At 52.1% G+C, this 69,749-nt stretch overlaps 2 protein-coding genes and 1 long non-coding RNA gene across 9 annotated transcripts in view; all 3 read left to right on the top strand.

Moving 5' to 3' along the window:
- The first annotated feature begins 10,456 nt into the window (after positions 1 to 10,456).
- On the top strand, positions 10,457 to 17,178 carry LOC141275789 (uncharacterized). 2 transcript variants are annotated; one of them, XR_012324081.1, is made up of 5 exons: positions 10,457 to 11,003; positions 11,095 to 11,443; positions 14,622 to 14,696; positions 15,225 to 15,278; positions 17,150 to 17,178. It is a non-coding gene; the product is annotated as an uncharacterized lncRNA (long non-coding RNA). The 2 variants fall into 2 exon arrangements; XR_012324080.1 differs by having other exon boundaries at positions 10,457 to 11,443.
- Positions 17,179 to 23,015: 5,837 nt separating this feature from the next.
- On the top strand, positions 23,016 to 50,625 carry ADA2 (adenosine deaminase 2). 5 transcript variants are annotated; one of them, XM_073789200.1, is made up of 10 exons: positions 23,016 to 23,083; positions 25,527 to 25,847; positions 27,590 to 27,815; positions 28,933 to 29,143; positions 41,835 to 41,962; positions 43,286 to 43,376; positions 44,618 to 44,726; positions 46,765 to 46,922; positions 47,390 to 47,628; positions 47,825 to 48,335. In XM_073789200.1, the coding sequence occupies exons 2-10, from the start codon at positions 25,535 to 25,537 to the stop codon at positions 47,922 to 47,924; spliced, it is 1,575 nt and encodes a 524-aa protein (XP_073645301.1). In that variant the 5' UTR covers positions 23,016 to 23,083; positions 25,527 to 25,534; the 3' UTR covers positions 47,925 to 48,335. The 5 variants fall into 5 exon arrangements, with proteins under 5 accessions (XP_073645301.1, XP_073645300.1, XP_019781421.1 ...); XM_073789199.1 differs by lacking the exons at positions 23,016 to 23,083; positions 47,825 to 48,335 and adding an exon at positions 48,621 to 50,625 and having other exon boundaries at positions 25,021 to 25,847; XM_073789198.1 differs by lacking the exon at positions 23,016 to 23,083 and having other exon boundaries at positions 25,025 to 25,847.
- A 12,961-nt stretch (positions 50,626 to 63,586) lies between these two features.
- Positions 63,587 to 69,749, top strand: part of HDHD5 (haloacid dehalogenase like hydrolase domain containing 5) — a 12,851-nt gene continuing 6,688 nt past the window's right edge. The window contains exons 1-3 of one of the 2 annotated variants that reach the window (XM_033867272.2): positions 63,587 to 63,742; positions 68,333 to 68,536; positions 69,402 to 69,514. In XM_033867272.2, coding sequence (XP_033723163.1) covers positions 63,635 to 63,742; positions 68,333 to 68,536; positions 69,402 to 69,514 — 425 coding nt within the window. In that variant the 5' untranslated portion in view covers positions 63,587 to 63,634. Of the gene's footprint in view, positions 63,743 to 63,848; positions 64,285 to 68,332; positions 68,537 to 69,401; positions 69,515 to 69,749 lie in introns of those variants that run through there. The other variant, XM_073789197.1, reaches the window with a different exon arrangement.

Below are 69,749 nucleotides of genomic sequence, written 5' to 3'. Positions count from 1 at the left end.
TTGCTCGCTATATCTACCCACCTGTTAGCTACCTATTGACCTACCTACCTATTATCTGTATACCTCTGAACCCCTTTAAATTACAAACATAGTGAATTTTCTCCTTCAAATACATCCCCAGAAAGTAAGGATAGTCACCTGTATAATCACAATACCATCCTCACACCTAACAAAATAATGATTTCAATCTAATAACAAGGCTATATTCAAGTTTCCCCACTTGCCCCAAATATTCTTTGAAGCTGGTTTCTTGACATCGAGAATCAGGCATTGCGTTTTGTTATCATTTCCCTCAAATCTGTTTGAATCCAGAACAATCGTGTCTCCTTTCACTGTGTCTTTGACTCTTGAAGAGACAGGTAAGTCACCTTGTATAATATCCCATGTTGTGTGTGGGTAGGGGGGTGGGATGAATTGGGAGGTAACACAGGGAACTCTACTCAGTGCTCTGTGGTGACCTAAATGGGAAGGAAATCCAAAAAAGAAGGGATATACATATATGTAGAGCTGTTTCCCTTTGCTGCACAGCAGAAACTAACACAACATTGTAAAGCAACTGTACTTCAATAAAAATGAATTTAAAAAGTCCACACTGTGAATCTAATTATGTCCCCATTGTGCTATTTCACTTGTCCCTTTATCCGTATATTTTTAAACTGAAAGTTAGACCTCAGAGGCCTGATTAGATTCTGATGAAAGCTTCTTGGCAAGAGCACGTCCTAGGTGCTGCCTCTGGTTCTGTTACTAACGGGGGTGTCATGGGGGGTGTCTCCAGGGAGGGGGGTGGACAGGCAAGAAGGAGGCGGACGTGGGCTGGGAGCAGCCTGGCCTCCCCTCGGCAGTCCCTACGATAAGTCTCAGCACGTGTGCGTGGGCAGAAGGCTCTTCCTTGACCAACTGGGGGCCTAAGAGGAGCTCAAGCTTAGGGCTCTGGTGCAAAGGTCCCGTCGCCAGAAGGTAGCGGTCCAGAGAGCCCTGAGCTCCGGCCCAAGGCCCCTCCGGGGAGCTCGTCGGGATCAGAGTGCAGTGGCGCAAGGAAGAAGGGCTCAAGCAGAGACAGGCAGACCCAGCCCTGCAGGTTCTCAGCTCTTTGGTCTTGGGCAACTCACTCAAACTCCTTGAGCCTTGGTTTCCCTGTCCGTGAAACGGACACCATAATCATCCTCCTTAACAGAGGAGTTTCAGGGATTCGCACCAATGGACAGAGACACTGGCACACGGGGGTGCCCAGCAGACGGGAGCTCGTGTGTGGGGAGAGCTGTGTGCACCGCAGTGGGCCGGGGCCAGTGTGAGGGGCTGCCCCCTTTTCCCCCACGTGTCGGGGGAGGTGAGGCTTGGAGCAGCTGGAGTCTCCCCGGCATAAGCGACTCTTAATTCTCTAATTAGGAGAAGCCGGTGGGTGGAGGCTGGCGGCGCACAAAGCCATGTCACACGTCCTCAGGGCCTACGGCCCTGTACGCCTGTGAGTTGCTGGCGGGGCGACACCTGCTGTTCCGTGCGTGTGCTGTTTGAGTCCTTGGTGAACCCCTCGGCCCTCTGTAATCCAGGTTTTCGGGCATATCACTTACACACTAACTCTGGAGTTGAGGGAAAATTCATCTCTTGAGATTTAAAGACAAATAAACATTCAAACATAAAATGGTTGAGTGTAGCTTTATACATGAGAAACCCACTCCAAAATACGGGCAATGAATAGAGCACTGGAGGTGCTGGAGGGGACTGGAGGTGTCCTGCTGTCGGTCACACACTTGGGATGAGAATGTTACACTCCAGCCGGGATGATTTTGGTCTCACATAACAGAATACGTAAGTAGGAGTGGCCTAAACAATGGGGCGTCTAATCTCACGACAAGAAGTGCAGAAGGAGGCATCTGGATGGGCGGGCAGCTCAACACCCTCAGGGCTCTGTCCCAGCTTCCCTGTGGTTCTCATGACCCCAAGGCGGCTGCTGCAGCGCCCAGTGTTACACACCATTGTGACAATAAGCAAAGATGGCCAAGGGGGGAAGGGTCTGCTCCAAGAGCCCCAGCCAGAGTCAATGTCCCCCCAACCAGAGCAGGCCACACGCCTGCTCCAAGCCAATCACTGTCCAAGAAGATGCGTGGCCCCGGCGTGGCTCCGACCAATCGCATTTCACCCTTCAGAGCTCGGCCCACCTCCCCTGAAAGTATTACATTCTGAACAGAACAAAAGGAGCAAAGGAGGAGTTGGTGGACAGCCAGCAAGGTCTACGGTGGTAACTAAGGAGAGTCATCCTCTGAGCCACTGTCACGAGGTCCCTGGGGAGAGAAGCAAGCTTTAACAAAGGCCCCCTGTGTGCAGACAGCGAACCCCAAAGGGAGCAGAGACGGGGCAAACCCTAGCCGTGAAGCGGCTTCGCTTTCGGAGAAGGTCGCCCAAGTCAGAAGGTCAGCTCCTCGTTGGTGAAAAGCAGGGACTGCTTCTGTGACAACACACAGGCCACAACGGCTGTGCCGTCTGCCGTGAGGATGAAGCCAGGTGTTGGGCTGTGGGCCGGGACCCTCCTGGGCCCCTCACTGCTTTCCTGAGGAACTGGGGGAACAGGCTTGTCTGAGAGAGGCAGCTGGTTTTGCCGTGTATGAAGGAGGGTCCGGGTTTGCCCAATCTTCTGATCATTCCAGAGAAGTCAAAATTTAAAAATGTTATATGAAATGGTCTCATTTTAAAAAACTAGCAAATTTAGAAAGTATATATTTAAAATATGGTGGACCAAGTACATCTGTGGGTCAGATTTGGAGCTGCAGGTAGACGGGCTTGGGGAATGTTGCTGGGGTGACGGAGGTGCTCTCAAATGTATTTATGGTGATCACTGCACAACCTGACTTTTAAATTTACTAAAAAATCATTGAATCGTACACTTGAAATGGATGAATTGTACGTCAATATGCCTCCATAAAGCATGACGAAAATGTGGCCTGCAGGCTGTAGGTCTGCTGCCTGTGGACTGGAATATTCTTCCCAAGGCCTCTCCTGTCCTGGTCTTGGGCTTGCACCCACCTGCCTTGGGCGCTCTTGACAGTGGGTCAGGACGGCCTTCCCTGGTTGCTCAGGTCGATGTTGCTGGAGACCACCAGCTCCTCAGAGCTGACGCCCATCGATGGGGGGCGGCAGGACAGCATTGTGGTTACCTCACCTGGGTTCACTTCCCCTTTTTTCGACCCACGCTGTGGCCTTGGGCACATTCACCCTCTGGGCCCGTTATCTTAGTTTCCTCACCTCTGCGATGGGAATGCAGTATTAGCTCCTGGAGGATTAAATACGCATCCATCCGGCACAATGAAACCCGCGGGGGATTATATGGTTATCACTGGGCGGTCTCGCCACCAAGGGCGCCTGAGCAGTGGGGGCCCCTTCCTCCGCCCGCTGTTGGGTGGGAACTCCATCACTAAGCTCCGGGGCGCCGGAGGAAGGGGTGTCCCCCGCACCCCAGGGGTCCACGGGGCGCCGAGGGAGGGCATGAGCTGAAGTCGCGGTTCCTGGAAAGCTCAGATTTGGGCTCCTTTTCCTTAGAAACTCAAGGAGGGTTGATGGACATCCTCTGTTCCTGTTAAAGCCGGATTCCTGCTGAAACAGGGCTTCTGCGGAGCTGCGGGTGCCCCTGGAGCCCCAGTCAGAGACCCAGGGGACCTTACACGCGGCGGCTGTGACCTCACCGCCTCGCCCCTGGCCGCCGGCAGAGGGCACGGCCCTCGGGATTGCCAGGCCCGGGACGCCTGCGCCCCCCGTCCCCGGTCTGACATGGCCCTGCTGATCTCCGCTCCACCCAGCAGCCCGGCCCCTACGAGGGCCCTGGGAGCCCCACTTAACGTGCTCAGCAAAGGTGAATTCTAATTTGCTTGCTTCAGGCGGGTCTTAAAGATATTCCCGAGGCATCACCTGAAATGGAAGCACCTTGGCCACCTCCAGGGCCAGGCCGCTGCCCTAGACTCACGGGAGCAGAGAGGGAGGCCCCACCCCGGGGCGAGGGGCCCACCGCAAACCCGGGAGCCCAGGAGGGGTCGCGTGCCTGCGGTGAACACGGGGGCCTTCCGGAGGGCAGTGTGGAGTGGGGCACACGGAGCTGAGGGGAGCCGGGGGTGCCAGGCCGGGCCGGATCCCTGGACCTGAAAACGCAGCGCCGAGAGAAGTGGGTCAGACCATCCGCCTGGTCCTCAGCTCCGCACGTGCTCATCCTGTCTCTCTGATTCCATCTGTCCTTCCCTAATTCTACAGGCTCCTCCTTCCCCTCTGCCCACATCCTGTTGCCCGAGGCCTGAGCGGCCAGGAAGGAGCCCCTAAGCGAGCTGGCTTTGCCACCGGCTGTCGGGCTCCCGGGGGCTAGGCTGCGGTGGGCAGCAGGGGTGAGCTCAGGGGTGCCTGCAGACTGCGGGGGGAGGTTTTCTTACCCACCCTCGGGGGTGGAACGTGTCAGTTCACACCTGGTGTGTCGGGTAGGGGGCCTTAGGGAGCAGAGCAAACCCCACGGTCGTCTGGAGGTTTTAGAAAGTTGAAACGAAACTCTGAGAGCTTGAGCGTCCGCGTGACTGAGGCTTTCTGACTGGCTTTCACTGTTTCGGACAGAAAGATCTGTAGCAGGAGCAGGGGCTCAAGACCCCTGGGTACTCGAGCCCCAGCCTCGTGGCCCCTCCTCCTTCTGAAATCCAGCTGCAATAGAAGCAGCTGCACAGGGCCTGCAGGCTCCTGCTGTCTCGTAGGGCTTTGTCCAGCCCCCCAGCAAGAATTACGAGCTCCCTCAGGCCTGGGGTCCAGGGTGTCTGACCCTCCACCGCCAGGAACCTTTTCCTGCTCAGACCAGCCGCCTCTGCCCTGCTGCGGGGCCCTGGCTTCACCACGTGGAGGGGGGCCCTTTTCTGTTAACAGAGGACAAGACAGCCCTTCCCAAAAGCCTCGGGGGTGCTTCACTCCACACTCGATTGACACACCTCTGCCTTCTCGTCCCAGTCACCTCCTTCAGCTAGTGAAACGGTTTGGTGTTAGAATTCCAGACAGTGTTATAGGCTGAATCGTGTCCCCAGATTCATAGGTTGAAGCTCTAACCTCAGGACCTGAGAATGAGACTGGACTTGGAGACTTTACAGAGGGGATTAAGGGTAAATGAGGCTGTCAGGGTGGGTCCTGATCCAATCTGACTGATGCCCTTACAAGAAGAGGAAATTTGGACACACAGAGAGACCAGAGGCCATGTGAGGACACAGCAACAAGGCCGTCTCCACGCCAAGGAGGGAGGCCTCAGAAGGAACCAAGCTGCGGACACGTTGATCTTGGACTCTGAGCCTCCAGAACTGGGAGAGAGCACATTTCTGTTGTTTAAGCCCCTGTGTGTGGCATCCTTTATGGCAGTGCCAGCAAGCTCGTACAGAGCGAGAAGCTGAGGCCCAGGAGCAAGTGTCTCCTACCACAGATTCAGCGGCCCAGCTTCTGGAAATGCCCTGTGGGCGTCGTGTGCCCACCGGTGCACTTCCCTGAGGGGGCTGTAGTCCAGCTGTGCCTTGGGTTTACTCCTTCTCATGCTCCCTGCAGACAGAAAAAGGGTGTGTGTCTCAATCAGGAGCCCCACCCCCCGTCCGGGCCTCCCACGCCCCTCCCACTCCATCATGCTCTGCCCCCAGATCACACCAAAGTGCCACTGAGTGTCACCTCACATCGTGCGGAGGTGCAAGGCCCACTCTGCACTGTGGCTGAGGGGGCTCCTAGGAACGCCCTCCCAGGGCCCAGGTCTCCGGACAGGTGGACGGCACCAGGCAGCCACCCACGCCGTCTAGCTAAGCTGTCACCACCCTCAGCCAGGCCAGCTGCTGGACACCAGCCAGGAAGCTGTGCCACGGAGATGGGGGGCGGGCCATGGAGATGGGGGGGCGGGCCACGGAGACGGGGGTGGGCCACGGAGACGGGGGGCAGGCCACGGAGACGTGAGTCTGAACAATTCCTGGGGAAAGACAGGGAGACACAACCAGGAGAGACCAAAAGGCAACTAACAACAGAGGCTGGTCAGGCCATTTGGGCAGGCGTCTGTTTGTTTATGAGACCAGCAGAGGCCTGGGCCGTGGGCCCTGGGTGCGCAGGCTCCCCGATTTAACCCCAGAGCGCTGTCCCGTGTGTCTGTGACTGTTCTTCGTTTCCTCCTCCAGGCACCTGGGAAGGCCGTTTGCGCACGTGAGTTCCTACTTCCCAGGGTCAGCTGTGAGTCACACTTGCCCAACTTTGCCCACCCCCATAGGATCTGGACGGAGCACAAAAGTCTGCCCCCATGCCCCGTCCTTCGCACCCAATCCCATGCCATCCTGTCGCTAATCACAGCCACCAGCTTCGCTGGCATGCTCCCAGGGGTGCTTTTTGTAAACAGTCACGAGTATATACTGTTCTTTCTTCTTCCTTTCTTATATTGGGGTGGCCCAGTACATACCTCTGCACCCTGTTTTTTCTTTTAACTTGAATGAAGTTTGCACAGAGAAAGGTCTTCCTGTCTCGGTAAAGCACAGCCTACCATTCACCTGTCTCTCTTGATGACCTGCTGGGTCTTTTCCAATATTCGGCCGCGTGACCATGGCCATCAGTGACCAGCTTCACATGGTGTCACTTCCTGCCTGTGGCCACTGCGTCCTTTCCAGGTGTAACGTCCCTAAGGCTATTGACCAGCGGGCTCAGTGACAGTCTCTTCCAGGAACGGAGGCTTCAGCTGGAATTTGTGAAGCTGAGTCATGGCTGGACCGGGACATGGTCTCAACGTCCCCGAAAGCGTTCTTGGCTTTTCTACAGGACCTCGACCTCCTGCCCAGCCCCTGGCCCGCCAGGCCGCGCACCCTGTGGTGGTGTGAGCCTGGTCCCCAGCCCCAGAAGGAAACCCCAGCTCAGTCGCAGTCCCAACTGTCCCCTGGCCCGGGGATGTCCCTGCTCTCACCGTAAGGGTCACTTCCTCACACTGCTTCTGCCCAGTCCCCCCTCTTCTCGCGCTCCCTCCGGGTTTTCTTCAGCTGTCCGGAGAGGGCGCACACGCGATTCCTCGGCACCTAAAGTGGCCCACTCAGCCCCCAGCAGGGAGCCCACATTGGCCTCTGGTCTAAGGCCCTTCCTGCTCACCCCACCCGGCCCTCGGGCATTGGCCTCATTACACAGAAAGACCCAAGTCCCTTGCAGGCTCCAGGCTCTGCCCCTTCCTCCAGACCCTCTGGTGACACAACTCTACTGTCACCACTGGGGACGCCCAGGGTCGGGGGGCACCGCGCTTCACGCAGAAGGTGTCCTCGGGGAGGCCGAGGGCTGCTCCCAGCCGGTGCGGGGCAGGGACGACGACAGGGCCGGGCCCCCGGGACGAGCAATCCCATCTCAGCTCCACGGACTGAGCGCCTGCGGCCCTAGCGCCTGGGCAGGGCCACGTCCAGTCTCGGGCCACGCTCCCTCTATTCCACCTCCATCCTTCCCTCCCTTCCTCACTCTCCGTCCAGGTCCTCCGCGCGCATCCCCACCCGGGTAGATGCTTCTCCTCCCTCTGCCACGTCTGCCCACCCCCCCAGGTCTCATTTAAAACGTCACTTCCGGGGGCTTCCCTGGTGGCGCAGTGGTGGAGAGTCCGCCTGCCGATACAGGGGACACGGGTTCGTGCCCCGATCCGGGAAGATCCCACATGCCGCGGAGCGGCTGGGCCCGTGAGCCACGGCCGATGAGCCTGCGCATCCGGAGCCTGTGCTCCGCGACGGGAGAGGCCACAACAGTGAGAGGCCCGCGTACCGCAAAAAAAAAAAAAAAAAAAAAGTCACTTCCGGTAGACACTGCCTTGCTCCCCCGCCCTGGGTTGGGTCTCCCCCCGCCCCCCGACACTGTCCCATCTCTCCAGACCCTAAATGCGTCCACGCCTGTGTCTCCCTACGGATGGCAAACTTCCTGAGGGCAGGACCGCCCCCGGCACAGAGCTGGGCACCGAGCAGATCTTGGTAAGAGTTTGGTGAGTGAACGGATGAGCAGAAGGAAATCAGAGGCAAAGGATCAGTCGTCGCTTTGTCAGCGAGCGCTCAGGCGGCCGGACACTGGGAACCTCAAAACAAATCCCACACATCGAGCACATCCGTTTACCAAGGAGGGGATGTGGGCAGGAGTCTGTGGCGGGGAGGGCGCCCGCGGTGCCCCCGCTTGATTTCAGTTCCCGGACTCGGTCGAGCTAGCAATTCTGGGCCCGTTTCTGTCCCAGAAGACCCCGGGTTTTCTGGTGGAATAAAAGTCCTCCTTGTCACCCTGAGTCACTGACCCCAGGAATCCGGACCTCGGTCAACACCCTGGCTTCCCCCGGGAAATTTTTGTCACCTCTCCTGGGCTCTTGCGTCCCCTTTCGGTCTTTTACTTGTTGTTGTTGTTTTAATAAAACGCTGGCCCACCCAGTCAGTCCCTTCCCTCCAGCCCTCAGCTCATCACCGTGACAATAACTGCACTTAAAGATTCATTATTTTCATTTGCATTTAAAAGGTAATCCTTGTGGCCCCAGGACAATCTGTTTCTGGTATTCCAACCTTAAAAATATTTAAGACCCCTGCATTTGCATTTTAACACAGACCTCGCCAGGTTCCGTGTTGGGGGGTAGAGTCACCCCAAATCTCTCCATTTGCGTTGGGGGAAAAGAAGCGTTGCCCGGGCGCTGGCTCTGGCATACCTATGGAGCAATTCCAGGTGCTAATGCAGCTGCGGCCGGGCGGGGCACGCAGGCCGCACAAGCCCCACGCCCTGATCCGGAGCCCACCTAGTCCCCAGGCTGACCGAGAGGCTGGCCGACATTCCGGGCTCTTTGGTAGGTCTGGGAAGTAAGGCATCCTTGTGGATTTGTCCTAAGCCCTGTTTGCGTTTTGTTTTGAGGCAGAGACAGCCATGTTCCCCTTCTCTGCCCTCCTGCACTTGAACCGGCCTCGAGCAATCTCGTCTCAGCTGGGAACTTCCCCTGTGCCACTGCCCAACAGATGGTTTTCCTGCTGCAGACCTCAGGTTCTGTCTTTGAAGCTTTGGGGCGGAGTCAGGAGCGGGTGTCGGTGTCAGGACAAGAGGCCCCGCACACAGCGTGGGCCAGCCAGGCCTGGCCGATGCCTCCGCTTAGGGGGAGCTGCAGAGGAGCTCCTCTGGGAGCAAAGGAGCCGGCACTGCTCTCTGAGTGCAGGTCCCCTCGGCAGCACCGTGTCCCCAAGGCCGGGGTGAAAGCGCCGGGTCTGGAGATGCGGGGGGAGGATGGAGCGATGGGGGCGGAGGAGGGGGACTCCATCCTCTCCCCACTGCTGTCACTTCTTTCTGCTTCAACAACCACCAGGCGCCTTTTAAATAGGCCCTGAAGTCAACGTTTCTGCTGGATGGCCTGACTCCCCACTGACCTCCAGCCCGGGACCACCGCCTGGACTTGAAGTCTGGGGCCCAGGGCCCCAGGGCTGCGCAGGCCCCTCCTCTGACGCCCAATCTCACTTCCTTTACGAGGCAGCCGCCAGCTCCCCTCCCTGAGTCCCCAGGAATTTGAGCCTTTTTAGTCTGTGCCCACAGTGCCACGAGCTACTATTTAGCTTTTCCACGTGGACCCGTCTTCCGAAATGCAGTGGTTCTCAGCCTTGGCCGTGCTAGAGAACCCCCAGCAAAGCTTAAAAAAATACCTGCACCCAAGTCCCAAGGCCGGGGGAGCAGATTTAAGTGGTCTGGGGTGGGGCTTAGAGGACCCCACGTGCTGTCAAGGCTCTGAACCGGAAGGCAGGGCTGGCCTCAGCAGGGCTGTCTGAGGTCTGTATGGACGGGAGGGCTGGACACGTCCGGGAAGGAGGAGGTGAGGCCCGGCCGCTCCGTGGAATAATGAGGGAGCCTAAGAGGTGTGTGATGCGCTCGCTCCGTGGAATAATGAGGGAGCCTAAGAGGTGTGTGATGCGCTCGTGGCCTCCTGGTGAGTAGGTAGTCCTTGCCCAGAGCCTCCGCCCCGCTGGTCATCCTTCCGGTGCTTTGCTGTGTCCATACACCTGCGGGCTCCCCAAGGGGCTTCAGCGAAGGGCAGGAGGACGGTACCTCCAGGCTCAGCCGCTTGCTGCGTGACCTGTACAGAGTTTATGAACGTCTCTGAATTCCAGGTTTCTCATCTGTCAAACAGGGTGAAAGGCGGCTCGCCCACCTCCTAAAGCCACCGTGCGGACTACAGAGCGAGGGCTACAGGACACAGTTCGCCTCGCAAGCCGAGCTCACGGTAAAGGCCACCGCAGCTGTTTCCACCTGGTCCCGCCTCTTGGAGGCTGCAGAACGGACCACCTGGGCTGGGTGTGGAGCCCTGAGGCCTCTGTTGCAGCATCTTAGACAACAGGGGCAACAACAGGTCTTGCGCATGTTGGCGGCGTTTGTGGGTAAAGGGCAGCGCGCAGAGGGCTCCCCTGCCCCCTCCTCCCGCCCTAGGTCTCCTCTGTCCGGGCTCAGACTCTCCCCTGACCCTCCTGAAGAGTCAGAGACTGGGAGGCTGTGGACGGAGCTTGGGAATCAAAGAGGAGGTAGGGACAGAGGACGGGGCGAGGAGATGCACTTCAGGGATAGAAGACCTGGTGAAGTCAGCGAAACAAAGCCCGTCAGCACAGGGCCTGAGTCTCCCGGAAGAGCTGAGGAAACCCCACGCTTCCTTCACCCACTCACCGCTGGACAGGTGTCGACGGGGGTTCAGTGCGAGGGGCACAGGGCTCTGTGAACGGTCTCTGCCCATAAAGGAGATGCATCCTTCCTGCAGACAAAGCCCCGGGACGTTTCAATGTAGTGAGCGAGCCCTAAAACAGCACCAGAGGGGCCCCTGACCTGGTCTCTCTCCTGGGGCGGGAGTCATGACCTCTGAGAGTAAAAGGAGCCCTCGCTGAGATAAGAAAGTGGGAGTTGGCCTGAAGGGGAGGGGAAACCTCTCAGGCCCAGGGAATGCACGCCAAGGTCTGAGGTCGGGGCGAGCCTGGCTCGACAGGGGCACAGCCTGGAATTCAGGAAGTCTCTCTGGAGACCGGGGGTGACTGGTAAGGCTGGTGAGGCCCCACGAGGACTTCGGAGGGTTTTTAGAAGAAAAGTGACGGGATCTGCTTTGTTTCATGGAAGTCTCTCCCCCAGAGAGGAGAAAATGCTGGAAGAGCTTCACGGGCCAAAGTGGAATCCTCGGTGAGAGGTGCTCAGCCAGGGAGGCCTCGGTGTCCAGGGAGCTGCCCTTTCCCTCTCCCGCTGCTGGGGGACACCCAGCGGAGCGGCGGATCCCCGACGCCCTGTCGGCAGACGGTGATGGGTCCTCCACCCCCGGGAGGCTCAGGTCCCCACGTCTGCAGAGACCACGCCACCCAAAATGTGCACCGTCTCACCAGAGGCCGCTTCTTGTCTTTGGACTCGGAACCCACACTGAAGGTGGCATGATTGCTGATGAACCCCTGTACCAGCCAGAGCGAGGGACCACAGAGCAGCCTTGCAGGTAGGACAGGTGTAATAAGGGAAGAGCTCCCCCCAGCAAAAAAAAATAGGAAAAGAAAAATAAGACTGGAACAAAAACATTACAGAGAGTGTAAAGGTCAAGCGTGGGCTTGCCAAGAGTGAGCCGGCACCTGCAGGCAGGAGCACAGGCCGAGGGACACTCAGTGTTCACGGAAGGCGGATGGGAGCGGGATCCAGCCCCGGTCCTCAGGCTGGTGCCTACAGGGGCAGGTTGCTGGTCACACCCGCTGCTGTGCAGCTGTCTGTCAAACCGCTGTCGGGAGCTTGGGGCTTTGATTTTCTAGGCTGAGGGCATGAGCTGGTTACTGATGTCTGGGAGACAAACAGGGGAAAAGCTCGGAAGACTCAGAGCTCAACATGCAAAATGTCAACAATGCCCTCACTTGTAGTGGGGAACCCCCATCCTCAACGAGGCCAGAACCCGCTGCCTTCTCCGAAAGCAAACCTGTAGTGATCTGCGGAACGGAGAGCGAGCGGGAAGGATGTCCATGGCTCTCGATTCTTCGGTTTGTTTTTGTTTTTAAACGGTCCAGCCTGCCCGGCTGCTTTTCTCTGAAAAGCTTGGGATCCTTCCCGCGTTCCTCCTGTCTGGGACCCACCTCCACTCCCGCTCTCAGCAGTGAGGTCGTTAGCCCTCCTCACTGCTGGTTGAAGATTCCGCCTTTTTGAGACTTCCAAATTATTAGCACTTGTTCCAAAAATATTTTGCTCTTTTCTCCACTCCTGTTTTCTTCATCCTTGTGGATCTATGCTTTCAAAAACAAAACACCTCTTCTGCTGTCAGTTAATGGGGTTTTGAGGGGAGCTGAGGTTAATTCCTGGGCTCAGTCTGCCTTCGTTACTGGGAATCAGTCCGTGCAGTCAGGAAGGTGCCCAGCTTGGAGGACTCTCCAGGCTCTCGCTGGGGACCCACATGCCTTGTAGTTTTGGTCATCTGGTCCCTCAGTCCACAGCCAACAAGAAGGGACACTTCAGAGGGGAGAGTTTAGAGAAAAGACCCTCCAGAAGGAGCAAGTGGGAGAGTTACCTGGTGGTGGTAGGATTCAGCGCTTTCACTGCCCTGGCCTGGGTTCAGTCCTTGGTCAAGGAACTGAGATTCTGCAAGCCGTGTGACACAGCCAAAAAGAAAAAGAAAAAAGGAGCAGGTTGACTGCATGGGGAGGGACAGAGAGTCATATTGATATAAAGCGTGTGTAGGGACAGAGCCACTGAGAACAGAGCTGAGCGTGGACACACCGCGGTGTGATGGCCCAGCAGCTACACGAGGATAAAATAAAGGCTCCTGAGCGTGACCCTGACACGGCGTAAAAGGTCAAATTACGTTCGGTACATTCTACAAAGCCAGAAAAAAACATACTTTAGAAAGACTTGTGCAAGGAACATTACTTCCCCTGCATAACTGCATAGTTACTTGACAGTTTTAAAAATATTTCCACCTGTGTCGTTTCACAAACACACAAACTGATTTGGGAAAAGGCTTAGTGGGAGGCACCTGTCACTCCCCCCTCTTTGCAGATAAAGTCGTTAAGGCTGAGGAATGTTCAGATTTTCTTCAATGCCACACAGCAGTTCTGTGGAAGCACTGACTTTTCTGCTTCCTAAGAATACTTTAGTTGTTAAAAACACAAGCTCCTGTATCTGGAAAATTCGTCTTATGCCTGGTCTTTTCTGTCTGATGTCCCACCTGTGCTGGGGGAGCTGCCCTGACGCCTGCAGACCTGTGGCCTTGCTGCCAGGGATGCGACAGGTGACCCTGCCTGGGCCATGTCCGTGTGACTGGGCAGGTTACCCAGGCTCCAGGTGCTCTGTGTGCTCACCCACCTGTCAAGGGGCCTGCAAGGATTCAGTGAGTGAATCTATATAATTCTCAATAAGTTTTGCCTATTATTATATCCATTTTCTTCACTCTCGTGGTCAGAGACCTGATTATCATCTATAAAATGGCATCTCCATCGCATTAAAACCTCAGCTATATACTGCTGTGGGTTGGATATAGCAGCAGCATATAACTCACTGTACAGGGAAAAAGAAGTTTTTTTTTTAGAGGCATTTTTAAAAAATAATTTATTTATTTATTTATTTTTGGCTGTGTTGGGTCTTCGTTTCTGTGCAAACGCTTTCTCTAGTTGCAGCGAGCGGGGGCCACTCTTGATCGCAGTGCGCGGGCCTCTCACTATCACGGCCTCACGTTGCAGAGCACAGGCTCCAGACGCGCAGGCTCAGTAGTTGTGGCGCACGGGCCAAGTTGCTCCACAGCATGTGGGATCCTCCCGGACCAGGGCTCGAACCCGTGCCCCCTGCATTGGCAGGCGGACTCACAACCACTGCGCCACCAGGGAAGCCCCCAGACGCCACCTCTTGCTCTCTTCCACCTCCTGCTGCCCCCTCTTCCCCAGTAAAGGAAAAAAAATCCAAAGTGACTATAGCTCCCTTTAAGGAGAAACCTATTACAGGGAGAAATGAACCATCCTTGGTGCTTACGTGCACACCCTGGACCCGAGCAGAACTCAGAGCCTTGGTTAAGGAATTTCCTGATCCGAGTCAGGATTCATTGGCATTTGATAGGGAATCTGATTTAACCATCCGGACCTATGAGCCCGGGTTTTCAGATCTATATCAATAAATACAGCTGTTAGTTTCTGAAGGCAAAGCAAGGGAATGGATAAAGAAAGCAGAATGGAAACACCCCTTAATGGATTTTGAACCACAGGCTCTCACTGCATGCAAGGAATTAGCTCAGAAATTACTCGAAATGATCCCATAGCTTTTTCCCAAAAACTGTAGATGTGACAGAGATTCGACAGTGCAAGCAAAGATCGGATGAATCCTTCTGGACTATCATGAAAGGGTTAAAAAAACTTCTGAGCCCTATTCCAGCTTGACACCGGAATCATTCTCTAACCACGAAAATGATGCTTTGCTTAACTCTGCCTTTTCGGAAGGCTTAGATGAGGACTTGGCTACCCTAGTCAAAAGATGCAATCTAGGCTGGTCCACGTTATATACAAACACCCTCGTTATGTTGACTGACCAACGTTTCAAGACCATAAAAAAGAAAGAGAAGGGGCTATTTACAAAAATTATGAACCTTCAATTGCGCCAGTGAAGTACACAATGCTTGTCGAAGTTTAACCAACCCCCATTTAATTCCCTATCAGTAGAGAAAGCTAGCTTGAAGAGGAAAAAAAAACCTCTCTTCAGAATTCTGACCCTAAAGGAGTAAGTCCTACGAGGTGAGCCTGATTTTCTTTCCCTGTGCCTCCCAGAGCTCTCAGGATCACTTATCTAGATCATCTCTAATTCCTGAGACTGAGGGGAAAAAAAGGACGGGGTGGGGGGGGGATTCTTTTTAAATTTAACTTATTCCAACAGTTATTTACAACTAGTGAGTTTTATATTGTGATACCTGATTCATGACTAAATTTAGAAAATGAAGCTGTGAGATCTCTCGCTGTGTCTGTCTATACGTTCATGTGTGCATCATCTTTGTTTTTACCTTTGGGTAAGTGAGCTCTACCTAACTGGATAGAAGGAAATTAAGCACTTATATAAATTCTCAAAAAATACAGAAGGTAACTGGCCAGAATTAATTTCAGATTCACATGAACTGGGAAATATTCAGTACTAAATTAATACCTGGTGTGAATGTTTGTTTGTTGGTCTAATTAATATAGACATGTCTTTAGACTCATCAAGTATAATACTTTTACTGTGCCTAGGTTTAATATAAGTTAGGTAAAATTTTGTTATATTTGTTGCAGATTTGTCAGCAAGGAAAGTACCTTCATGTGAAGACACTTTTAAGGAAAGAAAATGTAAATGAGATAAGAGCTTTTAGATAAACTCTATTAAGAATAATTATGCTTTAGGAATGCTTATCTAAAATAGTGTCTCCAGATTCTGGTAACTTGAAATTCTAGAGTTGCTGCTGGATTAAGTGATGGAAGCTTATCGAATAGCTCGGTCATTCCCAAATAAAACAAGATACTGGAACAGTAATTACTGAACATTGGCTTCCTCTTTCAGAGAAACTAAAGATTCTTAGGGCCGGTAATGAATACGTTCGGTGCCATCCTGAGATGTTCTCTATAAGAAGCAAGTGGTTTCTGAAATCGTCACTGGTATTTATGCTCACCAGTCTACAGAATGCTAGTGTAAAGGACGGCTCATAATTAATTACTTCTTAGTTTTCACAAGAAATTAAGGTTTTAAGAGCTGAGGGTTCTAATTTAAACATGTAATTAAAGCTATTGGAAATAATAAAGGAAACATTTCAGTCTACAGCAGGAAAGTAGGATGTGTGTTGTCAGTAGAGAAGGTATAAGGAATGGAATTGCATTTTATTAGGAAAAGGAAGGAAGTCTGCTTAAAGAGCTGGTTACTTCTGGGTGGAAAAAAATACAGTGATGGATACAGAAAATGATGAAACTTTTGTGGAAAGTAGACCCCGAGAAAAGAATTTTGTGCAAGGTCAGGACTGACTAAGTTTAGAGTAAGTTTAATTCAGTAAATGAATTTTAAAAGTAAGCTGGTGCAAAACCTGAATTTGGCTTTTCTCTCTGTTAAAAAGACAGGTTCTCTTAAAGTGTTGAACTGCCTCTGATAACAGGTTTTAAGTTCTTTACCTTTTAAGTGATCTGTTCTTTATTTGTCTTTGAAATCTTTCATTGTCACTTTGGTGAAGTGAATACCTATTGTTTCACAGTGACCTATGATCCTATCTGACTGAGTGTTCTAACCCCTTTTGATATTGTTTTTGACAAAACTTCCTAAATCAAATTCTAATGAAGTCCTTTTGACCTCTAGCTAACTTTGGGATGCTTCAAAGGGCCCCTGAAGTATCCCAAAGAGATATTAAACTAATTAGGTTCACGTGGTATGTTAAATTGCATGGGAAGTATTGTCAAATGAGTAATGAATCTTCTTAGGTTATACTGTATGGTAAATGTAATTAATATGGATATTCTAGAAATTATATGGAATTCCTCAAATTCTGATATGTCCTGGTAAAACATTATCAGTCATAATTCCTGTTATTATCTTAAAGTGTTGTGTGTCACAGCAGTAACCAAGTTACTTTGTTAATTGCATTGCATTGTAATCAGATTTTAAGCATGCTTTCTTTTTTAATTTTTTTGTTCTTGTAGTTGTGGCTCACAGGCTTAGTTGCTCTGCGGCAGGTGGGATCTTCCCGGACCAGGGCTCAAACTCGTGGCCCCTGCATTGGCAGGCGGATTCTTAACCACTGTGCCACCGGGGGAGTCCCTTAAACAAGCCTTCTTAAGTCTTTTGTCATTATACACAGTTATGGTTTTATTCTGATGCCTTTGCAAAAATGCTTCCTCTTCAAGGAGATTTATAGAAAGGACTTCTGGATGAATACAAGTTTCTGACTTTCAGTTCCTAATGCTGAACTGGGTAAGAAATTAAAGAATTCTAATGAGAAACGTGATGGCTTCACAGACTGTTAACAAAAAGGATTAGTTATACAGGACTGAGTGAAGTGGTGAATATGGTCAGCATTTTTATGGTTTCCAACTGAAAAATTACTGGTTTAAATCTGTGTTTTCCAGGTATAAGGGAAACCTTCCCCTCAAACTCATTATGACTTACAGTAACTTGGTAAATTATACCTTTGTAAGCAGGATTGACACATTTATCTTTTCTCTCTATCTTATTCCTCCAGAGATTGGAAATTCGTAGGTTCCCAGCAGCTTTATCAGATAAATTAGGAATGCTACCTCACTAACAGGTACAGAAATCTCAAGGTATTTTGGTGACCTTGAAAAGGGAGGAATTCACCCAGATCTGTTAGGCAAAATCTGTGATAAGCCCATGGTGTGATTTTCCTAGCCCTGATAGGTCTTTTAAACGTTCAGTCTGAGACTCCTTACAAAAGTTTCAGCAAAGCAAAAAACGTCTATATGATCAATTATAGTTATATGAATCATCAGGCCAAGTTTATTGAGACCAGACTTATTTTGCAACAAATTAGTCTTAATTTGGTTATATTTGGTAGAAGTGAGGGTAATTTTAGAGAAAAAAATATTATGTTTCAATGAATATTAAATCCTAGTTTTGTTAGTGGAGGTCTGTATTTACTAAGACTCACTTCCGGATAGTTCCTTGCTGTTACATTATATTAATGTAAAGTTTAACTGAATTATTAAAAAGACTCTCTAGGGCTTCCCTGGTGGCGCAGTGGTTGGGAGTCCACCTGCCTATGCAGGGGATGCAGGTTCGTGCCCCAGTCTGGGAAGATCCCACATGCCGCCGAGCGAGCGGCTGGGCCTGTGAGCCATGGCCGCTGAGCCTGCGCGTCCGGAGCCTGTGCTCCGCAACGGGAGAGGCCACAACAGTGAGAGGCCCGCGTACCGCAAACAAACAAACAAACAAAACTCTCTAAGTTTGTTCCTGAAGCTTATCCCAGTAATCTATCTTTTGGTGAAGATCAGATGCCCCATGACCTGCAACCAGGAGATTATGCATACTGGAAAAGACATAATTTAAAGGAATATCTCCAACCTAGATGGAAGGACCCTTATCAGGTGCTCTTAACTAGCTCATGCACACTGAAACTGAAAGGAATTGACTCGGATTAATTCCCGCTTACAGAGGGCCCCTACGCTGGACTGGCCTATAGAGAGGACGGCTAACCTCAAAATCAGTGCTCAGAGGAGAGCTGCACTCACACCAGGACGAGAAGAAGATGACTTCAGAAGTAGACAGCTCACCCGAGATACTGGACCTGATCCGTAGAGTGTTTTCCCGACTTCTTGGACCTTTGCATATGAATCAAATGTTTTCCTGTACGATGCTAGTTTTAAAAATCAATCCAGCTGTTGGGTTTGTGGCCAGTTACCTGTGTCTAGCGCTTCTGGGTTACCTTGGTGGATTTTTCCACTCCAAGGCTCTGATTGGATGGCCCTTAGGAAATTTATTCTAGAAGAAAGAAATTATAGTCCTGTTCAGGCCACTATTGGTATACTAGGTGGGATCCCCTCACCTAGCCGATTAATAATACCTGCTCCGACCCTGGCCATAGATAGGAATTTTCTTTTAGGGTCACTCAAGCTCCATCAGAACAATAAGCTGAGTCTCCATCAAAACCTTAACCTCCCGTTTACTAGAAGGAAACCTTCCACAATTATGGGATGGATGGATGTGGCTAACAACAGGTTATACTCATTTAAGTTTAAAAGCTCCTTTATGCTGGGAACAATGAAATCATACTAAGCACGATCAGCCTAGGAACATCAGGACGTTAGGCCGGGTGCCTACACATTATTACCCTTAGAGACTGTGATTGGAATGGAACCGACTGGGTCAGACGACCAGAGATTCACTGGGTTGCACCTAATGGAGCTCAGTGGATTTGTTGTACTAAGTTATGGCCTCGGCTTCCACCAGGATGGATAGGAAGACGCACCCTGGGATTCCCTTGGACTCAAGGTCGTATACGTCACAATTTAGAGACGACCCCAGCTAATCTACCATTGGTACGAGTCCTACGGGTCAGGAGATCTGTATTCCACTGGTCTGACCATTTCGCAGCTATTTTTGCACCTTCGCTAGGATTGGAGAATATAATCGGCCATATTGAAGCCTTCGCAAAATTCACTCCACGGGCTTTAAATGACTGTAACGAGGCTATTAGCCTCCTGAATTCTGAGGTCTCTATGATGAGAAAAGCGGTGCTACGAAACCGCCGGGCCCTTGACATCCTTACAGCGTCTCGGGAGGCACCTGTGCCGTAATTCAAACTGAGCGCTGTGTTCTCATACCTGAGGAATCCTCTAATATAACACGTTTAATGAACCACATGAAAAATCAGATTTCTGCCTTAAGTGACCCACTCCCTAGTCTCAACGACCTCTTCAAAAACTGGTTTGGCGTGGAAGCTCTTGGCTTAAATATTTACTTATAACTCTGTTAGTGTTATTAGCTATCTTATTTGTATTTTACCTGTTTTACAAGATTATTGTTTCTTGTTTTACCAAATGTGTGACTGAGCCGCCAACAAAAATAATGATGACTAGGCGATTTGAATCAGCTGATCAAATATATAGTTCTGTATGCGGTCAATGATTGTAATAGTGTAACTCTAGATATGGGAAGATGCAATAAGAGGGAATTTTTTTTCCTGGACCGTAACAGACTAGTAAGACAGGTGGTCCAGGGACCTTTGGTTACTGTTAATAAGGCCTCCTCCAGTAATAGCACACTGAGTGGCTTATAGCGAAAGCTTCGCCGGGCCTGGGAATGAGCCCTCCTAGCGCCATGGGACGAAATGGTCGTGAAAGGCCTCCCAAAGCATGGTCGCATTTATGACCATGAGGGGCCTGCCAACTGCAAATCGGTACTTGCCATTGGCCCTTGCCATCTACCTCTACAAGGATTAAATCATGAGCTGCTGCAGCTTCTGACCTTCAACACCCCCTGATAGGAGTTCAGGGTGGAGAGCTGAAATGAGGCCCTCTGTGCTCTGGGAAGAACTGGCAGAGCAGGTCTTCGGAGAGTTAGAGATTTTCAGGAGAAGATTTTATGAGCCCAATTCTTGCATCTCCTCATATCTAGAAGAGCACTAAAATCCTCCTCGAGACGAGCAGAAACCTTCTGCAAAAATATGTGCTGCGTTGTGTGTACTCCCCTCCCCCTTCACCAAAGTCACATCTGTACTGACCTTCCCGCTGCCTCTTAGGAGCAGTTCCTCAGAGCTCTCCGAGATGCTGTCTCCCAGGCCACAGTCCTCATTTTGCCCCGAATAAAACTTAATTCACAGCTCTCACGTTGTGCTTTTTTTTTTTGAAGTTGGCAGGGGTCATGACCCACCTGTCCCTTCCGGCTTCATTCTGTGCAGGTGTAATTTTGTGGTGCCAGAGGGTGCTTTGGTTCCCTTTTCTGGAGATTCTGATTTGAACAGAAGCCCGATTCGGCTTCTGACGGTGGTCGTCAGGAACGTGTGGGACCAGCATCCTACTCCACGTTTTACGGTCCCTGCACTGGCACAGCTGTGGTTGGCATGGCCTCACCGCGCTGCCCCGCTGGAGCTGTCATCACAGGCCACGGCTTCTCTGCTGGACCGGGCCGCACCTGGAGGCTGAGCGACCTCAGAGGGGACCGTAGCTACAAAAGCCCGAGAGGTTGGCCTGGACAGCCGTCCTGGACCTGCTGCTCTGCACGCCTCTGCTCAGTCTCTGGGCTCTGACCCTGCTGCGCCTCCTTGTTTCTGACTCTGTGTCAGGTATGTGCACCTGGCCGGCCCCTCTGTTTCCGCCTAGCCCACCTGGGTCCCCTGCTCCCCCCGCCCAGGTAGATTCCGCAGCACAGCACCTGGACCCCACCCCGGCCAGTGCAGGCCCCAGAGCCAAGCTTTTGAGATGTGAAAATTAGCTCCTACTTTTAACCGAAGCTTTTAAAAAGACAAGGTTTCTCTTTAACTCTGATCTGGTATTTTTAAAATCTTCAGATGATTTCTGTTCAAGGTCGGTGGTCTGCCCTCTTATCTTCTGCTTTAATCAATGTTGTTATTGTTTATTTATTTATGTATTTATTTTTTTTTGGCTGCATTTGTCTTCGTTGCTGCGTGCGGGCTTCTCACTGGTGGCTTCTCTTGTGGCGTAGCATGGGCTCCAGGCGTGCGGGCTTCAGTAGTTGTGGCTAGCAGGCTCTAGAGCGCAGGCTCAGTAGTTGTGGCACACAGGCTTAGTTGCTCTGTGGCATGTGGGATCTTCCCGGACCAGGGATCAAACCCGTGTCCCTTGAATTGGCAGGTGGATTCTTAACCACTGCGCCACCAGGGAAGCCCAATGTTGTTTTTCTTTACTACTTGCTTTTTCCTTTTGATTCCTCTTACTTTTTTTTTTTTTTTTTTTGGCCATGCCATGCTGCATGTAGGATCTTAGTTCCCTGACCAGGAATCGAACCTGTGCCCCCTGCAGTGGAAGCATGGAGTCCTAACCACTGGATCACCAGGTAAGTCCCTGATTCCTCTGACTTTTAAAAACTAATCTTGAGGGCTTCCTTGCTGGCACAGTGGTTAAGAATCTGCCTGCCAATGCAGGGGACACAGGTTCGAGCCCTGGTCCGGGAAGATCCCACATGCTGCGGAGCAACTAAGCCCATGTGCCACAGCTACTGAGCCTGCGCTCTAGAGCCCATGAGCCACAACTACTGAAGACCACACACCTAGAGCCTGTGCTCTGCAACAAGAGAAGCCACTGCAATGAGAAGCCCGCGCACCGCAACGAAGAGTAGCCCCAGCTCGCCGCAACTAGAGAAAGCCCGCACGCAGCAACGAAGACCCAACACAGCCAAAAATAAATAAAAATTTAAAAAATATATATTAATCTTGAACTCTTGAAGAGGGAGTTCTTAATTCCTATTTATTTTATCTTTAGAATTTCTTCCTGCTTAATAAGCGATGGCCTTTTTACTTCTTGGAGTGATGACAAGGGGCCCGGAGGTTCCAGCAGATTAGGAGCTGCTAAGTGGCTTTGTGGGTGATTTGGGGCAGAAGGCATTGTAGGAGTGGGGCACGGCTGGGATGGGAGGGGTGCAGGGCAAGCATGTGGACCGTGTGTGTGACACAGGTCACTGGGGCAGCCTACCATGGTGTCGCCATTAGGTTGGCCTGGGCCTGAGTCACAAGAGTTACTCCAATGACAGTGATGTTCGTATTGCTGGGAACTTGCCGGGCACTGGGCCCTTTGCAGGCCTTCCCCACTGACCCGTGCAGCACCGTGTGCAGCCCTGCTTCTACGAGCTCCACTTTCAGCCCAGGAAACTGAAGTACAGAGCGTTTAAATGACACGGCTGAGGTCACACCGCTGTGCATGGCCAGGCTGGTATGAGGCTCGGCCTGATCAAAGCCTCTGGGCATCAGCGCTGTGTCCACCCTGCCTTCCCTCCCGGAGGGGCTACCCTTCCCGCCTCCCTCGGCCTCCCAGCCCTGCATCCTCCACTGTCCTTCCCCGACATCCCTGATTCTCCATAAAACATCTGCCTTTTTGTTTCTTTTTAGCCACGCCGTGCAGCTTGCAGGATATCTTCTCCCTGACCAGGGATTGAACCCGGGCCCTCGGCAGTGCAAGGGCTGAGTCCTAACCACTGGCCCTCCGCGGAAGTCCCAAACATCTACCTTTTATTATACCTGCCTACTTGTTTGCCTGCTGTCCAGTGGGCTGGCCCACACTTCACCCTGCACTTTGAGGAGGGGAACACATCCCAAAGTTCGTGAGCGGGTCTGAGTGCCTCACAGGGGTCCGTGTGGTCCAGAACTATGTTCCGGGTCATACAGGCACAGTGCACCGCGACTCACACCCCAGACAAATGAGCACAACCCACCTGCACACAGCTTGGGTCTGTGTGTGCGTTTGTGCGTTTCTGGGGGTTATACGCACACACACAGACACACATGTGCGTATAACCCCCAGAAACGCACAAGCACACACGTGGATGTTCACACACACGTAGAAACATGCACACGCGGGCGGCCCTCCCTCCCTGGGCTGCAGGGAAGTGAAACCCCTTGGGGAAGTGAAACAGTCGGGAGCCTGGGCTTCCAACGGGCCACTGGGGGGACAGAGTCCACGGTCACGGTCGCTGAAGCTGCCCCGAGGTAACTGGGGTCTCCTGGGTGGGGCCCGGGGACCAAGGCGTGTAGGTGGCTGGTGGCACTGCTGACTCACCTGGGCGGGGGCCCTGCCCGCGGGGTGAGTCCCGGGAGTGGGGTGGGGGCAGGGCAGCCTGGCTGCACCACCTGCTGCAGCCCAGGGACGTGACTCAGGCTCACGGATGCACCGATCCTTTCTTCTGAGCCTGCAAACAAGCTATTTTTGTAGAGCTTTTATGCACCTTCCTTTTTTTTTTTAGAAATTTATTTAGTTTTTATTTTATTTATTTTTGGCTGTGTTGGGTCTTCGTTGCTGCACACGGGCTTTTCTCTAGTTGCGGCAAGCAGGGGCTACCCTTTGTTGTGGTGCGCGGGCTTCTCATTGCGGTGGCTTCTCTTGTTGCGGAGCACGGGCTCTAGGCACACGGGCTTCAGTAGTTGTGGCGCACAGGCTCAGTAGTTGTGGCTCATGGGCTCTAGAGCGCAGGCTCAGTAGTTGTGGTGCACGGGCTTAGTTGCTCCGTGGCATGTGGGATCTTCAGGGACCAGGGCTAGAACCCATGTCCCCTGCGTTGGCAGGCGGACTCTTAACTCCTGTGCCACCAGGGAAGCCCCTACGCGCCTTCTTCTAAAAGGGAGGGAGGACATGAAGTGGCCGTGTGGACGGGATGACCCCTCCTCCTGCGCGGCTGGCTGCTCCTGACCTGCGCTGGACACACTTCGGTCTGGCTGGCGGGGAGGAGCCCCCAGGTGCTGGGCACACAGATGCTCTGGGGTCCTTGGAGAGGACCGAGTGGGAGGTTTGGGGGTGGTAGCCCTTGTTAAATGTCATGGGGAGAGGGGACAAGGGGCGGGGCCCTTGGTGGAGGATGTTAGGGGGGCTGGATGGCTCCGTGATGGGGATGGCACAAACCTCACTGTCCTTCTGCCTGGAGATTTCAGCTTTGGCAAACACTGTCAACCGAGGAGAGATTTTAGGACCTGATGAAGTGGCAGGGATTCTCCGAAAGCCCAGCTCTCGGATTTGGGGTCCAGCCCTGCCACGCTGCCGTCCCAGTGGATAACCATCTGGTTCCTTCTGAAAATCTCCCCCTGCGTTTCCCCCTGCGTCTCCCCTGCAGTCTGGTATAATCATTGAATAAATACCTAGAATAATTGAGAGCCATCCCTGGAAAGGACCTTGGACGATGTGTTCTCCATTTTTGTTGCATTGCTGTACCTCTATTTACTTAACATTTTTCTTTACATTAACTGCTTTAAGTTTTTTATTCCACCTGAACAGGGATGACGCGTGTATCACACTTTGAGAACCACTGATGTCATCCAATTCACCCTTTTTTGCAAGTGAGGAAACAGACCCACAGTCATGAAGTGATTTGCCCAGAGTTTCACCAAGACGTGCTAATTTGGGGCTGGGCCTGGGGTCTCCCCATTTACAGTTTTGATTCTTTCTGGTGGAAAGCGTCATACTCTCATGTGTGCAGAAACAATTCCTAAATGTGGTTGCAGTAGTCAGCCCAGGTCAGGGTTCCTCCGCAGACCCAACTGGGGCAGTTCCTTCCTTCTTCCCTCAAATCCCCGCTCACTGGAGACCTGGGTCAGCTGCTCTCTGGAAGCTCCTGGAATCTTTGATGCTAATATTCTGAAATGTCAAGAACACATGTTGCTGTTGAGTGACTGTGCTGGGTGCCTGCTGGGTGTCTTGCCAACCCGGGGTGGGGGTGGGGGGGCAGGTCTTCAGTTCTGGGACAACTTCTTATAGTATTTATTTCCTATTTTTCTCCCATCTATTTTTTCTTTTTCCTTCTGAAATGTCTGTTATTTGGGTGTTGGATTTCCTGAACCAATATTCTTCTCTCCTATTTTTGTCCTTCTTTCTAAAAGCTTCTCTTCAGTTCCATCTTTTATATTGCTCGTCAATGTTTTAAATTTCAGCATTCATGTTTTTAATTTCTGAAAGCTCATTTTGTTTATTTTTTACACCGCCCTGTTCCTGTTTTGGGGACACATAACTTTTCTCATCTCCGTAAAGATATTAACTATGGTTCTTCTGGGCCTTCTTTCGTTTCCTGTGCTAGTTCCTTCTCTGTGTTATTTTTTAAGTTCCTTTGTTATGCTGGAGCCTTTCTTCATAAGCCTCGTGATCCTCTGCTCTCCGGTTGTATTTAAAAGTGAAACACTAAAAATCGATTTCAGTGTTTTCCTGTGCATGTCAGCAGGGCTCGCGGGGGAGCTCTGGGAGGCCTCGTGATGAACTTTTATGTGGGGAACCCCCCCGTGTCTGTACCCAGAGGTCTCTTCTCTGGGATCTCAGAGAAGGAGAAGCGTCGTGCACATGCTGCCTCCTGGTCATCCGAGTGTAGGATGGGAGGAGGGCGGTCCAGCTTCAACACTAAACTCTTCAGCCTCCCCCTTCCCAAGTCTCCAGCAGAGCGACTTCCTCTTCCAGGCGTCCCAATGTCCGTGTCAGGGCGGCCAGCCCTGCCCGCGCTGCTGCTGGCTGTGGCCATGTCTTCTTTCTGCTCGGCCGCATCCGGAGACGAAGCACGAAACCGGCTGTTGATGAGAGAGGAGATGATGCGTATTGGGGGGCAGCTGGTGCTGAAGCAGGAGGAGGAGCTGGCCAACCAGAGGCTCGGGGCCCTCAAGGAGGCTGAGATGCAGGAGGCCCTGAGGGCGGGGAGCATCCCGGCCAGCATGCACTTCTTCCAAGCCAAGAGCTTCATTGAGCAAAGTGCAGTGTTCCACATCCTGAAGAAGATGCCGAAAGGTAGGGGTCAGAGGGGATGGTTCTGGGGTCCTGGGGACATCAGAGGGACTAAATTGGAGCCGGTGGGTCTTGTTTTGAGTGGAGCCCAGACTCCACTGGGGCCCTGAGTCCTAGTCCTTGCTGGTGGACTCGGGCCGGGGGCTCCACGTGGCTGCCGTCCACCCGGAAACCAAAACCCTGGCTCCGAGGGGACTCGGCCTCAGACAGGCTCCGAGGGGACCGGGCATCCCTGGCGGGGCTGGAAGTTGTCCCCTGTAAGAACCCTATCCCTCCCTGCATACGTTCTTCTAGGCTTTCCGGGGGCTAAGTTACTGAAGAGGATGCGTCCTGGGTAAACAACACATTTCTAGTACTTCACTGCTACTGTCCACTGGAAAAAAATGCACAGCGTGAGAGCTGGGAGTTCAGTTTTATTTGGGGCAAGATGAGGACTATAGCCCGGGAGACAGCATTTCAGATAGCTCTGAGAAACTGCTCCAGAGAGGTAGGGGGAAGGTCAGTACCTACGTGATTTTGGTGAAGGGAGAGTACATGCAATGAAGCACATGTTGTTTTTGGGTTTTTTTGTTGGTTTTTTTTTTGCAGTACCTCTCACTGCTGTGGCCTCTCCCGTTGCGGAGCACAGGCTCCGGACGCGCAGGCTCAGCGGCCATGGCTCACGGGCCCAGCCGCTCCGCGGCATGTGGGATCTTCCCGGACCGGGGCAGGAACCCGTGTCCCCTGCATCGGCAGGCGGACTCCCAACCACTGCGCCACCAGGGAAGCCCGAAGCACATGTTTTTTGCAGGCGGTTTCTGCTAGTCACCAAGAGCAGACGTCACCAAGAAGGATCTTAGTGTTTTTGTAAATATGAAGAGTTAGTTTTTCCCAGAGCACAGAGGGCCTCATTTCTGATCTCCACCCTGAACTCCTTTCAGGGGGTTGAAGGTCAGCAGCTGCAGCGGCTCATGATTTAATCCTCGTAGAGGTAGATGGCGAGGGCCAATCTGCAGGTGACGCTACTGTATAGACGCATCGCCGTGAACAGTAGAACAATCATGGTCCTGAGCACGTAGCTTGCAGCTGCAAGCTTTCTATACTTTTTTTTTTAGTATCACAGAGATTAAAAAATGTGAAGACTGTGAGGTTGGTAAAGCAGCCTCCCTGTTTAGAGAGGGGACACGCCAGAGCTCGCACAGCGGGACACCCGCCAACGGGCCAGTGTCCAGGCCAGGTGCTCAGACGCAGCCGGCGGGCAGAGGGGGTGAACCCTGAGCCTCGAGTCGGTGCAAGGTCTGAAGGAGGCCAGAAGCCGCAGGGCTCGGCGGGAAGCAGGAGGTGGGCAGGCCGCATGTGGGGTGACGCGGAACAGGATGAGGGACTCAGGGACCCTGGGCCAACAGGCTGGCGTGGGCGGGCGGGGGCAGTCTTCCCACGCCCCTCATGCTGCGCTGGGCCCGGAGGACTCATCTGGGGGTCAGGCTCCCCGTGGGAGCTGGAAGCCAATAGATGGAGGCCAGCCTTCTGATTGCAAACCCGCCTGCGGCCTCCTGGATGAGACCCCCCAGGGCTCCTGCTGGTGGGGGACGCGGTCAAGGAGCCAGGAGGCCGGGCCACCCCGGGACGAGGCCGCCACAGACGGAAAGGGCCTTGTGTCCCCAGGAACGTGGCCCCGTAGAAAGCCGCGCCCCTCTCATCCGCCTCTGCTGGGCTCTCGGCCCCCCGCTGCCCTCGCCTCACCCCACCCGCCCCTCTCCCTGCAGGGGCTGCCTTACACGTCCACGACTTCAGCATCGTCAGCGTGGACTGGCTGGTGAGAAACGTCACCTACAGGCCCCACTGCTATTTCTGCCTCACCCCGAGGGGGACCCCGCAGTTCAGATTTGCTCGCTCGACTCCCCCCACCCTGAACACAACAGAATGTCCCGCGTGGGTTTTGCTGGAGAAGTTTCGAAAGGGGCTGCCGAACGTCACCGAGTTTGACCACAGGTGGGTGGTGGTTCGGGAAGAACCCGTCTCGCATCTGCGCAGGTGGGCTTGGCGTGTGCACTGTCCCCGTGGGACAGACCCTTCTAGAAACAGCTGGCGTTAAAGAAGTCCGGAGGCTTTTTCTCTTAACTTTACGGGATCCTTTGCTTCACCAAGCATTCAACACCTTCCCCACCCGCAGCAAGTTCCTGGTACATTTAAAACCCGATTTGACCAGTGACACTGCTGCCGCACCGAACAGGATTTGTCTGGACCCTCAGGAAGACCGGAGACAAGGGGATTCCCAGCTCCTGGAGCCAAGAGGCCCAGGATGGATGAAACAGCCTGAACACACGATGGCCAGCTTCCTAACAGACTTGTATACAAACATTATAATAACTATTCTAATCGTAGAACCATCTACAGAGGGCTTTCTTGAGGTATTTCCTTGATGAGTGAGAAAATGCAGCCCAGCCTGCATTTTAAGGAGGTTGCCCAAGGCCACACAGCTGGTAAACGGCTAATCAGGGAAGTAACCTGGGTCCTGTACCGCCAAGTCCACAACTATTTCCATTGGACCTCGGGCTTGAGCTTGCTGGGGCTGCCACAATGGAATACCACAGGCGGGGTGGCTTAAAGAATACCAGTGTACCTTCTCACAGTTCTGGAAGCTGGAAGTCCAAGATCAAGGTGTGGGCAGGTTTCTCCAAGGCCTCTCTCCTGGGCTGGCAGACGGCCGCCTTCTCACTGTGCGTGCATCCCTGGGGTCTCGGACACCAGCCCTACTGGGTCAGGGCTCCACCCTTACGACCTCATTTAACCTTAGTTACCTTCTGAAAGTCCTCATCGCACATTAGGAATTAGGGTTTCAGCATCTGAATTTTGGGGACACGATTCAGTGCATCGCACCCTCCAAGGACAGCTTGGTCTGAGATGTCCGTTCAGTGGGGTCAGCCTGGCTAAGAGGCCAAGGGGGACAGCAGAGCCTGGCTGGTGGGAGCATCCTGCCAGGTGTCTCCTGGGGAGCACTTGGAGGTCCCAGGGCAGGAGGCCTCCATCAGGGAGCCTGGGCAGGAGTCCTACAGGCCGGGGTTGACGGCCTGCCGCAAGCCCCTGCCTACCCTTTGTATCCTGACAGCCTGCTGAGGAATTTCACTCTGGTGACCGAGAACCCCCAGGAGACTTATGCAAACCAAGACGCGGTCTGGGCCAAGTTCGAGACCATCTTCTTCGCGATCGCGGGCCTCGTGAGCTACGCCCCGGTATTCCGAGACTACATCTCCCAGGGCCTGGAGGAGTTCTACCAGGACAATGTGCTGTACCTGGAGCTCAGAGCCATGCTGTACCCGGTGAGTCCATCTCTGCTCAGGCTGGACTCTCTGCTCTCACCCTGCAGGGCTTCACGGGCTCCCCACCCTGGTGCTGCATAGGACCGAGGGCCGGCTTCACCCCCAAGGGGCCTGGTGCCTTTCCGGGGGCCATGTGAGCAAGAAGCCCTGGGCGGGCCCTGCAAAACTGGACACGTGCCCCTCACTGCCCGTCACCTCCCTTCCCTCGTGATCCCCCTGGCCCAGCTCCCCCGAGACGCACGGGGCATGCTGATGCCTGGGCACCTGCCCTGGACTCTGGGCAGTGCCTAGTGCCCAGACCATCCTTGACCGTCTCCTTTCCTATCCAAATGCGCTACTGTGAGTCCCATAGGATGATGCCCTTGGTGCAAGGCCCGCTGAGCCTTTCATCTGGTAAATGGGTCTAGTTGCAGGTAGAGTGAGGTCTGGTGAGTTCCTGGGGGCCCTCTCTGTGGAGCACGGGGACTTCTATGGGCAACAGAGACATTTGATTTGACTTTGAGGAAGAAAGGTCAAAGAGAAAAAAAAGGAAAAGATTGAGAAGAGTCCAGAAGTATCCCAAAGTGTCAAAATATTAACAAATCGCTCAGAGGACCTTGCATGTTGGCCAGAAGCAAAGGGCGATGGGGTCTCAGGTACCAGAGACGGACCGACCTCAGCTTTGCAGACCTGAGCTCGGGGAGGCAGCGGGGTGGCTGGGGCTCCAGGCTGGGGAGGCGTCCCACAAGGAGCCCGGGCGGGTCAAGTGCTGCGAGCGAGGACCCTTCTGCTGGGTATGGAAGAGGACTTTCCTGAGGACTTTTGCGGGGAGGTGGGGATTGGGGGTTGAGGGAGTAGCCGAGGTACTGGAAGGCTCTTCCAGTACCTTCAGGGGCTCACAAGAGTGTGTGCATTGCGCTGTAGGGGAGCACACTCGCCCCCAAAAGTGTCACTTTGGCATGTGGATTATTTCGAGCTGAAACAATCAGGCCCAGAAGACTCAGGAAGAGCCTCTGACCTTCCCCCCAAGTGACTAAAAGACCTAAAGGGCCTGCTCTCAGCATAGAGCCGCACCAGAGTCTGCAGAGAATACGGCCGGGTGTGGTCGGGGGACCCCTCAGGGCCTGGACACCAGAGTCCACTCTGTCCCACTGTCCCTGCTGGCCCAGCAAACATGTGTTTACCAAACACTTGCTTTTTATCACCCTGTGAATTGCCTTCCTCGCCTTTGAAGTCCCAAACCCCTACCCCCAACATCCTCTTTTGTTTTGAGCTGAAGATGGTATTTAAGGTGAGGGCTTCAGCCATTTGGGTGAGCGGCTCAGTCTTCCTGGGTCTCTCCCACGTAGAGCTGTTATTAAACTTTTGCTAGATTTCCTCCTGTTAATCTGTCTCATGTCAGTTTAATTCTCAGACCAGCCAGAACCTCGAAGGGTAGATGGAAATGTCTCCCCCTACACCCCGACAGTTGGCCAGCTGGCCTAGGCAGCTGGATTCAACTTTACTGGCTGGACACCCCTGGCCCCAGGCTCCTGCATCTCCGAGATCCTGGCAGAAGGTGAGAATCCTTATCCTGTCAGTTTGCTGGATCTCCGCCTGCAGGGGCTTTTGGAAACAGGAGTGGAAAGAGTCCTTTTTCTCTTTTCTAAAATCAGATTAGCAGGAGAAAATATTTGTGGAGCTAGTTCTCGGGCCTTAGGGCCTCTGGGTCAGTGAATTTGGAAGAGAGCTCTGGGCTTGTGAATCCTTTTCCTCCCAGAGATGGTCGCTGTTTTTCTGTTTCTGTCTTTTGTATCACAAGGAGGAAAACCATTGGTCTGATTGGTTTTACTTTTTTCTTGTTCTCTGTCTTGAGAGTTTGGCCTCAGCACCAGTGAGAAAACGTGGCTGGTCCTGCCGTCTGGAAGGCGCAGGCACCAGGGCATTGGGTGGCCAGCCGGATGGACTGGGATTCCTAGCTGTCACCTCTGGTCGGAAGCACAGGCCACACCTGGGCTTGCAACCAGCGTCCTTGTCCAACGGTGCCAGCTTCCGGGGGTTTGTCACAAGAGGTCTCCGTCCCCAAGGGGCCTCTGTCATCTCAACCTTCACGCCGCCTTTGCTTCCTTAGACCATCCTTGGGGGCGAACTTTCTGGACCTTGTGAGGCTGTGTCCTTTGCACTCTCCTGGGACACCTCTTTTGTTCATGGTTAAGCCACGGAAAGCCGTATGGTGTGAGTCGGTATTACGATCTTACTGTCAATGGCCAGAGGATGGATACTTTGAACTGGAAAAACTTCTAAATTGGTAAATTTTTTAGAGACCTCTCCTTGTAAACACCTGTTTTATTGGTACCAATGTTAAGACCAAAAGGTTACCTTAACTCAAATGAACAAAATGGTTTGGGAAGCCGTATGGAATTCAGTGTCCTAGCTTCGCCTCATGGGTCTTACAGTTGCTAATAAAAACGGTCCATTAATTAACAAGGGAGTGAGAAGAAGGGTGAAGTCGGGACTCTTTCCAACAAGGTAGACATTTGTAAAGGGTTATTAAGGGGAGAGTCACAGGACTGGTCCCAGCAGTGTGGGAATCTATAGATGGTTATTAAGAAATGGGATGAAGGGCTTCCCTGGTGGCGCAGTGGTTGAGAGTCCGCCTGCCAATGCAGGGGACACGGGTTTGTGCCCCGGTCCGGGAGAATCCCACATGCCGCGGAGCGGCTGGGCCCGTGAGCCATGGCCGCTGGGCCTGCGCGTCCGGAGCCTGTGCTCCACAAAAAAAACCCAAATGGGATGAATACAATGGACATTGATGGGATTAAAACAAAGGTTTTGATAACAGCACTACCTAAGGCTGGGTGGGCCAAAGGGACCCCCCCGCCAGCACCCCCCAACATGAAAGGGCCCCAAACAAGTCCTCTCTCTTTCCCCCAGTTTGGAGAAGTTTAAAGGCCAGGATGCAAAGCTGACACCTAATAAGCCGACCTGCAATCCTGAGGGCAACAGTCAGGCTGATTAACCACGTTAAAGATTGACAGGAGGGCCTGGGTCCCTGGGGTGGACTCCGCACTGGGGACCCAAGGCCTTTGACAAAGGAGGGTGGAGGGAACTTCCCCTGACCCCTCGAAGCGGGAGCCCCAGGAGCTGTGGCACCAAAACTGCTCGTGGAGCCGAGTTGTGGTGTGAGGGTGGACGAGGTTTATGAAGCTTGGAACGTTTGAGGAGTGTTTGATGGGAAGAGATGTGATGTCCAGCTGAGAGCGCTTCCCCGACAGTATCCAAACTGGTCTGTCCATTCATCCAAGTTATTGAGTGTGCCAAGGCCTTGCCACACTCAGTAATTTGAACTGACTTCAAGGGTGGCACTATTTTGGTTTTCTTACCATATTCCATGGTCTTTATTGGCTCAGAAATTTTACTGTTTGTACACCCAGAAGCAAAAGGGCTCCAGAGGACTGACACACATTGACCAAAGTCATAAGAGACAGATGTATACACAAGAAAGTCAGAATGCAGTTTTCAGAGAAAATTATCCATCAGACCAGTCACGTATGCTTTCCCATCAGTAAATCCTCTTGAAGACAAATTTTTTTTAATTGAAATATAATTGATTTACAATGTTGTGCCAGTCTCTGCTGTACAGCAAAGTGACTCTGTTTTACACATATATACATTCTTTTTTTTTTTTTGAGTATAACTGCTTTGCAATGTTGTGTTAGTTTCTGCCGCACAGTGAAGTACATCAGCCATACACATACACGCATCCCCTCCCTCTTGGACCTCCCCACTACCCCCCCACCTGACTAGGCCATCACAGAGCACCAAGCTGAGCTCCCCGTGCTAAGCAAGTTCCCTGTAGCTATCTATTTTACACATGGTAGTGTACTTATGTACATTCTTTTTTTAATACTCTTTTCCATTATGGTTTATCCCAGGAGACTGGATATAGTTCCCTGTGCTATACAGTAGGACCTTGTTGTCTATCCATTCTAAGTGTAATAGTTTGCATCTCCCAGCGCAACCCCAAACTTCCCGTCCATCCCTCTGCCCCACCCCACCATGGCAAGCACAAGTCTGTTCTCTACGTCTGTGAGTCTGTTTCTGTTCTGTAGATAAATTCATTTGTCATATTTTAGATTCCACATATAAGTGATATCATATGGTATTTGTCTTTCTCTTTCTGACTTACTTCGCTTAGTGTGATCATCTCTAGTTGCATCCATGTTGCTGCAAATGGCATTATTTCGTTCTTTTTATGACTCATATTCCACTGTATATATGCACCACATCTTCATCCATTCATCTGTTGATGGACATTTAGGTTGTTTCCATGTTTTGGCTATTGTGAATAGTGCTGCTATGACCGTAGGGGTGCATGCATCTTTTTGAATTATAGTTTTGTCCGGGTATATGCCCAGGAGTGGGATTGCTGGATCATATGGTAGCTCTATTTTTAGTTTTCTGAGGAACCTCCATACTGTTCTCCATAGTGGCTGCACCAACATACATTCCCAGCAACAGTGGAGGAGGTCCCCTTTTCTCCACACCCTCTGCAGCATTTGTTATTTGTAGACTTTTTAATATTACCATTCTGACTGGTGTGAGGTGGTACCTCACGGTAGTTTTGATTTGCATTTCTCTAATAATTAGTGACGTTGAGCATCTCTTCATGTGCCTACTGGCCATCTGTATGTCTTCTTTGGAGAAATGTCTATGAAAATCTTCTGCCCATTTTTCGATTGGGTTGTTTGTTTTTTTGTTGTTGAACTGTATGAGCTGTTGGTATACTTCGGAGATTAAGCCTTTGTCAGTTGCATCATTTGCAAATATTTTCTCCTGTTCCGTAGGTTGTCTTTTTGGTTTTTTTATGGTTTCCTTGGCTGTGCAAAAGCTTATTAAGTTTGATTAGGTCCCATTTATTTATTTTTGTTTTTATTTCTATTGCCTTGGGGTGAAGGCAAATCTTAACTTCTCCTGAAGCCAAACTATCTGATATTTTTGCATTCGGAGGCTAATTTTTAAATCCTGGGTGGGATCCCTAAACTGACTCTATTGCCCTAGTTTGACTCGAAGGGTTCGGGGACCCTGTCGTGGAGGCTGCGCCAGCCCTGAGAACCCGTCCTTCCCGTCCTGAGTCAGTGCCCCCTTTCCCCCACTTCCAGGTCTCTACTCTCCTGTGTATCCTGGATGACCCCCTTTTCCTGGGATATGTTCACACCTCCTTGAGGTCGGCCCAGGTGAGGGTGTGCATCTCCACCGGGATCTGGTGATTGTTTGCCGGTTTCACTCTGAGCACAGACCTGCAGACCTATTTCTGATTCTTGGGAAGTGGGAGTGGGCCTGACCTCGGCCCCCAGGAGAGTCTTCGTCAGCCTTGTGAGTAGTCAATAAGTCCTGGGTACAAACGATCCTTTCAAAAGAAAAGAGAGGGTCCAGTCCCCCTTCTACTAAGAAAAGAATTTCGGAAAGAGATGAGCTGGCCCTGGACGAGCCCGTGTAGGGCGGAGGACAGTGCATCTCCCAGAGCCATTAGTCCCCTGTTTGGCCTGAAATCCCTTCCTTCGCCCAGCCTGGGCCCCGCCCCTAAGCCCATCCTCCTCCGGAGTCTGGTTTAAGCCCTGCCTCCACCACACACCCCCACCTTCCTGGGACTGGCTTCCTCTCCTGGAATCCCCGTGTGTATGTCAGCCCCGGTTTCCCAGCGAGGGAAATGACTGTGAGTCATTTCAGACCCGGCAGAGTCCTCCAGAGGCTCCAGGGGTGATAATCACGCTTAGGGGGGGTAGGTGTGCATGGGACTGAGTTGGAGGTGCTCTTTGGACCCTGACCTCCCAGGGTCCCAGACCTTGGGTCTCGGGTTGGACTAGGGAGCTGCCGAGTTAACTAGCCAAACGCCCGCCCCCCGCTCCCCTTGGTTCCCATGCAGATGGTCTGACCCAGGCCGCACTTCAAGACCTTCTGAAAGCACTTTATCTGCATGGTCTCCTCTGAGCCTCACCACCTGCACTTTGCAGATGTGGAAACAGGCTCAGAAGGGTGCAAGAGCCTGACCCAGGCCATGTGGGCAGTGAGTAGGGATGGGCCAGGGGCCGGGGTGCTGGGCTTTGAGAAACCCTGTGGGGCTACACGCATCTCAAAAGGAGCTCCCCGAGGGGCTTCCGGCCTGGGGGTGTAGCTTCCTGTGGGCACATCCTGGCAGCTTTCGCAGAGTGGGGAGTGGGAGGGAGGCCTGCCCTTGGGGAGGGGACTTGGGCTCCGTAGGGGGAAGGGGAGAGGAGGGAGAGAGGTGCCGAGCGAGGGTCTGAGCCCCTGGGGAGGTATTTGGGGAAGCTGCAAGGAATTGGGCCTTGCTTCCAACCCCCCGCCCCCCTCCCCACGCCCCTTGGGGACACGTGGCTCTGGGGTCTGCCCTGGGGACCTGCCCAGCCAGCCTCTCTCCCCACCTCCTCCGGCACCCAGCCAGGGCTCCCTGAAGGTGGAGGGCAGCTGGGATGTGGGCTGGGGCGAAGACTGAGGGGGATGGGATTTGCTGTTTGCTCTGGTCTGACCCTGGAACAAAGGGCCCTTGCAGTCCGGAGTCTTTGCCTAACGCCCCCTTAGCCAGAGTAGGGGAGCCATCAACACATTAACAACTAAAAACGTCTGCCCTGGAATTCTTTTCTGAGCCCCCTGCCTCCCCCTCCTTGCCTGTGGGGCTAATTCAGGGCCTGGGATGCTGTTGATGGACTATGCCACTGCCCAGCCTCCTATTGTGTCACTAATGCTCCATCACAAAGGCCACTCACCCGTAGCAACAGTTGCTAGGCGGGTCTGAGCTCCTGGGCCCCATCCCCGCCCCCTCGGCCGGAATCGGAGACTCAGACTGGGTCGGGCCAGCCTTCCGAGAGGAGCTCCCAGGGGATTATGCACAGGAGCTAGCCCAGCTGGCATTTACCCGTGGGCGGTCTTGGGGTGGGGGGGGACACGTCGGGGGGGCGAGGGAGCTCAGGATGGTCGTTCGCGGACGGCTTCCTGGATGCTGTCACTTGTGTAACCAGCGGTCCCACTGCTCCCCCTACCCACTCCCAGGGTTTTGTCCTGGGTTCTTAGCAGAATCCTTCATTAGAAACTCCACCTGGCTTTTTGCTCTAGTGACCCGTGTTTCACGTCATTGGTGTTGCTCTGCGGAATCCCGATGGCCGCGCTTCCCTACCACGTTGCGCTGTGATCGCGCTCTAAACAAGGCTGTGAAATCGACGAACACGGTAGATCTCCAGCCTAGAGGTACATTATTACATGAGAATCACCTGGGCGAGTTTAAAAAACCAGGTTCTACCCCCAGAATTTAACTAATCCGGGGTGGGATCCAGGCATTTTCTCCTCACTAGGTGGTTGGAGACTTTGAGACAGCGCCCCTCCACCACGATGCCGCCGACCCCCCAGCCCCCCGCTCCAGCCAGGGAGCCTCAAAATTCTCATCTGTAAAATAAGACCTACCTAACAGTGCAGTTTTTAGGATTAAATGAGATTGATGGAAAGCTCTCGGCATATGCCTGGCACGTAGCAGAAGCTCAGTTCACGCTTTTTAAGTGAATCCGGCTCTAGAAGTGGAAGCTGGTTGCATTCGGAACTAGAGCTTCTGAGTCCTAGTTTCTGGTCTGACACAAGCTAATTGTGTGACCTTAAGCAACGCTGCCCCCACATTTCCTTTCTGTTCCTTCAGCTTCAAATTCTGTAATTCCATAATATCATAGACAACGGGAATTTGTAATCTTGTACTAGTTTAGGAAAGTAGTATGTAGTTTGAATAACTTCCCCACAAATGTACACCGCCTCAAGTAAACTGCAGGATTTGAGATAATCTAAATTGAGTCCAGTGTGTTTTTAATCCAAGGGGGCTTATTATAGAGACATAGCCGCTTCTGTACCCCTGAGCCTTAGATGAACGACAGACCCCTTCTTGTACTTACAGGTTGTCACATTCTTAGATGGTAACTCATCTTCCTATAGGACAACTGCAGATTTGAGTTGTTTTTCTGCATCTGGCCATAGGTTGCTGATAACAACACGGTATTACTAGTTATCATTTCTTTTTTAAAAATTTTATTAGGGTAGAGTGGCTTTACAACGTTGTGTTACTTTCTGCTGTATAATGGAGTGAATCAGCTATAGGTATACACATATCCCCTCCCCCTTGGACCTCCCTCCCGCGCCCCATCCCACCCATCTAGGTCCCCACAGAGCACCGAGCTGAGCTCTCTGTGCTATACAGCAGGTTCCCACTAGCTATCTTTTTGACAGGTGGTGGTGTATGTATGTCAAACCTAATCTCCCAGTTCATCCCACACCCCTTCCCCCGCTTTGTTCACATGTCCATTCTCTACGTCTCCGTTTCTATTCCCGTCCTGCAGATAGGTTCATCTGTACCATTTTTCTAGATTCCACATATATGTGTTAATATACGATATTAGTTTTTCTCCTTCTGACTTAACTTCGCTCTGTATGACAGACTCTAGGTCCATCCATGTCTCTACAAATGACCCAATCTTGTTCCTTTTCATGGCTGAGTAATATTCCATTGTATATTTGTACCACATCTTCTTTATCCATTCATCTGTCAACGGCCATTTAGGTTGCTTCCATGTCCTGGCTATTGTAAATAGAGCTGCAGTGAACACTGGTGTGCATGTATCTTTTCGAATTGTGGTTTTCTCAGGGTATATGCCCAGTTGTGGGAGTGCTGTGTTATTATGGAGAACAATATGGAGGTTCTTTTAAAAACTAAAAATAGGGACTTCCCTGGGGGTGCAGTGGTTAAGAATCCGCCTGCCTGTGCAGGGGACACAGGTTCGAGCCCTGGTCTGGGAAGATCCCATATGCTGTGGAGCAGCTAAGCCTGTGAGCCACAACTACTGAGCCCGAGTGCCACAACTACTGAAGCCTACGCACCTAGAGACTGTGCTCTGCAACAAGAGAAGCCACTGCAATGAGAAGCCCACACACCGCAACTAAGAGTAGCCTCCGCTCACTGCAACTAGAGAAAGCCCGCACACGGCAACGAAGACCCAACGCAGCCAAAAAGAAATAAGTAAATTTATTTTTAAAACCCCCTAAAAATAGAACTGCCATATGACCTAGTTATCATTTCTGAGTGCTTTACAAATATTAACTGATTTGATCCTTGCCACAAGCCTCTGAGGTGTGATTGGTTTGGAATATATTGTAGCTCACTGGAGCCAGAAGGCGGACCACAACCTCAAACCAGCTGAGAACTTTCCTCTGAGGCTTGGCTTCAGAGCCTGTTCTAACTGCACCAGTGCGGCTGCGAGGGGCTGCAGGTCTCACCCTGGAAAGGGTCTCCACTCCTGCAAGTGGGGGGCCCTTGCGCTTTCAGATTCCCATCTTGGTGCTCCCATCAAGGCTGCAGTTTCTTGGGCAGAGGCTGGAGGCCAGAGGGGCATGAGCTCGGGGCCTGGGCAGCCCCAGGGGAGACTTACTGGGGTGCCAGAAGACCAGGAAATGCTCTGGATGCGGCTTCAGTGTCTGCCCTTGTGGCTCTCCGTGCCACGGGAACTAGCAGTGGGACCGCTGACAGAATCCATGAGTGCGAACCACCCTGAGCGCATCAGGCCTCCGTGGCACCTTTTGTGTAGCCATGCAGACTCGATTAACCTGCCAGGGTTCTTCCTTTAGGCAGAATATCATGTGTTGATCTATATATTTAAGTTTCTTTCTTTTGTCTCCTATGCCCCCCCAACATCCATCTATCCACCCATCCCCTAAAACGTGCTGTGTGGGGCTTACTTTTTTTTTTTTGGCCGCAGTGTGCAGCAGGCAGGATTAGTTCCCCAACCAGGGATGGAGCCCACGTCCCCTGCAGTGGAAGCGCGGCGTCCTAACCACTGGACCGCGAGGAAAGACATGGCACTTTTTTTTTTAAATTGAACTATAGTTGGTTTACAATGTTGTGTTAGTTTCAGATGTACAGCAAAGTGATTCAGTTACACACATATATATGTATCTATTCTTTTTCAGATTCTTTTCCATTATAGGTTATTACAGGGTATTGAGTATAGCTCCCTGCGCTGCACAGTAAGCCCTGTCTTAGTATTTTTAAAGCTGCAAGTAGGGATTTCCCTGGTGGTCCAGTCGCACTTCCACTACAGGGGGTGCAATTTCAATCCTGGGTTGGGGAACTAAATAAAAAAGAAAGAAAAAGGTGCAAGTAGACAGCACTCTTCTTAGGTTAAAGCTCGTATCTGGAGCTCCTCCTCTGGTCCTAGGAGAGCAGGTGGGAAGGTCAAGCGACAGGGACCCCGTTCTCAGGGATCTCCGACCCAGCTGGGGTGTCTGGACAGGTGACTTGTAATGACGGAGCAGTCAAGGCACGGGGCAGAATTCCGTCCTTCCCTTCTGCAAATCAGGTGGGTAATGCCAAGATGACGTCAGCTAATAATTTTGGGTTGAGTTAATACAATGGTTCTCAAACTTTTACTCACAAAATCTTTGAGGATCCTAAAGGGCTTTTGTTTATGTGGATTATATCTACTATATCCTGTATAATATAACCAGTATTAGAAACTAAAACTGAGAAATTTTCAAAGCACAAGCCTACACAATTACACCATCTATTTTGTGTCAGAGCAGTATTGCCATATGTGATGCAGCTTCTGGAAAATTCTGTACACTCAGAGAATTAGAATGAAAAAGAAAACATCTCAACATTTTTATGAAGACAGTTTTGAATTTGTAGACTTTGCAAAAGTCTAGGGGACCCTCAGCGGCTCCCTGACTATCCTTTGAGAACTGCTGGAGTACAGCATCAAAGATTTGAAGATTCTAACAGAATGCCTTGATCAGTAACAGGAAAAGCATTCTTTTAAAAAATCCTTTGGGGACTTCCCTGGTGGTGCAGTGGTTAAGAATCCACCTGCCAATGCAGGGTACATGGGTTCGAGCCCTGGTCCGGGAAGATCCCACATGCCATGGAGCAACTAAGCCCCTGCACCACAACCACTGAGCCTGCCCTCTAGAGGCTGCACCAGTGCAGCTGCGAGGGGCTGCAGGTCTAGTAGCTGCGAACCACAGCTACTGAGCCTGCGTGCCACAACTACTGAAGCCCATGCACCTAGAGCCCGTGCTCCGCAACAAGAGAAGCCACCGCAATGAGAAGCCCACGCACCGCAACGAAGAGTAGCCCTCGCTCGCCACAACTAGAGAAAGCTCGCGCGCAGCAACGAAGACCCAACGCAGCCAAAAATAGCCCCACAAAACTTTGTAAGTAGGAAGGGAAGAAAGTAAGTTTCCTTTACCTTCTTACGTTCTGTTCTTGGGATGTGCAAATTAAACTGACAAAAGCAGGGCTTCCCTGGTGGTGCAGTGGTTAAGAATCCGCCTGCCAATGCAGAGGACACGGGTTCGAGCCCTGGTCCGGGAAGATCACACATACCGCGGAGCAACTAAGCCTGTGCACCACAGCTACCGAGCCTGCGCTCTAGAGCCCGTGAGCCACAACTACTGGGCCCGTGTGCCACAACTACTGAAGCCCGCGTGCCTAGAGCCCGTGCTCCACAACAAGAGAAGCCACCGCAATGAGAAGCCCGCACACCACAACGAAGAGTAGCCCTGCTCGCTGCAACTAAAGAAAGCTGGTGCGCAGCAACGAAGACCCAACACAGCCAAAAATAAATAAATAAATTTATTTAAAAAATAAAAAATAAAAAAAACTGACAAAAGCCACATTAACAGGAGAAAAGGCATAGAAATTTTATTTGATGTCAACGTTTAATTTTTACGTGCATGAGACCTTCATAGAACAGAAGTGAAGACCCAAAGAAGTGGGTAGACCAGGTTCTTATATGCTACAGTATGTTAACAAATGGTGAGAAATTGTGGAAAAGCAATAAGACAAAGGAAAAGAGGTTTGGGCTTCCAGGTGCAGTAAATTGTGGGGAGGTAAGTGTATGGGGAACTAATAGAAGACGGGTTATTTTAGTCAGGTTCGTCTGTTCAGATCCAGCTCGGAGCCCAGTTTCTGTCTGCAGTGATAAGGGCTGTTCTCCCGGAATGGGAGCTGGAAGGGGGCGCCTTCACGGACAGAAATGTATGTCCTGCTCTGAGGCAGAAAGGAGGGCACAGAGCTCTGTCTGCTTCTGTGCTTCTTAATTGCCTTTAGCTCAGAATAATCCTTATGTAAAAGTGGGATCTTTGGGGGCAGCACATCTGATACCCCCCAGGACCCCCAGAGATGGACAAGCAAAAAGCCTGCTCTTCCCCACTGCATGTTTTCTTCTGTCTCACCTGCTGTGCACCCCTGGTCTTCCCACTCTGCCCCTGACCATTTCGCTCTTGGTGTCCCTAGTGGCTTGGCCACCTCAGGGGTCCCCTGCCTCGGGGTGGGAGAGTGGGGAGATGAAGTGGGTCCTTGGAACACCCTTTCTGGCTTGTGTCCTGTCGTCAGCTGGCCTGTTCCCCATTCACTGCACAAACGCTTACTGAGCACGGACCATGTGCCAGGCACTGTTCTAGGTGCCAGGACCCAGCCTCGAACAAGAGGCAGACATCCCAGCCTCGTGGCACCAAAGAGCATTATCCCATTCGGGGCTGGGACTTCTGATCAACCTCAGAGGCCGTCACAGGCACTGAACAAGGAAATCACAGAGTCCAACCTAGTTTTGGAGACTGTTGGCAGCTGGGACTGGAGATCTGCTCTGCTCACCTCTGACATCTGGTCGGGACCATGCTTCCCTCGCAGGTGTATGAACTGAACGGGACGGTCTACAGCCCAGAGTGGTCGGTGAGGTTGTACGAAGAAGTGGCTCGTAATTTTGCAAAAGAGCATCCTGGGTTTATCGGAATCAAACTCATTTATTCGGATCACAGGTGAGAGCGAGCACGGCTGAAGCTGAAGGACTAGGAGGAGACGGGGGTGGGGCGGGGGGTGGGGCGGGGGGGAGGGGCTGGGAGGCTGGGGCCAGAGACCCCGGGGGACTCCACGTGCCGTAGCGGGAGTGCAGAATCCACTCTGAAATCCTGACCAGGCTGGAATGAAGAACTGTGGCAACTTTCCAGATCATTGCAGGCTGTGACCCACACCGGCCTGGGTCATCAGTTACGGGTTTAGTGTTTTTGCCTGAATGTTTTTTGCTTCAATCTGCGGCCGGGTTCTGCCTCACGGCAGCCACGTCTGTGTGGAGACCTCTGGGAGCCACGCACCTTGCCCCAGGCAAGAGGAGGAGGCCTCCGCGGAACTCGGATTTTACCGAGGAAGGGTCTCCCTTTTGTCGGAAAGCAGCCGGTCTGGACAGTCGGCGCCGTGTCCAGCCGGAGGGTTTGGGGAGGGCAGACCCCGCCTGCTCAGCCCCCCGCCGGGGGAGGCGGAAGGGCAGTCAGGCCTCCCTGGAGCCCCCTCCCCTCCCGGTGAGACTTGGGGCCGCCGGCGCTGGTGGGCCAGGGTGGAGCTGGCGGTGGTGGATGGCGGAGGCTCCTGGGGGCTGGTGTCAAGAGCGCGGCCGCACGGCGTCCCCTTGGCGCTGGGGACGGAGGCAGCTGCTCCCGGTGCAGAGGAGGGACGGGCAGGTGTGGGGCTCACAGAGCCGGGGATGGAACAAGTGGGCCGATGCCTCGGCCCCATCGTGGACTTGCGCCTTTTCTCTTTGTGCTTCCGTGGTGTCGCTCCCGCCTTTTCCCTGCCCTGGGCTGGAAGGGAGAGACGTGCAGGGGAGAAGAGACACTTCGGTCGTGTGGTTTCTGCAGTGCCCGGGCCTTGCAGACGGAACCAGGGCCCAGGCCCAGCTGCCCTGGCAGGGACTGGGTGGCCTGTGGTGTTTCACAGGTGCCCAGGGAGCAGTGGGCTGGGCACCTCCAGGACCATCCTCTCAGGGATGCGGGGCAAGTTTCGGGCATGGCCGCTTTGCTTCAGTCAAATGCAGACCAATAAAACTGCACTATTTGTTTTGACCCCGTGGGTCCCCGTCCCCACTGGCTTTCCAGAGCCTACGCTCTCTGGGCCCCGCCGGAGTCCTTGAAAGGATGGATTTGGGCAGAATTTCTCCGTGATGGGGCACAACAGCCTGGACGGGGCGGGGTCGTGTGGGCAGGGCTGCTGGGTGCCCTGGACGAGGCCAGACTGGTCATGAGGGGCGCTCACTACACCCACTGGCCCCGAGGAGCCTGCGCCCGTGCTTCTCTCCATCTCTCCCACAGGTCCAAAGATGCGTCCACCATCACGAAATCCATCCAGACAGCCATGGAGCTTCGAGCCAAGTTCCCCGGGATGGTGGCGGGGTTTGACCTGGTAATGGGCCCAGCCCAAAGCCCTCCGGGAAGAGCTGGGTGGCCGGCACCACTGAGACCCTCCCTCGGGGCCTGGGGGGGGGAAGGGAGAGCAGAAAAGTTCAGAAAAAGGCTAGAAAGGGAAGCTCCAGAACAAGGAAGGGCCAGGATAAGGGGCTGCCCCCCACTCCCCAGCCTCTGCCCTGCTCTGGCCTCAGTGCCCACGACACATCGCTCTTCAAGCTGCAGCCCAGGGCTGGGGTGTCTGGAAGGAGACATGGGGCTGGGCCTGAGCGTACCGTCCAGGATCCAAAAGCGGCCCCGCCCCCTTCACCCCAGCTGTTTCCAAAGCCCCCTCACCCCCCTGCCCCACATAACAGCCAGGCCACACTTCAGGTGGCAACTCCGTAATCTCACTCAGAAGCTGCATTAATCTAACTGGCCGAAGGCACCCCGACCCCTCTTCCAGAATTTCACTCGAGACTGCGCTGAAGCCCTTACGTTCAGACCCGCCAGGGCCCCGGGAGCGGATCTCAAGGAATTGTTTTCTTTGGACCAGGGTGTCCTCCTGGGGTCCTCGGGGGCTGCTCAAGGGATCCGGCCTCTCCAACCCCTTTTCCCCTCTGTCTGCGGTGCCTCCCGACCGGTCCCTACAGGACTCAGGTGCACCAGTCCTCGAGGGAAGCCGGGCTGGTGTTGTTCAAAGGGTCGGCTGGGGTCTGCACTCTGTCCTGCTGCGCTGAGCGCCCAGCTTGTGTTATCACGAGGGTGTCAGCACCCCTCCCCGCCTTCTCTCCCAAGGCTCTCTCACTCCCGGCCCTGGGGGTGGGGCCCCCTTTGAAGAGCCAGACTTTGGTGCAATTGCGGTCGGGTTAGTTACGGCTGAGGGACTGCTGGGAGCTGCCAGGCCCGGAGCCCAGGGGTCGAAGGCCAGAATCCTCCCGACCCTGGTCTAGGGCTCAGGCTCTCCCGCCCTCTCTGTCTCTGTCTCTGTGCTCTCTGAGTCTCTCTCTCCCCCAACAAGGAGCTCGGGCTGGAGCGCAGGGCTGGGAAGGCCGTGTGCAGGACACCACGCAAAGGCTGGGAGGGTCGAGGTACAGCCTCTGAATAAGGGGGGAGTTCTTTCGGGGCAACGCGCTCTCTTTTTCTTTCCCAGTCCTGCTACTGGTCCCTCTCAAAAGGCTGTGTGCCTGAGGCCTCAGCAGTGCTGGCAGGTACAGGGCTGCAGGGCACACCAGCAAGGCCCCCCACTCTGTCCTGCAGGTGGGGCGAGAGGACACGGGCCACTCCCTGTATGACTACAAGGAGGTTTTGATGATTCCAGCCTCGCGGGGCATTAAGCTGCCTTACTTCTTCCACGCCGGAGAGACAGGTGAGCCTATGACCCCGTCGGGGACAGAGGGGGTGATGGGCAGGGGCCCTGGCCATCTCCGAGGGCACGGACGGGACACCGGGAAGTGGACCGACAGCCCCAAGGCGTCTCGCGGCACCTGTCCCTTTCACGTACATTATCACATCTGTCCTGACAGCAACACCCGGAGAAGGAGGGACAGTGATACTGGGGCAGCTGCCCTTCACATACGTTATTCACTGCTCTCAGCCGGTCCTGCCAGGAGGGCGCTTTTGCCCCCATTTACAGGTGAGGAGCCCAGGGCTCCAGCCAAGCACAGTCACTGGTCCACGTAAGGAGCTGGGAACCTTTCTGATGATCTCCTTTTTATAAGGCATGGACTGTGCTCACTGGTCATCGCTCAGCCTCCAGACATTCCAGACCTTAAATAAAACACGTCGACCCTCAGCAGAAGCAGCACCAGGTCACAGCTGCGACATCAGATCCCAGGGAAGATCTGGGGGACTTAGACCTGCTGCATCCCGACTGGCACCCCTCAGAGCACCTTGGGCTCCTGCCACCCAAGAAGCCCTAGGAGCCAAGGGCAGAGCCGTGGGAGCTGGGATTTCACAGCCGGGCTTAAACCCTTGTGTCTCATCATCTCTCAGAGGAAGGCTCCTGTGCACTGATCTCTCAGTTATGTATTATTTAGGCTGCCCCGGGTCGTAGATGTGGCACGCGAGCTCTTAGTTGCGACACGCGAGCTTTTAGTTGCGACACGCGGACTCTTAGTTTTGCCGTGCGGCACGCGGGATCTAGCTCCCTGACCAGGGATCGTGGAGTCTTAACCGCTGGACCACTAGGGAAGTCCCGCCAGGGAAATCCCACGTTAATCTCTTTTTCCTGACATTATTTTCAAGTCCATTTAGGTCCAAGCTGTTCTAGGAGATTTAAAGAATTGTTTGTGGGGGTGGGGAAGTGGAGATGGTGTGTGTGTGGGGGGTGCTAGCCTTGAAGACCACGTGGTTTGGTTGGGAAAATCATACTCACCTCTGTGAAATCATCTCAATTCCAAGACGCATGGTCCTAGGAGAGGATTTTGCCAGGACTTGGGTATTTAATACCTTTAGTTAAAAAGAAAAAAATCTTTGAAAAGAAGTAGTAGTTAGGAAACTAGTGAAAATCTACCTGAAGCACATGCCCTCACCAGCAATGGGAATACCTGGGTTTCATTCCCAACAGAAAAGTGGATTCTCACACTTCCCATGTGAATCAGTCAGGATGCTTTTCCAGGCATGGGGCCCTCACACCTGGGTCTCACAATTAGGTCTTCTCTGATCTCCCGCAATAAGCAACCTCTGCTTTCTTTCTGGGTCCGGGATTTCACCCCACTTGGCCACAGATATGAAGTCACAACCAGGCGTGACCAGAGAGGAGCTGTTTCCTCCAGGGCACCTCCTTGTACTGGGGGGAAGCTGCAGGAGTCCTCACCCGCACCCTCCCTCCCCAGGCTGGCAGAGTCCGAACTGCCATTCCCACCTCCAGCGAGGCCCTGCCAGCGGGAAGCCGCCTCGGGGTGGCTGGTTCCTGCCGGCTGCTGCCATCCTGCCACGGGTTGTCCCAAGAGCTCTGTTACAGACAGAAATTAAAGTTCGTACAAATCATTAGAGTGACCGAGTCTGCAGCACATTGCTGTAGAGGATCCTACACATAAAATTCCCAGAAAACAGCTCTGGAAACAAACATAAAATGGAAAGAAAGAATATGGACGGTGGGTCAGGTAGACCAAGGCTTGAAACCCAGTGTTGCTGCTTCCTGCCTGAGGACCTTGCTTGAGTTTATAAAGCCTGTGTGGGTTTCAACTTCCTCAACTGTTACATACGCACATACACACGTACATACCTATAGGCAGGCCGTACCTCTCTTCAGCACTGTCATAAGGAGAACGTGTGCGCGTGTGCGCTTTTGTGTTAATGGTCATTTCTCTTCCTTTTCCTGCTTGGGGAGTCTGGGCCTTTCACCTGCAGATTGTCTGTGGGTCCCATCCATCCTACTGAAGACCCACCCCCTTTATTCCTAGACTGGCAGGGTACCTCTGCAGACAGGAACGTTCTGGATGCCCTGATACTGAACGCGACCAGGATTGGCCATGGGTTTGCTTTGAGCAAACACCCGGCCGTCTGGGCTGAGGCTTGGAAGAAGGACATCCCCGTCGAAGTCTGTCCCATCTCCAACCAGGTACGCAGGCTCCCTGGGGCCAGTGGAGGGCACTCTCCTCCCCCAGCCACGGCCAACCTTTCCCCTGCATAATCTCTCCGTTAACTCCCTTGGTTTCTCTTCCCTCCACTCTCTCACTCCCGGTCGTGAAGTTATGTAGGAATGGACTTTGCCTAAACCATTCATAGTAATGAGGGTCCCCAGTGGGGCGGGATTGCGGGTGAAGCTATGGACGAAGCTAAAGGGGCCCGGGACGGACACGCAGGGGGTAGCGTGGGGTCCCACTGCCGGGCAGCTGCCTGGGGCTTTGTGCTTAGGGCAGCTGCTGCGAGCAGGACCAAGAGAGACCAGGTGTTTGTGGAGAAGACGAGGACTCGCGGGAGGACCGGCTCTTCCCGCGTCAGGACCGCCCAGAGCCCCGATGCTCGGGACAGTGACGGGGACGGCAAGGCCCGGTTATACTCGCGGCCTCACCTTCCTCCTGACAGCTCTGCATGGATGCATGGTTGTCTCTGACTGGGCAGGTTCTGAAGCTGGTGTCTGACCTAAGAAACCACCCTGCAGCTGTGCTGATGGCCACCGGGTACCCCATGGTCATCAGCTCTGACGACCCCGCTACGTTTGGCGCCAAAGGCTTGTCCTATGATTTCTACGAGGCCTTCATGGGCATCGGGGGGATGACAGCCGATCTGAGGACCCTCAAACAGCTGGCCGTGAACTCCATCAGGTGAGCGTACCTGTTCTCGGTCACCGCCTGTGTTGACCGCTCCGAGGTTTGGGCTGAGGCCCGGAGGTTTCCGTGCTCTTCTCCGCATCGTCTCCTATCCTGTGACTGCTCTCGGGCTGGGGACATGGTGCCCTGCCAGCATCCGAGGTCCCCTCCCGCCCCTCCCTAGGCTGACCCGGGCGCCCCGCCCCCGCAGGTACAGCACCCTGTCGGAGCCGGAGAAGCAGTTTGCCATGGCAACCTGGGAGGAGAGGTGGCAGAAGTTTGTGGCCCAGCTGGCAAGGGGCCCCAAGTGAGGAGGTGGCCGTCTGTCACCCGCTGCCTCTGCTTCCCTCCGCCCCGGCCTCGCCTTCTCTCCGCCGGTCTGGAACCCAGGGAAGTCACCTCCGTCTCTTTACCAGAACCGACGTGCGAAGGCCACCCTCAGCCTCCGCCTTGCCCGAACTCTCAGAGCCCTCATCAGTGGACCCCACACACCTCGTGGAATGTCCTCCCTCGGCCTCGGTGACACAACCCCTCCGGGTTCCTGCTTCCCTCCGGCCGCAGCTCCCGGGGGGGCCCCGTCCCCGAGCTCCTCTCGGCTGGTCTCGGGTGGGCGTCCCTCAGCTCAGCCCTGCACTTTGGTCTCCGCTGCTTCCCTCCCCTTTTCTCTCTTCACTCCACACTCTTCTCCTGGGTGGTCTCGTCCACTCCTTCCCTTTAGAAACCACGTACTTGATGATGATTCCCAAACCTGTGGGTGATTCCCAATCAGTACACTCGCTGGCCCACAGGAGCCTCGGAGACCAGCTCCGAGCAACGCTTCCCTCCCAGGCGCCTCAGTGACTGGCATGTCCGTCCACGCGGCGCAGAGGTCGTCAGAGGAGTTCTTGCTGCCCCTGTTCACCCACCCTCCCCACACCGCTGCTGCCTGCCCTGCAGCCACTGTATGAGCTCTGGCCTGACTCGCAACAGTCCCTAGCTGCTCTCTCTCTTCTCTTTGCCCTTTCCAGCTCGTTCTCCGGCAGCAATGACTGTTTAAAGTTAAATTAGGGGCTTCCCTGGTGGCGCAGTGGCTAAGAATCCGCCTGCCAATGCAGGGGACACGGGTTCGAGCCCTGGTCCGGGGAGATTCCACATGCCGCGGAGCAACTAAGCCCGTGCACCACAACTACTGAGCCTGCGCTTTAGGCCCTGTGAGTCACAACTACGGAGCCCGTGAGCCACAACTACTGAAGCCCGCACGCCTAGAGCCCGTGCTCCACAGCAAGAGAAGCCACCGCAATGAGAAGCCCGCGCACTGCAACGAAGAGTAACCTCTGCTCGCCGCAACTAGAGAAAGCCTGTGCACAGCAACGAAGACCCAACACAGCCAAAAATAAATAAACAAATTTATTTTTAAAAAAAGTTAAATTAAACCAGGGTCCTCCACTGTGACAAGTCTGTGCACTTAGGAAACTCCTGTCCCCACTGGGCACGTAGCACCCTGTGAGCCGGGGTCCCTCCCACTCCATCCCGCCCCGCACGGGACTCCAGCCTCGGTGTCCCGAGCTCTGCCAGCCCCAGGGCCCCCCTGGGTCTCTCTGCCGGGAATGCTGCTTCTCCCGCTTGTGTCTGACTCTTGTCACCCTCGGGCTTCATGTCCTTGTTTCAGAAAGGCTTCCCCCTCGGGGCTCCTTGCTCTTCCCTCCCACTCCACCGTGATGTGTAATGACCATGTATTTAGTTCTGCGGGGCCGCCCTCCCCCACGCCGTCATCTCCCCGTGGACAGGCACGAATGACCGGTTCACGTCCACCGCGAGCCCGGAGCCCAGCCCGTGCCCAGTCAGCCCCCAGTAAACACTGTGTTGCAAGAACGGACGTGCCCTGTTCGTGCTGAGCTGGGGTCGGGTCCCGGCTCCCAGCCTGGTCTCTGGGAGAAGGTAGGCGAGGAGCTGGCCCTGGCCTCACGTGGCCCCAGGCTGCGAAGGAGAACCGAAGACGTCATTACACGTGCCCTGTGGATGCGGAGAAGCCCACCCTCTCCCTGGCTCCTGGCTCCTGGTGCTGGGACAGCCTTGCTGACTAGGGTGCTCAACCACAGGCTGGTATCCAGAGGGAACCAGATGCCCTTGAAGACCTTTTGATTCGTGGCCTTAACCAATGCCAGCAGGGGGCACACGGGTCCCAACTGAGCTGACTTCGATTCAATGAATGGTGACAACGGAACTTAGCAGAACGGGCTTCGGTAGCCAGCTGCCACGGTCATGGGGGTCTCCCAGGGGTGTGGGGTCTCTGATTTGGGAAAACTAACCGGCTGTGGTGCCTTCGTGCTGGTTCAACAGGCAGAGTCCCCGCAGAGAAACAGAAACACCAGCAGAGCCAGACCGGGACTCGCCAGGAGGGAGGGGCCGTGGCCCCCGGGTTCTGCGGCGGGCAGAGAACGTAGAACCTGTTTCACTCACTCCTCCTGTGACTTCCCAGAGGGGCCCTGACATACAGGTCTTCGGGGAAAACTTGTGTTAGTTGAATTCTTATAAGCAAAACCTTGCTGCACCCGGGGGCTCGCTGTTTCTTTAAAGGAAATCTGTAGCAAAACCTCCTGTTCACAAAACACCTTTTGTGATTTGAACTCCTGGAGTCTGTATCTATCTGTTTTTAGAGTGAGGTCTCCTTTGTCAGATGAAGGGTCTGGGCTGGAAAACCAGAGTCCCCATCGTCTGGCCCCGATGGGTGCCCTGGCCTGGCCTCCCGGTCCTGGAGTTCTGCTTCCGTCCAGGACGGCTTGGGGTGGGGGGCGGTTCTGGAAGATCCAACTGAGGGAATGCCGTTGGAGATGTGAATCATCCCCTTTCCCAGCAGTTTAGAAGTTGGGATCCAACCTCAGGGAAAACCATGGAACATTTAATCTTATAATCTTGAAATAATGTGAAACTTCAGAAAAGTAGCAAGAATAGTACAAAGAACTCTAAACATAAATAAATAAACCATGTTTATTAGTTTCTTGTGTTTCTTTGTACAAAATAAACAAATGCACGTGTAAACTCTGTTTCCTCTTTCTGTGATGAAAGGCACACATTGCCCACTGTCCTGAGCAACTGAAAACATAAATGAAGAAGGTGATAATCAGAAGATCCTAGAATAACAGGAAGGAGAAACGACACTGACCTCTGATGAGAAACTAGCTTTAGGCAAGAGAGAATGTGTATCCGCTGAGGATTAGTGTCTGAATCGAGACATTACTCCCCTCGAGGCTGTTTTAGTTACCTAGTGCTGCACAGTAAATTATCCCAAAGTTTAGTGGCTTAAGAAAGCAATAAGACGTATTGTCTCTCACGGTCTCTGTGGGTCCGGGATTTGGGGTGGGCCCAGCTGGGCAGTTCTGTTTGCAGCAGTTCCGTCTCTCTCGTGCGTTGGAGGGGTGGGAGCGGCTGGGGGCTGGCCGGGACCTCCTTGTCTCCACATAGCCTCCCGCCTCAGCCAGGGGTCTCTGCACAGGCCCGGGTGGGCTTCCGCACAGCATGGCGGCCGAAGGCTTCAAGAGTACGTGTTCAGGGAACAAAGCAGAAGTTCTATTGCCTTTTCTGATATAGCCTTGGAAGTCCCCTGGCATCACATCTGCCATACTCTTGGGCCATATCTCTCTAGGCTAAACCCTCCCGGTTTCAAGAGGAGGGGGAGAGACCTTGCCTTCTGATGGAAGATGGTCAAGGTCACATAATAGGAAGGGCATGTAAGATGCCGTAGAAAATATCTGGAAGAGACAACCACCAGATGGTGGCTTTTCTGGTGCTACCATTTCTTCCATATGTATGAGCTGCCATTCTGCTGTAAGAAGAACTTTCTCTGATCGATCGATTGGTTATCAGGTGCTGCTCAGAACTTCCTCAGGAAGACCTGACTGTTTAATTTTTAAAGTTCACCAGAACAGGTTTCTGCGACCCATCTCGGCCACCTTGTCCAGATCCCCAAATGTCCCTTTCCCCAGGTCAGGAGTTTGAAGCACTGATGTGAGCCATGCCTCTTGCAAGACTGGACTCCTTGAGGTCTGGCTACGTGTAGATGCATCTATCGGCCGAAATTAAGTCAGCTTGCTAGATTATAAATACCACTTTCACATACATAATATATGCTATTTTAATTAGCACTCATCCTAAAATAATGTAACCTTCTTTGTTCTTTCTTCTGCGTCCTGAAGCGCGGACGTCAGAGGTGTGGGATCTGGGATCACGGTGGGGACAGGCAGCGATTTCAGACGGGTTTTACCCTGAGAAGCTTCTGTAGTTCCCGATTCTCCCCGCCGATGGTGCGGCTGGGGCAGAGACGCTGGGTTCCACGGGGTCCAGGCTTTTCAGCCAATAGCCTCTTCCTCTTCCTCCTTCAGGGTGGCCAGGATCCAACCTCCCAAAGGGCCTTTCCTTGGGGACTGTCCGGAGACCGTATGTTAGGAAATGAGGTCTGCCCAGTCCAGCCAGACCTCCCAGAGAGGAAGAGGTGGGAGGACTGGAAGTTTTAGATTCACAGAATATCAGAGCGGGGAGAGGCCTAAAGATCATTTTATCTACCCTCTCTGAGGGACAGAGGGCTCAACTGGGGCCCAGAGAGGGTCAGTAACTCTCCCAGGTCACACAGCAGGTGATAGCAGTTTCCTGAGTCTTGCCTCAGTGGTCACCCTACAATACGGGGCTGTTTTCTCTCCTGTCAGGGGCCCATCACCCTGGTGGGCCTGGGTCAGTTCTCTGAGGGTGGGGTTCGCACTGCTCAACCCCTAACCCACACACGACAGCCGTTTCACCCCTGTTCTGGCTCCATGAGGCCGGGACGCATCAGCCCTCGGGGGACAGGTTGACCGCTCTCATGACCCCTGGCTTCCCTTGGCCTCGGCTTCCTGTGGCCCCGGACGAACGGATTCTTGCCCAGAGCCTTTGTCCAGGGTCCTCCGCCCCCGCCCCCGGGGACCTCCGTTTGGTGGGAAGTGCCCGGAGGAAGGAGTCTGAAAGCGAAGGCGATGCTTGCGGCCCGCACCTTCGGCACCTGCGGCACCTGTGGCGGCGGCAACTGCGGCGGGCGGCGCGCTGCTGACCCCTGGTGGCCACACACGGCAGCGCAGGTGCCGCCGCTCGCTCCCGGCGCCCTTTCCGCCTCAGACCCACAGGGGCAGGTGCGCTCGCTTTGAAAACACATCGGCCGGAATTCCACTTGCTCCTTCCCATGGTGACCAGACCTGGGGTCCGTTCCCCTGGCTCCGGCCGTCTCACTTGCACTACCTGCCTCCCCTGCTTTGCTTTTGCTCCCCATCTCCTCCGGGAGAAAGGCCCGCTCCTGCCATGGGCGTCCTGCCCTCTGGCCACATTTAGAGCTCGTAGCAGGACGGGAGGGCAGGGCCATCGACGTGTTTACATGTTGTTATAGTAAAATAAGAAGTTCGAATAGGTGTGGAATCACATTTCAAAAATCAAAAAAACATGAAAAGGGAAATGTTGAAAGATTTATACCCACCTCTACTCCCCACGCCTCTTTCCCACCCCACCTATGTTTCCCACCATGTTTATTAGTTTCTTGTGTTTCTTTGTGCAAAATAAACAAATGCACATGTAAACTCTCTGTTTCCTCTTTCTGCCATGAAAGGCACACGTTGCCCACTGTCCTGAGCTTTGCTTTTAGCTGAGGGTCTTTCCCCACCCTCTGTCTCACTGTTTCTCAGTGGGGACACACCAGAGCTTAATAAACAAGGCCCAGATAGCTGACACCTGGATTGTTTTCAAATAGCTGTTATTATAAACTCTTGGGAATTCCCTGGTGCCCCGAGGGGTTAGGACTCCACGCTTCCGGGGCACAGATTCAATGCCTGGTTGGGGAACTAAGATCCCGCATACCTCATGGTGTGGCCAAAAAAACCCCTAAAGCCAAAAACCAAACAAAGAAACCATACACAAACCCCCCCCCCCAAAAAAACCCCACAAAAACTCTTGCAACGTAATAAGTACCTACTATATGCAATGACTGAATAAATGGCCAGGTGACAGAAGCCCTGAGGCCGCCTCCCTGGGTTTATACACACGCCCCTTCCTCCAAGGCACCAGCTCCAGGGAAGGCTCTAGGACGTTGAAACAGTCATCTATGCAGCAGGGGGAAGCAGGTCTTGCTTTATAGGTCAAACACCTGGTCCAGGCAGATTAGAAGTAGAAATGAAAAAAGGAAAATATATGAACAACATTTTGAAGGAAAAAATAAGAAACCGGACATAATTTTCTGTAGATGAGGGACACCTGCAATTCTGTCTGCTCAGAAGGGGGTTGGAGGCCGAGGGGTCAGCGCCTCAGTCTGCGACCTCCGGGAATGCCGTCTCTCTGACCCCCTCAGTCCTCCTTGCCCCAAACATCCTCTGACGCTGGGAGCCGTATCTGGGGCCCCAGACCGCTTCCAGAAAAGCCCACACTTCAACCCCAGTAACTCACCCAAGGCCAAATGCAACAAAGCCGCCAGGAGGAGAGGTGAATGGGTCAGAGCCTGGGAGGAGCGTGGCAGGGCCGTGAGCTCTGGTTCCACGTGGATTCCTGCCCCACAGACTGGGAGGCCCGTGGGAGGTGAGGGGTCAGATGGGGGTGCATCTGGGGAGGTCAGCGCGGGAAAGAGAGAAGAATGCTGGTCCCTGAGGTCTGAGCGCCAGCCAGAGGTCTCTGCCACCGTGTGCAGCGCTCCGACCCTCGTCCACGGCTCACAGGGCTTCTGGGCTGATGGCCTCATTTTATCACAGGAGGTGCTGGGCCCAGTGTGCTCTTAGAGCCCTTTCTGGCTCTGACGGTCAGTTCTGTACTCTGAAGGAGGTGTTACCACTGCAGGGAGAAAACTTGGTCCATGGGGAGGCGGTAGCGCCAATGGCTAGAGGGGAAGGAGGTGCCAGCCTCTGAGTGAAAACCGGCCCTGAGTTCATCTCGGCAGGAAAGCCTCTGGTGAGGACCGGGGTGCAGCCGGGGCCTGAGACGAGAGGCCGGCCAGCTTCCCCAGGAGGACAGCAGGCATTACCGCGCACCATTTCAGCAGCACCTCTGCAGGCTCCGTCACTGCTCTTTTTTCTTTTCTTCTGTTTCTTCCAAGCCGTTTGTCCTGTAGAGCGACCCCGTCCGGAGCTGAGGGCATCCCCTCGATGCTCCTGACCCGTCCCTCTGCCCTTTATTTCCTGTCAATCGGTGGTTGGACCTAAAGTCCTGGTGAGATGTCACTGATCCTCTTGCAGGCAGGACTGGGTCATGAGACGTAACAACGCACACCAGCGCGCAGCAGCCAGGCTCAGGCTCAGGCTGTGCCCCGCCCAGGGCTGGAGACGTGGGGCAGCCCCCCCATTTGCTTCGCGCAGCCACCTGTGGGAGGACAGTCAGACTCCCCAGGAGCCTCCTCTCCCCCCGTCCCCCGAATGCCCTCCCCTCCGTGTGAGGCCCAGGGCCGCAGCCCTGCGTTCATCTGTTCACGGAAGACGTTCTATAGGACTTCTAGGAGGGGCCAAGGTGTCAGAAGTCCCCCTTCCGCCCTCTCTGCAGTCGGGGCGGGAGGGCAGAGGTGGCGGGCGGGGCTCGATGACACAGTGCTTTACCTCAGCAGGTTTTAAAGATTTTCTGTAAATGTTACCTGGCTGCAAATCAGGGCCAGGTAATCCATCTGACACTGTCCCACCTGGTGGACCAGGGCTCCCACCCGGACCCACTGCAGCACGAGGTCATCCAGGAAGCAAACCCTGTCACCCAGGATTAACACAGCCATGTCCCCTGCCTGCCTTTCCCGAGCAGGGGGCACAGGTGGGCCTGGAAACACGGAGCAGCACAGTGACCTTGTGTTGGGGGATCTGGTGGGAGCTGAGCTCTGAGCCCTCGGGCCCCTGTGGGCCTTTGCTCTGCCCACTGCCACCCTGTGGTGCCTCGACGTCCCCCTCCTGCCCACTTACAAAGCCCGCATTCAGGATGGGAGCGTCAGCCATTTATACCATGGAGTGAATTATCTCAACTTTCTGTGTCCCTGTTTGCCCCGTCTTCAGTCAACGTTCTATGCAAGGTGTAGATGGTGATTCCTTGGGGGCTTGGGGGGAGGGGTCCGGGAGCTGGCCTGGGCACTGGGGGACCTCCCAGCCACACTGGAGGCCACTTATTCCACTAATCGGCAGGGCATGTGAAGGCAGTGGGAGGAGGCTGTCAGGGTTTGGGGGCTAAATCATAACCGACGACCTTGCTTTCCTGCTTACATCTAACTCGGTTGGAAAACAGATGTGGGGCAGATGGAAATAAAGGTCAGATGTATTCCTGCTGAAAGCTTGTTGGAGAGCATGGCTTATTTGGGAGACGAATGGACTTGCTGACACTCTACCCTTGAATTATACTTATCTAGCCTTCCCTGGCACAGCTGAAACCCCAGCCCCGGTGTTCGGTATTACTGGACCGAACACCGGGGCCCCTGATGGGGCAGCTCCCAGAGGGAAGAGAGGCCGAGCCGCAGCCACCCATTCTTCCTTCCAAGCTCACCCATCAGGAGAGTCCCGTGTCCTCGGCCTGGGTGGAGAGAGGCCAAGTGCTATGGACCGATGTTCCTCTTCAGGGAAACGCGGGGAGGGGATCAGCCTTCCTCCCAACAGAGGCGAACACACCCTCCTCTTGGGATTCTCCTGCAGCACCACCCAGGGGGCCTGGGAAAGTAGTTGTGAGATAAGCCCCCCTCTGTGCCCTCACTGACCAACCACCATGCCCACCCGCCTCCCTGCTGCCCATCCTCCACTCTCCTTCAAGCCATAGCATCCCTGCCTTTCCTCGACTGGGAACCCACAAGCTCTCTGACTTGTTTCTTTTGTCTGCTTCCTCCTGGTGTGAGGAATAAAATGCCAAACCCCTCCCCCCCACATATCCTTTATTCCCTTCTTATGTGGAAAAGGAACCCCTGATTTTTAGCCAGGCATAAAGCTACATTTCCCAGCTTCTTTGCTGCTAGATGTGGCCACGTGCTTAAGTTTTGGCCAGTGAGGTGTAAGCAGAATGGGTGTATAAGACTTCTTGGAATTGTACCTGTAGGGAGATGGCATCCCCTTTTTTGTCTCCTCTTTCCTGATGGCTGGAATGCGAACATGATGGCTGGATCTTGAGCAGCTATCTTGGACCATGAAGTGGAAGCTGTGCAGCGAAGATGGCAAAGGAGAAAAACAGGAGCCTGGGTGCCTGACAAGTTTGTGGAGCCACAATACCAAGCTTGTACTCTTCTCTCCCAGCCTTGTTCACATGAGAGAAACAAATCGCTTTCTTATTTAAGCCACTGGTCTTTGGAGGTTTCTGTTAACGGCAGCCAAACCTAATCCTAACTAACACAAAGTATGTGCATGGGTGTGAGCCGGCTTATACACACGTGTGTGCATGCAAACACGCATAAGCGATCCTAACTAACACAAAGTCTGTGCACGGGTGTGAGCAGGCTTACACTCGCGTGTGTGCACGCAAACACGCATAAGCGAGTTTATGGGGAAGTAGCAGTGTGGATAGTCATCCACTTGCCTGTTAATTTTTTTTGGGGGGGGCGGGTAGGAGTTTATTTATTTTTGCTGTGTTGGGTCTTCGTTTCTATGCGAGGGCTTTCTCTAGTTGTGCCAAGCGGGGGCCACTCTTCATTGCGGTGCGCGGGCCTCTCACTGTCGTGGCCTCTCTTGTTGCGGAGCACAGGCTCCAGACGTGCAGGCTCAGTAGTTGTGGCTCACAGGCCTAGTTGATCCGCGGCATGCGGGATCCTCCCAGACCAGGGCTCGAACCCGTGTCCCCTGCATTAGCAGGCAGATTCTCAACCACTGCGTCACCAGGGAAGCCCGCCTGTTAACATTAATTGTACATCTGTCATGTGCACCTCACCCTGACAGGCCTTATGAGAGAGACAAAGATGAACAGAGAGGGACCCTGCCCCCAGGGATTTTTGTTGTTGTTGTTGTTAGAGGATGGTTCTTAACCTCTTCTTCCTGAAGAACCCTAGAGGATCTAAGGAAAGCTTATCGATATTTGAACACACAGGCACACAGAGTTTGGATTACAATGATCAGGTTGGAACCCCCCAGAATGCACCTTCTGTTCTGTCATCATTTCTGAAAAACACCAGCCCATTTCTGATCCCTGCCAGAGATGGAGCTGAGTTCACAGCCAAGGAAGACTGAAAGCAGGGCAGACCCAGACAGGGACAAACCTGACCCAAACTGAGAACCCTGGAGATGAAAGAGCAGTGATTACAATACAATTTTGGTCACCACGTTGCATAACAAATTTCCCCAAAACTTGATGACTTAAAGCAACACACATTTATTATCTCCTAGTTTCTGAGGGTTAGGACTTCAGGAGTGACATAAATGAATAGCTCCATCTTGGGGTCGTTCATGAGGTTTTGGCCAATATGTCTGCCACAGCTGAAGGGTCTGCCTTCAAGATGGTTCTCTCACTCAACTGTGGGCAGGAGACTTCGGGTCCTCATCTGTGGGCCCCTCCAGAGTTGCTAGAGTGTCTTTATGACATGGCATTTGACTTCCTTAGAATGAGTGATGCAAACAAAGGCAATGTGGAAGCCACAATATCTTTTATGACCTATTAGCCTTGGAAATCACATACCATCACGTCTGCCCCATTTTACTTATTCAAAGTGAGTCGTTAAGTGCAGCCTACACTCAACGGAAGGGGAATTAGATTCCACCTCTTGAGAAAAGTATTGTCAAATAAACCGTGGACATATTTAAAAACCACTACACCAAGAAATGCTCTAATTACTGAAGTAGTTTGATAGCAGGAAGAAATTGAGAACATTCTAATCCTGGAAAGCTATGTCCCCTGGCAGGGTTTATGTGTTGGGCTATTGTAGGTTTGAGTAATGTGAGTCAGTCTTCCAGATCCTGCTTAACTGTGGGTAAGCTGACATTATTAAGATCTTGGTATGATTTCAATCTTTTGAAATTTGTTAAGATTTGTTTTATGGACTAACATATGATCTATCCTGGAGAATGTTCCATTTGCACATGAGAAGAATGTGTATTCTGCTTCTGTTGGATGGAATGTTCTGCAAATATGAGACCATCTGGTCTATCGTGTCACTTAAGTCCAATGTTTCCTTACTGATTTTCTGTCTTGGTAGGCTATCAATTGATGTAACAGGGGTATTCAAGTCCCTTTCTATAATTGTATTGATCTCTATTTCTTAACAAATATCTTTTGTAACAAGTGTTAACAAATTTAAGAAGACCGAAATCATATCAAGCATATTTTATGACCACAATGGTATGAAACTAGAAATCAATTACATGAAGAAAACTGGGAAATTCACAGATATGTGGAGAATAAAAACCATGTTACTGAATAACCAATGGGTTATTAATTAACCCATTAATATTGAAAGAAAAAATTTTAAATGCCTGGAGACAAATGAAAATACAACATACCAAAACTTATAGGATGCAGCAAAAGCAGTTCTAAGAGGGAAGTTCATAGCAATAAATGTCTAGCTTAAAAAACAAGAAAAATTTCAAATAAACAACCAAACTTTATACCTCAAGGAGCTAGAAAAAGAAGAACAAACAAAGACCAAAGTTAGCAGAAGGAAGGATATAACAAAGGTCAGAGCAGAAATAAATGAAATAGAGACTAAAAAGACAATAGAAAATATCAATAAAACCAAAAGCTGATTCTTTGAAAAGACAAACAGAACTGACAAACCTTTAGCTAGACTCACCAAGGAAAAAAAGAGAGAGGACTCAAATAAATGTCAGAAATGAAAGAGGAGATGTTGCAGTGGATACTACACAAATACAAAGGATTATAACAGACTACTATGAACAGTTATATGCCATGAAATTGGGCAACCTAGAAGAAATGGATAAATACCTTGAAACATACAACCTTTAAAGGCTGAATCATGACAAAATAGAAAATATGAACAGACTGATAACTAGTAAGGAGACTGAATGAGTAATAAAAAAAAACCAACCTTCCAACAGGGACTTCCCTGGTGGTCCAGTGGTTCAGACTCCATGCTTCCATTGCAGGGGGCACAGGTTCAATTCCTGGTCAGGGAACTAAGATCCCACATGCCACATGATGTGGCCAAAACAAACAAACAAACCCTCCAACAAACAAAAGTCCAGACCAGATGGTGAATTCTATCAAATATTCAAATAATTAATACCAATCCTTCTCAAACTTCCAAAAAAACAGAAGAGGAGGGAACACTTCCAAACTCATTTTTCAAGACCAGCATTACCCTGATACCCAAACTAGACATGGACACCACAAGAAAAGAAAATTACAGGCAATATCCCTAAAGAATGTAGAGGTAAAAATACTGAACAACAACATATTAGCAAGCCAAATTCAACAGTACATTAAAAGGATCATACACCATGATCAAGTGGGATTTATTCCAGAGATGCAAGGACAGCTTGTCATCCACAAATCAATCAATGTGATACACCACATTAACAAAATAAAGAATAAAAATCATATGGTCATCTGAATAGATGCAGAAAAAGCTTTTGAAAAAATTCAACATTCATTTATGATAAAAACGCTCAAAAAAAAAAAAACTCTCAACAAAGTGGGCATAATAAAGACCATATATGACAAACCTACAGCTAACATCATACTCAATGGTGAAAAGCTGAAAGCATTTCCTCCAAGATCAGGAACAAGACAAGGATGCCCACCCTTGCCACTTTTATTCAACATAGTATTGGAGGTCCTAGTCAGAGCAATCAGACAAGAAAAAGAAATAAAAGGCATTCAAATCAGAAAGGAAGAAGTAAAAGTTTCATTATCTGTAGATGACATGATACTATACATAGAACTCTAAAGACTTCACACACACACACACACACACACACACACACACACACACACCCTGTTAGAACTGCTAAATTAATTCAGTAAAGTTGCAAGATACAAAATCAATATACAGAAATCTATTGCATTTCTATATACTAATAACAGAATATCAGAAAGAGAAATTAAGAAAACAATCCTATTTACCACTGCATTGAAAGGAATAAAATAGGGACTTCCCTGTTGGTGCAGTGGTTAAGAATCCTCCTGCCAATGCAGGGGACATGGGTTTGAGCCCTGGTCCGGAAAGATCCCACATGCCTCAGAGCAACTAAGCCTGTGCGCCACAACTACTGAAGTCTGTGTGCCCTAGAGCCCATGCACTGCAACTACTGAAGCCCGTGCACTCTAGGGCCCACGTGCCACAACCACTGAGCCTGCATGCTGCAACTACTGAAGCCCGCGCGCCTAGAGCCTGTGCTCTGCAACAAGAGAAGCCACTGCAACGAGAAGCCCGTGCACCGCAACGAAGAGTAGCCCCTGCTCGCCGCAACTAGAGAAAGCCCACACAGAGCAACAAAGACCCAACGCAGCCCAAAATAAATAATTTTTTTTAAAAAAAAGAATAAAATACCTAGGAATAAATTATACCAAGGAAGTGAAAAACCTGTACACTAAACTATAAGACATTGACAAAAGAAATTGAATACACAAATAAATGGAAAGATATTCCATGCTTATGGATTGGAAGAATTAATATTGTTAAAATGTCCATACTACCTAAAGCAATCTACAGGGGCTTCCATGGTGGCACAGTGGTTAAGAATCTGCCTGCCAATGCATGGGGCATGGGTTCGAGCCCTGGTCCGGGAAGATCCCACATGCCGTGGAGCAACTAAGCCCAACTAAGCCCATGCGCCACAGCTACTGAGCCTGTGCTCTAGAGCCCATGAGCCACGACTACTGCTGCAACTACTGAAGCTCATGCGCCTAGAACTTGTGCTCCACAACAAGAGAAGCCACAGCAATGAGAAGCCTGTGCACTGCAATGAAGAGTAACCCCCGCTCGCTGCAACTAAGGAAAGCCCACGTGCAGCAATGCAGATCCAATGCAGCCAAAAATAAATAAATAAATTAAAAAAATAATAAAGCAATCTACAGATTCAATGCAATCCCTATCAAAATTCCAATAGCATTTTTCACAGAAATAGAACAAACGATCCTAAAATTTGTATGGAACCTGAAAAGACCCGGAGTAGCCAAAGCAACCTTGAGAAAGAATAACAAGCTGGAAGCATCATGCTCCCTGATTTCAAACTGTATTACAGAGCTGTAGTAATCAAAACAGTATAGTATTGATATAAAAACACATAGATAAATGAAACAGAATAGACAGCCCAGAAATAAACCCACATACATATGGTCATTTTATTTTTGACAAAGGATCGAAGAACATACAAACAGGGAAGGACAGGGTCTTCAATAAATGGTGTTGGGAAAATTGGACAGTCACATGCAAGAGATGGAAACTGGACTACAGTCTTACACCATACACAAAAATTAACTCAACATAAAGACGTGAATGTAAGACTTGAAACCATAAAATTAGAAAACATAGGCCGTAATGTCCTTGACATAGGTCTAGGTGATGATTTTTTTGAATCGATACCAAAAGCAAAGGCAACAAAAGCAAAAACAAACAAGTGGGACTACATCAAACTAAAAAGCTTCTGCACAGCAAAGGAAACCATTAACGAAGTGAGAAGGCAACCTATGGAATGGGAGAAGATATCTGTAATTCATATGCCTTATAAGGGGCTAGTATCCAAAATATATAAAGAAGTCATTCTACTCAATAGCAAAAAAGCAAACAATCCAGTTTAGAAATGGGCAGGAGATCTGAGCAGACATTTTTCCAAAGAAGACACACAGATGGCCAAACACAAATGAAAAAATGCTCAACATCAGTAATCATCAGGGAAATGCACATCTAAACCACGAGATAACACCTCACCCCTGTTATAATGGCCATCATCAAAGACAAGAGGTGACAAGAGGTGACAAGTGTTGGTGAGGATGTGGAGAAAAGGGAACCTTCATGCACTGTTGGTTGGGATGTAAACTGGTGCAGCCACTGTGGAAACCAGTATGGCGGTTCCTCAAAAAGTTAAAAATAGAACTACCATATGATTCAGCAATTCTACTTTCGGGTATTTACCCAAAGAAAACGAAAACGCTAACTTGAAAAGATATATGCACCTCTATGTTCATTGCTGCATTATTCACAATAGCCAAGATATAGAAGCCACCTAAGTGCCCCTCAGTGGTTGAATGGACAAAGAAGATGTGATATATATACATATAATATATAATATATAGTATTCAGTCACAAGATAATATTATAAAAATTATAAGTTTAAAATTATAAAATATTATATATCATTATAAATATATTATATATATAAAAAACAATATTATTCAGCCACAAAAAGGAAATGCTGCCCTTTGCAGCAATGAGGATGGACCTTGAGCGTATTACACTTAGAGAAATAAGCCAGAGAAAAACAAATACTGTATAAGTTCACTTGCATTTGGAATCTAAGAAACAAACTAGCCAAGCTCATAGATCCAGAGGACAAAATTGGTGGTTGCCAGAGGTGGGGGGTGAGGTTGGCGAAGTGCGTGAAGGGGTCAAAAAGTACAAACTGGGCTTCCCTGGTGGCTCAGTGATTGAGAATCCACCTGCCAACGCAGGGCACACGGGTTTGATCCCTGGTCCAGGAAGATCCCACATGCCACGGAGCAATTAAGCCCGTGCGCCACAACTACTGAGCCTGCGTGACGCAACTACTGAAGCCCACGTGCCTAGAGCCCGTGCTCCGCACCAAGAGACGCCACGGCAATGAGAAGCCCGCGCACCGCAACGAAGAGTATTCCCCGCTCACAGCAACTATAGAAAGCCCACGTGCAGCAACGAAGAACCAATGTAGCCAAAAATAAATAAATAAATAATAAATAAATTAAAAAAAAAAAAGAAGTACAAACTTTCAGTTATCGGATAAAACCCAAAGACGGAGGCGGAACAAAACGGAGTTTGTTTTGCTCCCGAGATGCCCCACGCCCCACCCCACCCCAGACACGGAGGCGGGACTACAGCTCCCGAGGTGCCCCGGGCGCCACCGGTCCGTGATTGGCTGAGCGGCGGTCAGGCGTGTGCGGTGCGCGCAGGAGGCGGCCCATGGCTGCCCTCGGCGAGGCGGCGGCGCGGTGGGCACCCGGACTGTGGCGGCGGGCGGCGCGCTCGGCCACGGGGTTCGGGGGCCGCCGTTTCGCGAGCGGCTCGCAGGTGAGGGCGGAGAGTGCGGGGCGGCGGCGGGAGGCCGTGAGGCCTCGCGGGCCGGGCTCGGAGCAGGGTGTCCGGCCTCCGGACGTCACTCCCCCCGCTCTGCCCGCGTGTGGTGACATCACGTCCCCTGGGGCCCCGCCGCGCGGGTCCCTGGCTCCCCGGGGCTCCGTCCACAGAGCCCGGGGGCGAGGCGTGACCCCGTCGCTCGCGGGGGCGACCGGGGGGCGGGGACGCGGGACCCCGTGACTCGCCCGCCGGGATGTGATCCAGGAGGACTCTGCGGCCCCCGCCCCGCGGGTCCTGACTTTCCGGACTTTCCCGGTGGAGAGAGTAGGAGGAGGGAAGAAAGGATGCGGCACCGGCTAAGGGATCAGTGCTGCCCGGGCCGCTTACTGCCTGTTTGACTTAAGGCAAAGTGCCGCTGCCCCTCAGTGTCCGCAGGGGACCCCTAAACCCGCGGGTGCTCGAGTCCCACAGCCGACCCTGCTTCCGCGGACTCGGCATCCGCGGAACCGGCACCCGCGGATCCACCAACCGCCATGGTGTGTGAGGTTTGCGATCAGCAGTTGGTTGAAACCACACGTGAGGAGCCCGGGGTTACCGAGGGCCGACTGTATCTTTATTGGAAAATATCCGCCTGTGAGTGGATCTGCACAGATTAAACCTGTGTTGTTCTAGGGTCCACAGTACTTAGCTTTCTAAGCCTGGCTTTCCCCGTGTGTGTACCAGGGTTGGTCCTTACCTTGCAGTGTTTTTGCTAGAGGTACTTGGGGTACTTTGTGTGATGTGGGTGCAGTGCTTTGCACAGTCACCGCATGTAGTAAATTCTTACAAACATGGAGCTGGTTGGAGTGGACAGTGTGCTGGACGGTAATTGTGATGCTGTTGTTGGAAGCACACCAGCCAGTTCCAGATAAGAAGCAAAAACACAAGGAACATCTTAGTGGTCCCTTCATTTAAAACTAATCTGAAGACCACACTTCTTTTTTGTTTTCTTTTTTTTTGTTTTTTGCGGTACGCGGGCCTCTCACCATTGTGGCCTCTCCCGTTGCGGAGCACAGGCTCCGGACGCACAGGCTCAGTGGCCATGGCTCACGGGCCCAGCCGCTCCGCGGCATATGGGATCTTCCCGGACCGGGGCACGAACCTGTGTCTCCTGCATCGGCAGGTGGACTCTCAACCACTGCACCACCAGGGAAGCCCCCACACTTCTTTTTTTTTTTTTTTTTTTTTTTTTTTTTTTGCGGTACACGGGCCCCTCACTGTTGTGGCCTCTCCCGCTGTGGAGCACAGGCTCCGGACGCGCAGGCCCAGCGGCCATGGCTCATGGGCTTAGCCGCTCTGCGGCATGTGGGATCCCCCCGGACTGGGGCACGAACCCATGTCCCCTGCATCGGCAGGTGGACTCTCAGCCACTGCGCCACCAGGGAAGCCCAACACTTCTTTTTTTAAAATTTAAATTTTTTTTTGGCCACGCCATGCGTCTTGTGGGATCTTAGTTCCCCAATCCGCGATTGAACCCAGGCCCTCGGCAGTGAAAGCACGGAGTTCTAATTCACTGGACCACCAGGGAATTCCTAAGGCTGCACTTTTAAAAATTCATGTATAGTTGATTTACAGTGTTGTGTTAGTTTCAGGTATACAGCACAGTGATTCAGTTATACATATATATTCTTTTTCAGATTCTTTTCCATTATAGGTTATTACAAGACATTGAGTATAGTTCCCTGTGCTATACAGTAGGTCCTTTTTGTTTATTTTATATTTAGTAAAAATCCACACATTTTATCACTGCCACAAATATGAACTTTAATTAGAAGATCTGCATAAATCCCAGGACTAGTTTAAAAAAACATGAAGTGAGAAAGAAGAAAAATCAAAATACAGATACAGAAGAGAATGAAAAGAAAAAAAAAGAATGAAAAGAAAAAAACCTAACCCTATGTCCTTTTCTCGAGGTGCCTTCACTCAAAAAAATATTTAATAGATGTTATTCTTTTAAAGCAGTTTTAGGTTTTCAGGAAAGCTCAGCAGAAAGTGTAGAGAAGCCCCACATACCACCCCTCCCCCTGTTTCCCCTCTTGCTAACATCTCACACGAATGTGGCATGTTTGTTAACAATTACTGGGGGCCTTTCATTTCTAGGTGGCTGGGTGCCTGGTTCTCTGTGTGCACTCACCTGAGGGGTTGGGGGTCGTGGTTACACACTGCACAGAACAGATGAGGGAGCGTCGGGGATATTGCTAAATTGTCCAACAGATGAGGGAGCATCAGGGATATTGCTAAATTGTCCAACAGATGAGGGAGCATCAGGGATATTGCTAAATTGTCCAACAGATGAGGGAGCATCAGGGATATTGCTAAATTGTCCAACAGATGAGGGAGCATCAGGGATATTGCTAAATTGTCCAACAGATGAGGGAGCATCAGGGATATTGCTAAATTGTCCAACAGAGGTGGGAGCGTCGGGGATATTGCTAAATTGTCCAACAGATGAAGGAGCGTCGGGGATATTGCTAAATTGTCCAACAGATGAGGGAGCGTCGGGGGTATTGCTAAATTGTCCAACAGATGAGGGAGCGTTGGGGGTATTGCTAAATTGTCCTGAGACTTCCTTGTTCTAAGTAGCAGGGTCTGTGTGTTCTTATGTCTAAGGGAGCAAATCTTGTGACTATTTAGGATATGGTCACTAAGACCAGTAAAACTGTACGGTTAACTTTGGCAGCCATCAGCACAAACAAGCTGTTTTATTTTTTTAACTATGTAATTGTCAAAAATCTAAGAACAATATTATGAACTCTAAAACCCATCTTCCAGATTCAGCAGTTATTAACATTTTGCCGCACTTGCTTTGCTTATCTCCCCCCCACACTTTTTTTTTGTGTGGCTCTAAGATTTTAAAACAAATCCCTGATTTCTTGTCCTTTGAACCCTAAATTCTTCTGTGTGTACCTTTAGGAAAATAAGGGTATTTTGAACATAAGTACAATGTGTGTGCGATGAAAGTGGCTTGACTTAGCTGGCGCCAACAAAAGGAAAATGACAAACAGGTTAGGTTGGATTTTTCTGACAACTGAAAAACATCGTGTATGTTAACGGTTCATAAAATAAGAAATGGGATGAATTTTTAAAAAGGATAGCGTTCAACTTTGTAAATCCAAGAAATGCAGATTGAGAGGAGATAATCACTTCTTTAAACTTTGAAATTAACAAGATGTTTGATACTTAAACTCTTTGATACTGTGAAAATCATCCTTGGCAAGGGTACCAGGGTCCATGTGAGTTGATACTGTTTTGGAAAACAACTTGTCAGTAGGTGTTATGTCATTGTAATGTTTGCACTTTTTTGGCTTATTACTCTTGCTTTTAAGAATCTAGTTTAAAAGGGCTTCCCTGGTGGCGCAGTGGTTAACAAGCCACCTGCCAGTGCAGGGGACACGGGTTCGAGCCCTGGTCTTGGAAGGTCCCACATGCCGCGGAGCAGCTAAGCCCGTGCGCCACAACTACTGAGCCTGCGCTCTAGAGCCCGCGAACCACAACTACTGAGCCCACGTGCCTAGAGCCCGTGCTCCGCAACAAGAGAAGCCACTGCAATGAGAAGTCCGCACACCACAACGAAGACTAGCCCCTGCTCGCCACAACTAGAGAGAGCCCACGTGCAGCAACAAAGACCCAACGCAGCCAAAAATAAATAAATTAAAAAAAAAAGAATCTAGCTTAAGGAAAAGTCCATAATATGGAAAAATCAGTAAGCATGAAGAGTTCCTTATAGCATAATTTGTAGTCGCAGAAATGTGGAAAAACCTAAATGTCTGAAACAGGGGAAACCTAATGTTAGCGGAGTATTCACTCAGGGTATTATGTAGCCAGAAACGTGTGTAGGTGGTAGGTCTGCGTGTATCAATATGGAAAGATAACCAAGGGATACCAACGAGAAAAAGCAAGACGGAAAAGAAAGCACAACACAGTACCATTTGTGTGTTAGCTAAAAGGTAAGAAAGTAGAACCATCCATGAAAAGTTTCTGGAAAATACACAAGAAGGGATGGTACTGGGCAGAAGTGGAAGCAAGAAACTTAAAATTTCTTTTTCTGTATCGTCTGTAGCAATTGAGTGTTTTTTTAAAAAAACTCTGTGTGTGTTGTTACGATAAAACAAAATTCTAAAAGATGGTTATGAAGACTGTTGTAACAGATAAAAATGCTTCATGTCAAGCAAAAAAAAAACAAGATGCAAAATTGTACGTATAAGGTGCAGTCATAGCCGCGTGACAAACGTAAGAATAGAGAAAGGAGATGAAAGGAAATACTGGTCGGTTGCTTTAAAGTGCTCGGCTTGTTTCTGAATTTCTCTATTTGCCAATTAAAAACATTCCTTTTTATTAATTATGCAAAAATAACTTGAACAAAATAGTTATATGCTTAAAAATACCTGAAAAGGCTTAATTCTTTGTTGCAGATGGATTTGCCCTGTCGGCAACCCCGAGTCCTCACCTTGCGTTCGAGGCCCGGGCCGGCCCGGGGGTGGGGATGAGGCTCCCCCGTCCCCTCTGCCTCGACTCAGGGGCCGTTCTCGTCTCCCCTCCGTGCAGAGCCCTCCCACCTTCGGGTTCCTGTTGGACATCGATGGGGTGCTGGTTCGGGGCCACCAGGTCATCCCCGCTGCGAGGGAGGCCTTCCGCAGGCTCGTGGACCCCCAGGGGCAGCTGCGGGTGCCCGTGGTCTTTGTCACGAACGCGGGGAACATCTTACAGTGCAGCAAAGCCCAGGAGCTGTCAGCCCTGCTGGGCTTCCAGGTAAGGAGCGGCTGGAGACAGGAGGCTGAGGACCTGGTTCCCATGGAGCCCCCTCTCCAGCCCTGTGTCGCCTGCCCTGTGGGGGGACAATATGGATGAGCCCGGTACGCATCTTCCTGCTGGAAAAATAACCCGAAGTTCAAGGCCGAACTCAGAGGGTAGCGCCTCATCATCAGGGTCATTTTTTATGAAAATGTACACGTTGAGCACAGAAATCCCACCTGTGGACTTGGCCGTTTCCATCTTTCCTCCTGGCCTCAGGGACGTGTGTTTCTAAATCCCCGTGCACCAGGTGGGACTCTGCAGTACAGCCCTTGTTCCTCATAAGTAAGATGACAGCTCAACGAGCTCTGTCCCTCGTCACCCCCTGCGGCTCCCACCGTCCCCACATTGACACGTTCTTTGTTGGCAGTGGCTTTGGTTCTTGGAAGGAGCCCTTTGGAACCGAGAGAGTAGATCCCATGCCGATCGGCTGGGAGACACTGCTGGGGAGGAGACCGGTTCCTACCCTGGTGTCTGGACAGTGGGGCTGCGCAGTTGCCATGAGCATAAATGCTGAAAAGCCAGGTCTTCACGTAGAGCTGAAAATAGTCAGAGGTGGAGGCGGGTCTGAGCTCATGCACGAACCCTGTGGTTCCCGTCGGGCTGAGAAATCGGGGTGTTGGGAGCTGGGCCGGTGGGGCCCATGGTGGCCACATCTCCTGTGGGCTCTGGTGTCCGGGTCCCCTCATACCTGTTGGGGTAGTTCTGGAAGGGTTGGGCCCCCCTTCTGGGCAGGTTTCTCCTTCCTGGGCCAGGGAGCCAGCTCCCTGCTGCTGCCCTCACATGCGTGTCCTCTGCTCTCCATCTCTCGGCGGCCCTGCAGGTGGAGCCCGACCAGGTGATACTGTCCCACAGCCCCATGAAGCTCTTCTCGCAGCATCACGACAAGCGGATGCTGGTGTCTGGGCAGGGGCCCCTGGTGGAAAACGCCCGAGCGTATCCTTTTGCTGCTTCCTGCTCTGCTGTCCTTGCCCGGCTGAAAGGACCGGGGTCAGGAGCTCTGGGCGCCCGTGGGAGGGAGGGAGGGAGGGCACCTCCCAGGGTGGCCAGCCCTGGTTCCCCGGGGGTTCCTGGAAGCCAGCCCACCGCCTCGGGGCCTGCTGGGCAGCTCACAGAGCAGATTCCTGCCCGTTCCCTGCAGAGCCTGACTCACGGGGTCTGAGAACCCAGG

This window comes from Tursiops truncatus, chromosome 11 (genome assembly GCF_011762595.2).
Source record: "Tursiops truncatus isolate mTurTru1 chromosome 11, mTurTru1.mat.Y, whole genome shotgun sequence".
In the NCBI taxonomy this organism is placed as follows: Eukaryota; Metazoa; Chordata; class Mammalia; order Artiodactyla; family Delphinidae; genus Tursiops; species Tursiops truncatus.
Note: the sequence above shows the minus strand (reverse complement) of the source record. Positions and strands in the feature narration are given on the sequence as shown.

Excerpts from the sequence above, each read along its gene's own strand:
- ADA2 (XM_073789198.1), top strand. The coding sequence starts at position 25,328 with ATGAACTTTTATGTGGGGAACCCCCCCGTGTCTGTACCCAGAGGTCTC. Across the intron at positions 27,816-28,932 it reads GTCACCGAGTTTGACCACAG|CCTGCTGAGGAATTTCACTC; the intron begins GTGGGTGGTGGT and ends GTATCCTGACAG. Across the intron at positions 29,144-41,834 it reads TCAGAGCCATGCTGTACCCG|GTGTATGAACTGAACGGGAC; the intron begins GTGAGTCCATCT and ends CTTCCCTCGCAG.